The sequence below is a fragment of the Hypanus sabinus genome, chromosome 4 (genome assembly GCF_030144855.1).
Source record: "Hypanus sabinus isolate sHypSab1 chromosome 4, sHypSab1.hap1, whole genome shotgun sequence".
Lineage (NCBI taxonomy): Eukaryota > Metazoa > Chordata > Chondrichthyes > Myliobatiformes > Dasyatidae > Hypanus > Hypanus sabinus.
Genome location: NC_082709.1, coordinates 161,876,715 through 161,948,803, shown reverse-complemented (window position 1 = coordinate 161,948,803; position 72,089 = coordinate 161,876,715). Strand labels below are relative to the sequence as shown.

At 39.8% G+C, this 72,089-nt stretch overlaps 1 protein-coding gene across 2 annotated transcripts; it reads left to right on the top strand.

Annotated features, from left to right (window-relative positions):
- The first annotated feature begins 34,096 nt into the window (after positions 1-34,096).
- Positions 34,097-45,169, top strand: vgll3 (vestigial-like family member 3). Of its 2 annotated transcripts, none has more exons than XM_059966206.1 (4): positions 34,097-34,385; positions 35,949-36,186; positions 37,417-37,899; positions 43,924-45,169. In XM_059966206.1, the coding sequence occupies exons 1-4, from the start codon at positions 34,272-34,274 to the stop codon at positions 43,965-43,967; spliced, it is 879 nt and encodes a 292-aa protein (XP_059822189.1). In that variant the 5' UTR covers positions 34,097-34,271; the 3' UTR covers positions 43,968-45,169. The 2 variants fall into 2 exon arrangements, with proteins under 2 accessions (XP_059822189.1, XP_059822188.1); XM_059966205.1 differs by having other exon boundaries at positions 35,946-36,186.
- The last annotated feature ends 26,920 nt before the right edge of the window (positions 45,170-72,089 follow it).

Genomic DNA, 72,089 nt, shown 5'->3' with positions numbered 1-72,089 from the left:
ATTCAGCAGTATCAAGGTTCTGATCTCTATTTTACCACCTTCTGGTGCACCTGGCCATAATGCTAAATACTTTCATTATATTCCACTTCACCAGCTTACATGAACCTTATCCATAATGGGGAGTCTATGATACGAATGGATTGGGGAAAAATACGAAGTTGTTATTTATAATTCTTCTACATGGTAAACTTTATTATGTACTTGAGTTCTATGCATTCTCTAAATTAATGCTTTCTTATAAAACTCTCCCATAATTTGACTGATATCCAATAGTAAAGTACTTGAGAAGTGATCAAAATATTAATTATAAAATATAAAGTTACAAAATAAACTAATATTTGTTAGAGAACATGTTTTGTTATTAAATTGATTCTCAGAAAAAAATCTCAAGAGATTTGTCCTTCATCTATTAAGAGTTCATATGCAAACTAAGCACTACATTTTTTCCATTCATTGCCTTGGAATTGGAAACTTTGAAGGAATCGCTTGACAAACTTATTATTTGAACTGGTTGAGTCCCTGGAGGATTGTGTGAGACCTGGAATGTTGCCTAAATAAAGCCCAGACTATAACAGAAAACCTCAAACACTTCTTTTAAACTTTGGCCCCATCCATTAGATCAATTATAATGCTTGCATGATGTATCTAAATTCAACAGTTCTTGAAGATCATTTGTTTCCAAATTATGTTAAAAACAGAAGCTTCACATAGCTGTACACAGCAGCAGGGTTGAAGTTTTAAAGCAAATATTCAAGAAATGCATTTTTCAACAAGATCTTAGAATGATCCATCTCAAAAGATTAGATTAGCTTGTAGATTTGCTTCTTGATCATATATATGTATCAAAACATTGAATCATACAATGAAATGTGTCATTAGAATTAATGACCAACACAGGCCAAGGATATGGTGTGCAGCCCCTCAAATGTCTCCATGCTTCCGTCTCCAACATACTGCATCCTCAATTTACCAACCCCAACCCATACACCTTTGAAGTGTAGCTGGAAACAGGATTAGTCAGAGGAGACACATGCAGTCACAGACAGATTATACTAACTCCTTACAGACATTGGTGATATTTGAACCCAAATCACTAATGCTGTAAAGTATTATGCTAACTCTTCAAAATAGATACTTGTCTTTCTGGTCTTTACTGAACTGTGTCCTTTCAGGTATGTATCAAACTCCCTCAATATAAACATTAAACAATATTATCCATTCCTCAAGCAGGCCAAGCTCCAGAATGCACCATTTTAAAATAGGAGGCAGCAACTCAGGCTAACTGTCTGGCAAATGGTACTAATGATACTGAGAACAACAAGGATAGGGGGATACACCTCATTGCTACTGTTCTAAAGTGGTGCTTTAGCAGGTGGGGAACATTTTGCTCAGCTGGTGTGAGCAATCCTGCATGCCCTTTTCCTAACAACAACCTGTTAGTAGCAGTTTGAGCTTCCAGTTCTGCAGCCAGGCTTGGGGCGGCAGAAATGGGCCACTGGCTCTTACATTAGTACCAGTTGGACTGGGGGATGTTGTAGAATGTAATACTGTGCTGTACAAAGTTCAGGAATAGATTTACTCTCATCGTCATTCGTTGCGCTTGCTGTTGGCTAAATTCTATCCGATTTTTGTTACATTCATGACAGGTACCGTATCCTCCAAGGAAGTTATGATGCATGATCTCCTTACAATTTGCTCCTATTTACTCCAAGTCTGCTACAGGATATCTTCAAGGAATGGTGTCTCAGAAAGGCAGCCTTTATTAAGGACCCCCAGCACCCAGGGGCATGCCCTTTTGTCACTGTTACTGTCAGGTAAAAGGTACAGAAACCTGAAGGCACACACTCAGCGATTCAGGAATGGCTTCTTCCCCTCTGCCATCCGATTTCTAAATGGACATTGAACCCGTGAACACTACCTCACTTTTTAAATATATATTATTTCTGCCGTTGCACAATTTTTAATCTATTCAATATACTTGTACTGTAATTGATTTACTTATTTATTTAGCTTCTATATTATGTATTGCATTGAACTGCTGCTGCAAAGTTAACAAATTTCATGATGCATGCCAGTGATAATAAACCTGATTTTGATTGTGATTCAGTTGACTACCAGAGAATATGCCTTGAAATATGTTTAGATGATATAACTGTCATATAACTGGCTGTTCATTCACTGCCAGATTTCCATCTGAATTAGAATATCAGTGGAACTGAATTTGCTGAGAATTAAGGCAAATTAAAGAAGGAACTGTAGAAAAGGTTGGTTTGCATGCCAGGACTCCTGCAAAGGATGTGATGCTGGCCATGATGGGACAGGCTTTGCATGAATTTAACAAGCAGTTTATGTGGCACAGTGCACAGTGCACAGTTAGTAGAGCTAGTGCCTCACTGTTCCAGTGACCCAAGTTCAATTCTGACCTCTGATACTGCCTGTATGTAGTTTGCACGTTCTTCCCGTGACCATATTGGTTTCCTTTGGATAGTCCAGTTTCCTACCTCATCCCATGGACGGGAGGGCAATTAGGCACTCCTTCAGGGGATCAGTTTATAAAGAAAATTAGTTGGGGAATAGGACCATTCCGTGAGTTGATTCAGTGTGTTGAATAGCCTTCTATGTTGTAAGAAAATGCAGAAATATGATGGAACCACATTTTCTGCAATGTGATGACCAAATCTATAGACCCTTCTCAAACAGCACCTCCCTTTCCCCCATGGTCCACAACTACTCATATATTTCTGGTATAATTTCCCTGCTCTTATACTCTATTCTTTTTCAAATAATGGGATGCATGTCTTCCAGACCACCTTTCTGAATTGTCCTACTACACATGGCTCTTGAACGTATACTGCAAGCCCCCCCCCCGTGCCTTCGAACTACCCAGTATCCTTGCCTTTGTTGTATGTCCCCATCCAGTGCTGCTCCTCCCCATATCTATTACCTCATACTTCTCTGAATTAAATTTTATTTGCTATTTTTCTGACCAATTGCATCTTCTTTTTTGTATACCACCTGTCAGTTTCTTTGTCCACCCTCCCCCCCTACAATTAGGTCCACGTCATTAATGCATGTTAAAAGGACGTTAAGGGACTAAGAACATTCTGGAATCACTCAGAAGATCAGACAGCATCTGCAGAAAAAACACTGTTTCAAGTTGAAGAACCTGAATTAGAACAGTAAAAGGTAAAAGTTACTTTTAATTGGTAAAGAAGATCTACACAAGGGGCTGATTAGACAAAGGGAATATAGTACTGTGCAAAAGGCTTGGGCACCTGCATACAGCTAGGTTGCCTAAGACTTTGGCAATGTACTGCATTTGTCAATGTGGAGGGGAGAGCAAGTTTGTAAACCTGGTAGGAGCAAAGGATGTAGGGAAAGGCGGGAGGCAGGTGGGACTGGTGGCAGAGAAGGAAAGCCAAGAGTGGCATAGGTTCAAGCCCTGAGACACCAGGCAAAGTTGTTTGTTTCCAAACAATTGGTTTATTGATCATTACTGAATGTCTCTCTGATGCTTCCTGCTCCCTCTCTTCTCCTTTTCCCAACCATGATTCCCCTCTCCCTGCTCTCTTCTATTCAACAGAGACCCATATCAGAATCAGGTTTATCATCACTCACATGTCATGATTTTTTTTGTGTGTGTGGCAGCAGTAAAATGCAATTTCTAAAATTACTGCAGTATTATGCAAACGTCTCTAAAGCATCCTAGCTATACATATCTACCCAAGACTTTTGCAGAGTACTCTATGTGAGATAGCTTAAGATCAGATTTGTGGCAGGGATGAGTTGTTAATGGGGTAGCTAAAGGGTGACAAGTGTGACATGTTGCAAATAGCAGTTCTAAATGTGCAGGCGGGAGGGAAAGAAAGCAAAAATGGAGCCAGTATCAAAAGCAAGTGATTTACAACCAAGATGGCCCGTTCTAATATAGACAGGGAATGAAAGTCATCAGAAGTTAGAGAATTCTCTATTGAATCCAGATGTGCCCAGACAGAAAATGAGGTGTTGCTTCTTGAGCCTGCATTGGGCCTCACTGTAGCAATGCAGGGGGCATTGGATTGGCGAGAGTGGGAGTAGAATGGTGAATTAGAGTATCAGCTGTTACTAGCTCCCATCACTAGAGTAAAAAGATGCAGATGATGAAAAGTCAAACCAAAAGCAGAAAATACTTGGACTACTCAACAAGTTAGTCAGCATCCATAGAGAGAAACAGATTCAAGTATTTCAGAATTTCCATGACTTTTTGCACCTACTGATTTCCATCTGCAGATATAGGAAATCTCTCCTGACTTTCATTTCCTCTGAAAAGCTCTCCGGTACAGTTCCCGAAAACCGTGGACCCATTCACTCCATGTTGCTCCATTCTTCACAACTTCTTGTCAAGCTAGAGTCATAGAGCACTACAGCACAGAAACAGGCCATTTGGCCCATCTGGACCATGCTGAACAGTTATTCTGCCTAGTCCTATTGACCTGCATGCAGACCATTGCCCCCATACCCCCCATCTATTCACCTATTCAAATTTCTGTTAAATATTACAAGCAAATCCACATCCATCACTTCTGCTGGCTGCTCATTCCACACTCACACCTCACTGAGTGAAGTTCTCCCTCAAGTTCCAATTAAATATTTCACCTGTCACCCTTAAGCTATGACCTCTAGTTCTAGCTTCATCAGAGCCCAGTGGAAAAGCCTGCTTGCATTTACCCTACCTATATTCTTCATAATTTTATATACCTGTGTCAAATTCTCCTCATTTCTCCTATGTTCCAGGGAATAAAATCATAATCTATTCAATCTTTCTCTATAACTCAACTCTTCAAATCCCAGAAAAATCCTTCTCCACTTACTCTGCCCTCTTACAATCTTACTGAAATCTTTCCTGTAGCTGAGTGATCAGAACTGCCCACAGTACTCAGAATTTGGCCTCATCAACATCTTCTCCAATTTCAAGATAACATTCCAACTACATAGTCTGTACTTTGATGTATGAAAGCCAATGCTCCAAAAAATCTCTTTATGACCTTATCTACCTGTGACACCACTTTCAAGGGCACTACAGTTCACTGTGCAAGTCCTACCCTGGTTTTAGATAAACCTAGAAACAGAAAACCTACAGCACAATACAGGCCCTTCAGCCCACAAAGTTTGCTTTCAGCTTTGAGCAGTGCAGGCTAACTTAAACTAAAGATAGATACTAACTTTATAGTGTCCCTTTGTGTTGGTCCTGCCTAATGAGCAGTTTGGTAATTGTAGAATGAACACAGAAAACTGATTCCTAAATCATTGGACTATCTACACTGCAATCAATGTAGGTTTGTGGGTCTGACAAGAGATACAAAAAGTACTCTTTGCAAATAGGTATATTAATCATTTATTTTCAAGCAGTAAAATTCAACCAAACATTCATGCTCCCCAAGTTACAAACACCACAAGGCTGAATATTCAACAAACATATGCACATTCAAGAAAACATACCTAGTTAAGACAGCCACAGAGCATACCACCCCAGTTGTCATGTGCATCCTTGCCTTAAACAAAGGGAGAAGAGAGCTATTTTATATACCTAAGATATTCAAAACTGGACACCAGGCAGCTATCCAATGGGAAAAGCAGCTGCATTTTCTAAACTACCAATCAGAACAGAAGCACCTTTCAACAATCAGTATAAGGCACACCCCACAGGACGTCAATATGTTTGAGGTTAATTTTTGACAGCTATAATGTATAGTGCCCTTACCTGAGTAAGGATTCTTTCAGTTAGCTGGTTAACAAAATCTATCCTTTCTTTTCTGGATCCCCTGTAGAGGATGCTACAATTGCATCCAGGAACCACATTCCTTTGAAAAGACACGTAGGAAGTCTGTGGCCAAGTGTATTGTGGAATTAACAGCTGCTGCCATTTGTTCACCGCTGACTGCAAAATCCATGCCAATATTGAAATTCTTCCACCATCTTCTCAGAGGGTGATTTCCACCCTCTTGCTATAACCACAATGAGCCTTTTCTATAAGTAGATTCAGCTGGGCTTTATAGCTGGGTGTAAAAAACACTCATGAAATTGGACAATGGCAATGCACTGAGGCAATTGATGCTTTAATTAACATAATTAACATTATGATAAGCAACTGGCTGCTCTAAGATTGTGCCTCCCTAGTACCGAGGGTAATGAATTCATTGCATGCAGATCTGTGGATGATTTGTTTCAAAATCCAATTTAGTTCCTGCATCTTTTCCTGAAGTTTGTTACATCCTCTCATTATTAATTGCATTTCTAAATTGTACATTCCACAAGCTTTGTAATTATTCCCTACATAAGTAATTAAAGTGTATGCTAATCAGAATGATCCCAATACCAAATTTGGGAACTGCCACTGTGTTTGTGTGCGTAAACCATTATAAGAAACAACTGTTCACCACTATGTACTTTCGATTCGGTATCCTTTAATGAACATGTTTAAAAGCAGCCACTCTCTCTATAACCACACAGGCATCCATTTTGTGGTACATTCTGAAAAGCTTTCACTCAGTGTTTTGATTTGAGGCATGGATGGGTATAAAATCTTACCTTTACAGCTGATGCTAAGCTTAAAGTAAAGTAGGTCAGAGTTCTACAAAGCAGTCACAACAAATCCTTTACCTTAGAGACTGCTTCCTTGCCTTTAATAAGGGATAACTTTATTCTTTGAAATTATCCTAAATTTCTCTGCCTTGACACTAACTCAATGTAATTGCAGTCACCCCTCATAGTACTCCCTCCTTTCATTCACCCCCATTCCTCAATCACCATTGCTTTACCATTATCATTATGTACCGTGTCGTATGACATGGGCAATCATGGTCTCATGTTTTTGGCAAGTTTTTCTACAGAAGTGGTTTGCCATTGCCTTCTTCTGGGCAGTGTCTTTACAAGACAGGTGACCCCAGCCATTATCAATACTCTTCACAAACTGTCTGCCTTGCGGCAGTGGTTATATAATCAAGATGTGATATGCACTAACTGCTCATACAACCATCCACCACCAGCTCCCATGCCTCTATGTGACCCTGATCAAGGGGCGAAGGAGATGCTACACCTTGCTCAAGGGTGACCTGCAGACTAGCAGAGGTAAGGAGCTCCTTACACCTCCTTTGGTAGACACATATCTCTACTCCACTGCCTATTTAAACATCACCTGCATTTCCTTAACATATCCACTCATCCTCTATCAACCTCAAACCTTTTCCTGTATGACCCTCACCAAAAGTCCCCGCACGGCATTGATTTCCTCCGCATCACAAGCAGCTACATTCCTCTTACATCACTGTCCTCCCCCTTACCACATCACCAATGATTCCAGCATCTCTTAATTTCCAATCCCAAATGATGACTCCCCATCACTCGGCGTGGGTATAAATAACCCTACACTTAGCACTGATCTAACCCTAAACTTAGAACAAACTTTATTGTCTGAGATATGCAGCTAGCTTCATTCTGATTGGTCAGTTCTCACCACGGGGTTCTCATCCCAGTCTCCGCCCCACTGAATTGAGCAGAAGCCACAGGCCTCACCTTTCCAGAACATGACATGAACCTTAAATGTCCCAGTTTTACAACACTTGAGATTCTGAGCTGCTGTCATGTGGAAATTTCCTTTCATCCAACCTGTAAGTCTGCCATTGCAGTTTTATTCTCAGTTCAAAAAATACAAACTCAAATTTGTGGCACTGGTATAAGCAAGGACATAGTCCTCATTAATTATAGTAGTGTTAAGTTGATGTGCTAACTGCTGCAATAAGGTGTTGTAAGGCATTACCTGTTACACCTGAGGAAGTATATTCCCTGAATAATGAAGTAGAACAGAATGTATGATTACTTCGATAGAGAAGAATGCTGTGTGAGACCAGGTTTATCTCCAACAAGCTAACCTTATTGACTGATATTCAATGCCACTCTCCAACCATCCTTTTTCCCTGAACCCTACATAACCAATATTTTAAAAAGTGCTGAATGCAAATACAACAAGTGTATGACAGATATTTAAAAAGCATGCCATTGGTGAGCTGAGACATTAATGTCAATGTTAGGATGGGTCCAAAAGGTGCTGCACCTCACAAACTGCCTGTCCCATTAAGGAAATTCTGACACACCAGTTTAAGTGTTTGCAGATCCCCTATTGGCCTTATTCATTCTGTATGTTCTGAGCCGACCGAAGTGGAGGCAAGTCATCCTTGATCCTGAAGAATAAAAGATTCAAAGTTCAAAGTAAATGTATCTAAGTACATATATGTCACCATATACAAACCTGAGATTCAATTTCTTGGAGGCATTCACAGTACGTACTAGAAACACAATAGAATCAATGAAAGACTGACACCAACAGGATGGGCAAACAATCAATTTGCAAAGGACAACAAACTGTGTAAATACAAAAAGAAAATAATAATAATAATTAATGAATAAGCAATAAGTATTGAGAACATGTGATGAAGAGTAATTAAAAGTGAGTGCACGGGTTGCAGGAACAATTCAGTGATAGGAGCAAGTGAAGTTATCCCCTACAGTTGAAAAGCCTGATGGTTGAGGAGTAATAACTTCTACTCAACCTGATGGTGCAGGTCTTGAGCCTCCTGTACCTTCTTTCTGATGGCAGCAGTAGTGACTGAACATGGCTGGCTTGGATGGCGGGGAACCTTGATGATGGACACTGCTTTCCTGCGACAGTGCCATGTAGATATGCTCAACTGTAGGGATGGCTATACGTGCGATGGACTGGGCTGTATCCATTACTTTTCATAGGCTTCTCCATTCAAAGGCATTGGTGTTTCCATACCAGGCTGTGATGCAACCAGTCTATGTACTGTCCACCATACATCTATAAAAGTTTATCAAACTTTCAGATGTCATGCCAAATATTCACAAACCTCTAAGAAAGCAGAAGTGCTGCTCTGCTTTCTTCATAATGGCACTTACATGATGGGCCCAAGACGTGTCCTGAGATGATAACATGGAGGAATTTAAAGTTTCTGACCCTCTCCACCTCTGAACCCTAGTGAGAACTGGCTCATGCACCTCTAGTTTCCTGCTCATGTCATCAATGATTACTTCCTTGCTAACCTTGAGTGAAAGATTGGTGTTGTGGCACCATTCAGCCGAATTTTCCATCTCCCTCCTATATTGATATCTTTGATTCGGCCAATGGCAATGGTGTTATCAACAAATTTAAATATGGCACTGGGACTGTGCGTCACAGTCATAAGGATAAAATGAGTAGAGCAGGGGACTAAGCACACAGCCTTGTAGTGCACCCTGTGCTGATGGAGATTACAGAGAAGATCCTGTTGCCAATCCAAACTGACTGCTGGCTGCAAGTGAGGAAATCGAGGATCCAGTTGCACAAGGACGTATTGAAGCTTATTGATTAGCTTTGAGGGGATGATAATATAGAATGCTGAGCTGTAGTTAATGAAGAACATCCTGATGTATGCATCTTCGCTGTCAAGATGTTCCAGGGTTACGTGAAGAGCCAACTGCTATTTACCTGTTGAGATGGCAGGCAAATTAGAGTGGATCCAATCTGTTTCTCAGGCAGGAGTTGATATGTTTCATCACCAACCACTTAAAGCACTTCATCACAAAGTGTGTAAGTATAACTAGACAACAGTCATTGAGGCAGTTTACCACATTCTTCCTAGGCAATGGTATAATTCAAGCCTGCTTGAATCACATGGGTACCTCAGACTGCTAATGTGAGAGGTTGTAGATATCGGTGAATGCTCCAGCCAGTTGATCAGCATAGGTCTTTAGTATTCGGCCGGGTACAATGTATGGGCCTGATGCTTTCCATGGTTCATCCTCATGAAGAATGCTCTGATGTCAAAGACGGCAATCACAGGGTCATCAGGGACTGTGGAGGTCCTTGAAGGTGCCTCCATGTTTAGACAAAGTGAGCATAAAAGGCATTGAGCTCATCTGGGAGCGAAGCCTTGCTTGGTTTCACTTTGTGGGAGTTATTTGCATTTAAGCCATGGCACAGCTGTCGAGCCTCCTTCAGTGGTTAAAGTTTGACCCAAAACTGCCACATTGCCTACGAGGTGGCTTTCCGGAGATCGTCCCTGGACCTTTTGCATTTTACTTGGTTGCCAGGCCTGAATGTCACTAATATGGCTCTCAGCAGATTGCAGATCCATGGCTCATCCAATGCTTCTAGCTGGGGAAGGCTCTGAATTATATTGTGAGGACACTCTCGTCTATTACAGTTTTTATAAAGACTGTGACAAACGTAGTGTATTAGTTCAGACCCTCTGATGGGTCCTTGAACACGGCCCAATCCACCGACTAGACACAGTCCCATAGCCACTCCTCTGCCTCTTGTGAACACCTCTTTGTTGACCTTATCTGAGGAGCCTTCCCTTTTACCCCCTACCTGTAGGCAGGTAGGAGGAGGGAGGAGGGCAGCCAACTGATCAAATTTCCCAAATACGATCTACGCATGGAACAGTAGGCACACCATAGTATAGCAGTGGTCAAGTGTACTGGGACCCTGGTGCTGTAGGTGGCATGCTGATGATAACTGGGCAGAGATTTCTTCAAATAAGCTTGCTTAAAGTCCCCAACAATGATATGAAAGGTGGCAGGTTAGGTGGATTCTTGTTTGCTGATGACAGCATTCCACAGATCAAGAAACTGCTTAACATTAGTATGTAAACTGCAGTCAGGATCACAAAGGAGAACTCTCTTGGTGAGTAGAATAGTCGACACTTGATGATTAGATGTTCCAGGTCAGCAGAATAGAGTGTGACAAAACCACTGCATCCGAGCACGACAAAGAGAAGATCAGAGGTTTCAAACGTTCCTACTGTAATTGGCAAAGCTTCATCGTATCAAAGGAACAGAGTGAAAGCTAATTGTCCAATATTAATAGAAGAGGTTTAAGAGGAAATGGTCTACGCAGAGGTGCAAGCAGGAAGTTCAATGCAGAATACATTAAAACATACCTACTTTCAGTAATCCCTAGATCCGGCCATGCACAACTACCGAGAAATTATCACTTTGGAGTTCCTGATGGCTGCTGTGCTCTACGTAGCCAATTACTTCATCCTAACACACATGTAATTTCACTCTAGCATCTGTTGTTATCATAATGTGGCTCACTCAACAAATGCTAGATGCACACACTAAGGCAGGGCAAGTTGTAGATGCTCTGTTTTTACTCCTACGTACTAACTTCTTGTTACATCAATATGCTCAAATGCAGATCCTGATCCAACATCTGTCTTGTGACTATATGTTCAAGGACTTGATGTTTCATCAGCTCACATCTGCCATGAAACCTGCTCCATGGAGGAAAAGGAAGAGGATGAGTAGGAGTTGTTCAAGGGATGTAAACTCATCAGGTTGCACAGGAGGGGTATGGTCACACCTCCTGTTTTATTCACATCTCCATGTCCCAGCAAGGAGTCATAACTCTGCCTGAGATATAGATAGAGCTTACAGACACTGTTTCACTTGGAACGTTTTCAACAAACTTCTTTTTATGACCAGAATTAACAGAAAAATTTAATCAGTACAGGCAGTATAATAATTGTAAAGATCATCAGCACAATAGTTTTCAGGAGTTTAGTTGATGTTGTCCTTTAGACCATGCCATGGAAGGCTGGAACTGATCTGGATAATGAAAGGAGTGTGTTTGTAATTATTTAAAATGGGCACATATTTAATTAATTTTATCTTTCAGATCTTTCAATGATGTGTCAATTTTAACAACTCTTATTATAGAAGTTTATGTTTTGCTTTCCCTTTCAGTTTGTCTTTGTCTATTCATCAAATCTTTGAGTCTCTGGTCTCTTTTTAAAATTGAATTGACAAAAGGTACCCCTTTGAAGTTACACCTACTTTTAATCCTTGCATCTTCCACCATTCCTCGACTTGTTTGGATTGATAGATGTACATTTGCTTTAACTACTTTTTCAGCCCCCAAATATTTCATTTACATTGCTGTGAGTTATTCAGCTTAGCATTGCTGCACAAAATATAAACAATAAACCTAAATACTGATAGGTTGCAGTAGCAAATCATGGCCAGAGTACTTGAATACAGTCTACAGATCATCATTCAGTACACAGGATAATTTAGCCAAGTCCAATGCTTTGAGTCATCCCTGCCCCATCCCCAAACACAATCATATACAGCACCTGTACGTTGATCAAGAGGGGAACTTGTAGGCCATTTGGACGAAGGACATGTACATAGATTGCCAACACTGACAACAAACCCTTAGGTGATCCATTTTGTGTTCTCTTTAGGTGTGCGCAAACATCTGGCTGAGGACAGATAAGTTAATGTGACAGATCAGAAAATAAACATATTAGTATATTATTTTGTTATACAGGTCCACTTTGCTCCTTCAAGCTACTCTAAGTGGTATCTTAGTGACCTCATTGAGTGACTGCACTCTACCCAAAGCAAAACTAAAATTCATAGTTTATATTGCAATTTAATTGAAAAAAATGAAGTAATTTGCAAACCTAAACTGCATTAGAGATTAATGGCCTAGATGACATAACACGTCTGCCCATTTTAACATCCAGCATAATCTTTGTAATAGCTTAATACTGAGAACTTTTCCAAGATACTATGGGATGTATAAAATATAATATAATAAAATCATATAATTATAAATTCATATAAATTATATAATATAACATATAATCATTTATTATATATTCATCATTCTTAGTTACCAACGATTATCCATCTTTTGTCTAAGTCTCCTATCCTTCCATTTGTTTACTTGTGCACTTATTGGAATTCATGTAGATCAGGGGATCTCAATCTAGGATCCATGGACCCCTTACTTGATGGTATTGATCCTTGGCATAAAAAAGGCTGTAGCTAGACTGCTGTTTATACGTTCTTTTTGTGTATGATTATTTATTTCAAAAGGCAGCTCTGACTCTTAATTATGTGACTGAATTAAAAATAATTGCCTACTTAATTTGTGCTTTCACATTCAGTGTTTTTCAAAGTTCAAAAGATAAACCAGTGATCTTTTTTCCAGTTCATATTCTTCATGATTTATTATTTGATTCCTGGCTTTATTAACTGTTATTGTTATCAGATACTAGATATCTCAAACATAGAAGGCAATACAAAAACACCACAGATGCCCCAGCTTTGAGCATTTTTTCCCATCCTTTCACTTGTTCCAATTTATACATTGCAAATATTGGGTTATACATGAATTCAATTCTAATAAAAATTCAGCTTAACTCAAGGTAGAATACTTTCATGTCCATTTCTTGGTGTCGGTCTGACTGGAAATTTGACTCCACATTTTTCATTCTTAAACTTACCCAAATAATGTTGGCTGTTGTGCAGCACGCAGAATTGGTTTGTAATGAGATTTACAATTTACTAGTCTGAATAAGACCAGTTCTTACTCAACCAGATTTTAATTGTTTTCTCTAATGCCATGCTAATTAATAGGCTAACACTCCAACTGCAATCTTATAACCTGAAATACAGCTTTATATGTATGCCCCGCCTGGTTTTCCAATGATGGATCCTCTCATTTTTATAGTATCATTCCAGCAAGTTACAGCAAATCCCACCATGTCTCACATTTGGGTGTTCACAGCTGCTTTAAGGAGATCAAGCAAACTCTGTATTTAACAAGAGGAGGATGCTAGTTTGTAAATAAAGCAGGGTAAGTAGAGCAGGGAGGGGCATTGGCTTGATGTGCAGGCACATGTAGACCTTTTTTTATGTCTTCTACTGTACTGCTGCCACAAACAACAAATTTCACGATGTGTGTCAGTGATAATCAGCTTGATTCTGATTCTGACCACGTAGATTCTTTGCAGAGATCTCCCTGGAAGACTCCTTCCAAGTATCCTGGGAGGTCTCCATATTGCAGCCTTGGACAGTGCCTCCTTCTGGTTATCTACAATGTCAAATTCCTTCAAACCAGAAGCAATTTCCCACTTCCCTTCTCATCATTGCAGCAACTACTCATTCAGTACCTGCTCTCCCCTGTAGCTTCAAGAATGCCATTTGACCTGTGTCATGTCCCTTGAAAGACCACACCTACTGAGCTACGTCTTAGCAACTGCAGCTCATCAGTAAGCAATATTGCATCAAACCCAACAGCATGAAACTGTGCTCCTTACTGCTGAGGTTCTTGTATTTTATATAAACAGCATTGGTATAACTCTGCTTGGTGATGTTGTAGCTTGGCTTCCTCAAGGTGTGGCCAATTCACTTCGATTTCCGTTTGTGTATGTGTGTCTCTGTGGATTTCTGGTTGGTATTTTCCCACAGTGTCCGGTTGCTTACTTTGTCAATCCATCTTGTGTTTAGGATCCCCGTAAGGCAGTGGTTGATGAAAGCCTATAGTTTCCGTAGTGTCTTCTTTCTTGATCTCCATGTTTCAGAGCTATATAGGAATTGACAGATTGTATCTTTTCTTTCGTTGATTCCATCCTTCTGTTCGCAATCCCAGCATCTCACCTCATCTTCCCTCTTCACCTTCAAAACTCTCTCTAAAGTATTACAACTTTTGATTAGTCTTTTACTTGTTCCTCCCAAAGTCATCTGACAAATTGATTTTCTGAATGTCTATTTGTGCAACAATTCTTTGTGAGTTAAAAATACTGACTTCATTTAAAACTCCAAAAATGAATGTAGAAATCCAATCATAAATCAAGAGCCACAAATTTTATCAGTTAATTTCATGCTTAATCAGACTTTAGACATACGGTTCTATTCCATATCATCATAATAAAAGGTGGAACTGTGTCTTGCCATTCTTATGTGCATTCTTTCAATGACACATCAACAGTGACACACTTTGTAGCACTCTTACCTCAAAAAATCTGAGTCAGAAAATTAACCATGTAAATCCAGGTTGATGTTCTGCTCCTCAGGGAGAGCAGCACTGAAGCAAGCAACATTCATGTATTTCAAATGAAAACCAAGGCCCTTTCTGGTAGATATAAAAGGCCCTGTGCTGACATTTTGAAGAAAAGCAGAAAAAATATTAAAATTACGCTTTATATGATCTTGCATTTTATGGTTACCTGTGCTGTTCTTTTTTGGTAGCTTTTGCACTTTATCCTGTTTTGTTGTTGTCTGACCTTGTTCTCACTCAGTCCACCATGATCTATACAACAGTATGCAAGACAAGCTTCTCATTGTATCTTGCTACATGTGACAATAATAAACAAAACCGGACTTAAGTCTAGTTTCCTGGCCAATATTTATTCCCCTTCAATTTCTAGTCACAAAACAAGAGATTCTTCAGATTATATACACAAAGGCATCTGCAGATGCTGGAAATCCAGAGTAACACCTATAAAATGCTGGAGGAACTTATACCTTTCATACCTAATTTGAATGCCATGTGAAAGGAACAATATTAGTTTTTTTTTGTTTTGTTGTAATCACATTGAACATTGCAAATGAAGCCTGATCGTTGTGGCATAACACTTCAGAGACTTCATTTTGTGTCTTGATGATTTATCAAGAAGTTCTCACCCCGAAACGTCGACTGTTTATTCCTTTCCATAGATGCTGCCTGACCGGCTGAGTTCCTCCAGCATTTTGTGTATGTGTGTTACAACTTCTTGTCACAATGTTGTCTATTGAAGCTCACCGTGTACTGTTTTCACTGTATAGTGACTACACTTCATAAAGGACTTCATTTCATTCTGAAAGGCTTGTGAAAGGAAGTGTACAAGTTTTTCTTTGTTTTGTTGTAACCAGATTGAACATTCCAAATGAAGCCTGCTCATTGTATCATAACATTTCAGAGACATTATTTTATGTGTACATGTCCTAGCATTTCAACCACTATATAAATTATTTCAACACGTTGTCTAGAGTTTGTCTAGACATAGTAACTAATGAGTCTAACTTCACCACAGATTCTTTTCTATGCATGTTTCTACTAAGTCATTTCCATTCATTGTGTCGTTATGATGCAAACCATTGCAACAGAGTGTAACAGTTTACATTCATCAATGTTGCTGCCTGTCTGCTTGATATATAGTTGATCTGAACTGCTCTGGAAAGCTTTTATACATTCTCCGGCTTTATAACTTGTTCTGCGTTTTCCCCTTCAGCAATGTGGACAGGTTTACAGATTAGCAACAATGAGAGTCGTCTGCACTAAACCTTAGGAGACTTGATTGAAGATTCACTCCCCAAGCTGATATTAGTATAAAGTTTTAAAAAAACACATCCAAAAGAATGGATTTATGATCTCGTTGGAAACTTAACCAATGGAAATCATTCTCTTATTCTGTTTCCTTTATTCAAATATTTTCTGCAAAGCCAGTGGCTTCCATTACATTAAATATATTCCACATGAAATTTTAATAACCTTTTTGGAAGTCCAAATATCGGAATTATAATTACTTAATCCCTTTGTACTATTCTCAAAAAGGCTAACAAAAGTTTGTCAGGCAGATTCACAAACCTACCAAATCCATATTAGCTGTTTCATATTAAGTGGTCATGGCTGCTGCAAATTACAAGTGGACCACCCTTTGATCTTGAATACTTTTCATCATTTTAAATGTGAGTTATGGTAAGCTATTGAGGCAGTAGCTTCTTATACCCATACTGCGATCTCCCCAGAGGTAGGAACGAATTAGCTGTTTGATACCAATGACATAGAGCCTTATCAATTCCCCAGCCGCCAGGAGTTTAGGATTGCATCATATAGCTCAGGGACACTGTGAATCTTACATGGTTATCAAAAATCATAGGTTTAAATAGACAATAGGTGCAGAAGTAGACCATTCGGCTCTTCAAGCCTGCACCGCCATTCTGAGATCATGGCTGATCATCTACTATCAATACCCGGTTCCTGCCTTGTCCCCACATCCCTTGATTCCCCTATCCATAAGATTCCTATCTAGCTCCTTCTTGAAAGCATCCAGAGAATTGGCCTCCACTGCCTTCTGAGGCAGTGCATTCCAGACCACCACAACTCTCTGGGAGAAGAAGTTTTTCCTTAACTCTGTCCTAAATGACCTACCCCTTATCCTTAAACCATGCCCTCTGGTACTGGACTCTCCCAGCATCTGGAACATATTCCCTGCCACTATCTTGTCCAATCCCTTAATAATATGTTGCAATCAATCCCCTCTCAATCTCCTTAATTCCAGCGTGTACAAGTCCAGTCTCTCTAACCTCTCTGCGTAAGACAGTCCGGACATCCCAGGAATTAACCTTGTGAATCTACGCTGCACTTCCTCTACAGCCAGGATGTCCTTCCTTAACCCTGGAAACCAAAACTGTACACAATATTCCAGGTGTGATCTCACCAGGGCCCTGTACAAATGCAAGAGGACTTCCTTGCTCTTGTACTCAATTCCCTTTGTAATAAAGGCCAACATTCCATTAGCCTTCTTCACTGCCTGCTGCACTTGCTCCTTCACCCTCAGTGATGGATGAACAAGGACTCCTAGATCTCTTTGTATTTCTCCCTTACCTAACTCTACACCATTCAGATAATAATCTGCCTTCCTGTTCTTACTCCCAAAGTGGATAACCTCACACTTATTCACATTAAATGTCATCTGCCAAGTATCTGCTCACTCACCCAGCCTATCCAAGTCACCCTGAATTCTCCTAACATCCTCATCACATGTCACACTGCCACCCAGTTTAGTATCATCAGCAAACTTGCTGATGTTATTCTCAATGCCTTCATCTAAATCATTGATGTAAATCGTAAACAGCTGTGGTCCCAATACCGAGCCCAGTGGCACCCCACTAGTCACCACCTGCCATTCCAAGAAACACCCATTCACCGTTACCCTTTGCTTTCTATCTGCCAACTAGTTTTCTATCCATGTCAATATCTTCTCCCCAATGCCATGAGCTCTGATTTTACCCACCAATCTCCTATGTGGGACCTTATCAAATGCCTTCTGAAAATCGAGGTACACTACATCCACTGGATCTCCCTTGTCTAACTTCCTGGTTACAACCTCAAAAAACTCCAATGGATTAGTCAAGCATGATTTGTCCTTGGTAAATCCATGCTGGCTCGGCCAATCCTGTCACTGCTATCTAGATATGCCATTATTTCATCTTTAATAATGGACTCTAGCATCTTCCCCACTACTGATGTTAGGCTGACAGGACAATAGTTCTCTGTTTTCTCCCTCCCTCCTTTCTTAAAATGTGGGATAACATTAGCCATTCTCCAATCCTCAGGAACTGATCCTGAAACTAAGGAACATTGGAAAATGATTACCAATGCATCCGGAATTTCCAGAGCCACCTCCTTTAGTACCCTAGGATGCAGACCATCTGGACCTGGGGATTTGTCAACCTTCAGTCCCATCAGTCTACTCATCACCGTTTCCTTCCTAATGTCAATCTGTTTCATTTCCTCTGTTACCCTATGTCCTTGACCCATCCATACATCTGGGAGATTGCTCGTGTCTTCCCTAGTGAAGACAGATCTAAAGTACTTATTAAATTCTTCTGCCATTTCTCTGTTTCCCATAACAATTTCACCCAATTCATTCTTCAAGGGCCCAACATTGTTCTTAACTATCTTCTTTCTCTTCACATACCTAAAAAAGCTTTTGCTATCCTCCTTTATATTCCTGGCTAGCTTGCGTTCGTACCTCATTTTTTATCCCTGCATTGCCTTTTTAGTTAAGTTCTGTTGTTCCTTAAAAATTTCCCAATCATCTGTCTTCCCACTCACCTTAGCTCTGTCATACTTCCTTTTTTTTTAATGCTATGCAATCTCTACTTTCGTCAACCACTGTGGCCCCTTTCCCCCCTTTGAATCCTTCCTTCTCTGGGGGATGAACTGATTTTGCACCTTGTGCATTATTCCCAAGAATACCTGCCATTGCTGTTCCACTGTCTTTTCTGCTAGGATATCTGTCCAGTTAACTTTGGCCAGCTCCTCCCTCTTGGCTCCATAGTCTCCTTTGTTCAACTGCAACACTGACACCTCCGATCTGCCCTTATCCTTCTCAAATTGCAGATAAAAACTTATCATATTATGGTCACTACCTCCTAATGGCTCCTTTACTGCAAGATCGCTTATCAAATCCTGTTCATTAAGTATGAAGATTTGTAAAAGAAACATCAAGGAACTTCTTTAGCCAGAGGGTGGTGAATCTGTATCATTCATTGCCACAGATAGCTGTGGAGTTCAAATCGCTGGGTATATTTAAAACAGAGTTGATAGGTTCTTGATTAGTGAGAGCATCGAAGGCTATAGGGGGAAGATGGGAGAATGGGGTTGAGAGGAATAATAAATCAGCCGTGATAGAATGGCAGAACAGGCTCAATGGGACAAATAGTCTAATTCAGCTCTTATGTCTTATGGAAAGTAGGCAAATAAAAATGTAAATGACTGCCAAGGTATCCAAAATTTGGTCTATATGCCACCTGTATCTACCCTGGTTCAAAATATATGACTAGTGGTGGTGGGGTGGGGGAAGATGGCATAGCTCATACGTGCAAGTACATACAGTATAGGCATGTCTTTTAAACTCAGTGGAAGGTGAAGCCAGCTTGGTTTGCAGTCCCTCCATTGATCAGGGTTGACCACGAGTGTTGCATCATAGTTGGCTATGCAAGCCAGCATGCAGGCCAGTGCAGTGCAATAGGAAGAGCAAGCTGTTGTCCATGCAGTAGGCACCCCTTCTCCACAAAGCTGATGAATCCAAAGGAACGGCAGAGACCAGTACAGTTTGGCACCCGCAATGTCACAGGAGTTGCCAGTCAGCATTGAACTCAACATAGGGCTGCCGTAAGGACTCCAGCTCCGGACTCTTCCTTGAGCTTTCCTCCAGAAGCCGTCTCCACTCATTGCCCCACAGCTGCAAGGAGTGAAGCTTTGAGATGAGAACTTTCCTTCTCCTAGATGAGCTGCTGATGAGCCCTATTTGCCCCAAGTGATGAGTTTTAAGGTGCCAGTAACCCAGCTTTGGCTTTTCTCCTGTCACTGCAAATGGTCTCTCCAGGCTTAAAAGCTGAGCCACATGTGAAGGCTGGGAGCTAGACTTGGCTGTCAGAGACTATTTGAGATGCACGCCATTGGGAATACTTAATCGGTAGTGGGAGCTTATCCCCTGGCTATGACAACCTTATGGAACCAACTTGGGTTACAGATCATATATCAATTTCTACAAATACTGGTCAGACTGCTGGCTTATAGTAAAGCTGAATTAACGTGGTGTCTGAGAATACTTACATTATCACTGCATCAAAAGATGTGCAAACTCGCATTGGGCTATCTGTGGACACACACTAACTGCTTTTATTCAGAAAATTGGAGTAACACTTTGTAGTTATACTGTTAACTGAATTGAATCATAAATGCAGCTTCTCATCACAGAGCAGATTTCAAGGTGCAAGTTGCAATGTAATATTCTTGATTCAAATACTCCTTAGTGCATTTTGTTTTTCTTGATCAGATTTTTTTTACACATGTTAGCTATGAGCAGAAAGCCACAAGAGCTCCTTGTGTTGAGAATGTAAATGAAGTGCTGGTTACTGGGATTTCTGGAGGGTTCTGACAAAGGAGGAACAGAGCCCCTTTCAGGTAGCTGAGAAATATACTCCCTTGGAGCCCAGTGGTTTTTCTAATAGCAACAACTGGAAAGAGGTGTGTTAGTATAAATAACTATGATTCCCTACCTGGATATCTTGCTGCACAAACTCACTTAGAGCAGACATTCCTTTCCTTGCCTTTCTCACATGGTGTAACAGAACGAGTCTATGGCTTGCAGACATACAGATCTAGAAGACTTGAAAATCTGACCAATGGTTTCAAAAGCCCAAACAGCTGACACTCTAAAACAACATCTACAGCTAACACAAGTGATTCTGCAGATGCTGCAAATCTTGAGCAGCACGATGGAGGAACTCAGCAAGGCAAGAGGCATCTGTGACCAATCGATGTTTCAGGCCGAGACCCTTCATCAGGACTGATGGTTGAGACGTTTTAGCTGTGGGTCTAATGTGATAAATGGGGAAGCTATTCTCACTGGCTCCGCAATGTAACTATAAATTATTACTTTAACATCATAGCCAAAGATACTTTGGTACACGGAGTTTTCTTACCAAATGACACGCTTTTCTCAGAAGAAAATTAAAACAAAATTGATCACAGCTTTTAGAAGAGAAGTGGAAAATACCTTTCAAATATTAAAATTGGAATGAAATGAAATAAATAACTCTTTTAAAACTCTTGCATTGAATCACACACACAGCACACAGGCCAGTCAGCCCAACATATGTGAATAACAGTTTCGAAGATGTCATTTTACCACAGAGAAAGGCATCACAGGAATAGTCCCTTGGCTTATCAAGTCTGCTCAAACCATGAAGCCGCAATTTGCACTAATTCAACAAAAATCCAACTTTATGATTCTTGCCATATTTTCATCAACTCTCTCTCCCCTGACACTCAACTATGTAGTAGGGAGAATTTATGATGGCCAATTAACCTACAAAACCACTCATCCTTGGGATGTGGAAGGAAACAGAGATATGGACACAGGGAAAATGCACAAACGCCACACACTCAGGATTGAACCTGTGTCTCTAACACTGTCAGGCAGTGGTTCTACCATCTGTAACACTTGCCACCCACAGAACTATTCAGAAGAGGTCAGTTTTTCATTCACCATAGCCCTGAAAACTTTTCTTCAAGTATTTAAGCGTAGGAAAAGAAGGCTGAATGATCCATTGTATAAAATTCTGAATGCATCTGCAAAGGGATAGAGATTTGTCATACTTAAACTTTAGATTAATACTTAAGTATTTAATCACTTTTACTGCAGAAGCATAAGTATAATTACTGGCAGTTTTTGAATTAGAAATTACTGAAAGAGATGTGATTGTAAAATATGAGATGTACTGGCTAGGCAGTTGAAGGAAATTCCAAAGAATTTTGACTTTAGCATGATGCATTTTCTGGCATTTCTATCCCAATAAAATTCTGAATGTACATAAGTGTATTTTTAAAATTAAATCAGTACCATTCCAAGCCAATTTCCTATTTCATTTCCAAATCTCAGGAATTCTATGAATACAATGATGGAAAGTTCAAAATTCAAAGTAAATTTATTATCAAAGAACATATATGTCACTATATACTACCCTGGGATTCATTTTCTTAAGGACATTTATTGTAAGTACAAAGACACACCGTAGTATCAATGAAAAACCTCACCAATAAAGATGGGCAAACAACCAAAAAGACACCAAAACTGTGCAAATACAAAATAAATAAATAAATAAATAAATGTATAATAAATATTGAAAACATTGAGAGTCCTTAAGAGTGAGCCCATAGATTGTGGAAACAGTTCAGTGTTGGGGTGTGTAAAGTTATCCCCTCTGGTTCAAGAGCCTTATGACTGAGGGGTAATAACTACTCCTGAACCTCATGGTGTGGGACTTGAGGCTGCTGTTCTGATGGCAGCAGCAAGAAGGGAGCCTGGCTTTGGGGGTTCTTGCTGATCGATGCTGCTTTCCTGTGACTACAAATAAAACTAGTCAAAGCATTTATATAGTTTTATCCTTAACGCTAAGAAATGGTGTAACTAATTTTGAAGCAACTAATATTTAGACAGTAGCCAGTAGTCAGATGTGCCCCAGGAAGATTATTTCAGAGAAAAAAAAGTTCCATTTAAAAAAGTAGATTTGTTTCTTCTGTGTTTCATTCTTTGGGGGGGGGGGGAATGAACACTCAACAAACAAACTTATAATTGCATTTTTTAAATATTTTACACATGTTTATGCGCATTTGGCTAAAGTCCAAGTTTAAAGAGAAATTTTAAGTAAGGATGGATATTGCTAAATAATAAAAATTACCTGAAGAAAAAGATTTGTATGTTATATACTAAATGGACGCAATATCAGTTGAACTAGGGTCTGATTTATCCAAACAATGCCAAAGATTCTAAAACCCTTACGTCCCTTTTTTATCACTTAACTTTAAATTTTGATATAAAAATTGTTTCCTAATGAAGTCATGTCAAAGTGTATTATAGTAATGTGTTTAATTGAAGAAATGCTAATTTTAATTCCTTCTCATTGTTCTAGAAAATTCAATTTAAAAGAGCCATATTTCATAATATCTAAGAAAATTCTTTAATCTGATCTTTGCTTATCACATAGTGTATGGCCAGTTGTTACATTAAACTAGCAATCCTAGTCTGTGCAACCTAAGAGTTAGAGACTTAAGTCAAACCTTAAGTGGCAAGTTAGTCAAGAAGAATTGCGGGAAATAATCAACAGATCAGGCCACATTTGTGGAAAGGAAAACAGAGTTAATGTTTCAGACTAATGTCCTTCATCAGAACTGAAAATATCTAGTTTAGTTAAAAAATTTGAACAGAAATATATTACTAATAATGTTCACTGTGAAAATATTAAATTGATAATAAAATCCAATTGGGGTAGAAAATCTGCATACCTTGCTTGAGTAATATATTCATACCTTCAATAAGTGGTTGAGTCTTAAATTCCTCATTGAAACTGGTCTGACAAAACTATCAGTTCAAGGCCAATCAGGGATTAGCAATAAATGACTTAAAACTGGCACATACATCCCAAAAATGAATAAAACGAATGAAAAATCATGGTCTATCAAGAACTATCCAAACTAAGAAGGTCCTTAAAGTAATCCAACCTTTAAACTTCAGTATTTAATTAAAATATATCAATTAGAAATAATAATTGTATGATACTTCATAAACAAATGTAACTTCAAAAGCAGCTTCAAAACTAAACACATGATACTTCAAAATATTTCTCTGATGAGGTTTCAATTAATATGAATTGTGTTACATCATCTTCCAGTTGTTTTCAGTAATTCCCTTTGACACTGATAGGTGGTCATTCTTTAGTGACTAGCACTGCTGAAATATAAGATTTACAAGCAAGAATGGTATTTTGGTATATTTCAATGATGTATGTAAATATTTTTACAAACTTTTTTTGTCTTTCATATTTTTTAATAGGCAAGTTTTCTATTTTAAGGAAGTTTTCAATGATCTGGGAACAAAGACAAAAATTAATTACCTAAATCAGTTTTTCTTTTCTCATTGCATTATGATTTTAAGAGAAACCAAACAGCCAAATTTGCATACAAAGTCCTAAAGAGGAAATGTGATAAATGTCTAATGACTGTTCATGGTACAGCTTGTTGAAGGATAATTGTTGGCCAAGCCAACTAGTCAGTCTTGCTATCTTGTTTCAGCACTGTGGAATCTTTTGTGATCCCATGAACAAGTAGGTGGGGCCTCAGTTTAAGATCTCAAAGTAAATCCTTCAATTATAAATTCCATCATGGACTGGTTTTAAGCTTACAATTGTTTCAACATTTCATTCCTAACAGAGAGATATGAAACCCTGTTAAGCGGAATTTGATTTCCAAACCTTTGTTGTGGCTGATTTAATTATTGTTTTTTTCTCCTTTGAATATATTGACATATATTCCACTGGCATTTCTCCAATATTCCCTTTTTCAAAATCAGTCTGTCACATTGAAAGTGCTGCTATTAGTTTCTCTTGCATATTTGCAAGGAAATATTGAAAAGTATCTAAAGAGAAAGTACAAAAAAAAGCAAGCAAGGGATGAACTGGTGGGATGGACAGGCCAGAGAAATCTCTGAGTACAAGGTCGAGGAGTATATAACGTATCTCAGTAGAAAATATTGTTGTATCCCGTACAGTGATACTTTTCTTATCCTTTACTCTCCAGCCATTTCCCGTATTCTCCTTTTTTTCAACCTCCCCTGACACCCATCCCACTTTTATCCCTCTTTCTCATCCAGGTCTGACTTGCCCTCCTTCCCACCATCTTTCTACAGTGACCTCCGCCCTTGCTCCTTCTTTTGACAGCATTTGAGCTTGACTTACCACAGGTAACTCTAGCCTTTACTTGTGAATAGTAAAATAGCCATTTGTGATGTGCCCATTGATGCACCATCAATAACTCACTCTGAGACGTAAAGGCGAGATATCGGCTTTTATTGACTGGAAGAAGGAACAAGCAGTGAGTGACCACCATACTACATCCTGGAGACTGAGAGGCCGGGCTCAGGCCTCAATCACCTTTATTCAGGGGTCTGTGGGAGGAGCCACAGGAGCAGTCAGCAGGGGACGTGTCCAGACGGGTATATGCAGTTCATCACACCCATCTGTGTAACAACCCACCTATCTTCCTTTCCAAAACTGAAATAAACTTTGGATGGGTCAGGTGGTTAAGTTGCCAATGCCAGATTAAAAGACATAAATTTAGTTGCCTCCTGCATCCTATAGCAGCCTGCAAAACCCTGATATCACCTACAAAATAAGTAATTATTTCAAAGGGTAAGTAGAGAGATGAAGAAATAAACTGATGTAATTCAATATTGATAAATGCAAGATGAGGATAATTAAAATATTAAAATATCTTGAGCCAACGACATGTCACGCAAAACATGAGTTTGTTAATGTGACAGGCTGTGTTCTGCCAGCACTTTGTGTGCATTGATCAAGATTTCCAGCATCTGCAGAATCTCTTATGTTTTAAAGTTTATTAAATATCCTATATTTTAAAGCTTAACATTTCCAGCACCAGTTGAAAAACAAAATAATGTAATTATTTATCCACCTGTTTCAGTCTGTCCTGCTTGGGGCTTTAAACAAATAAAATCTTTAATACTTTAATAATTGATATATTAAATTTATCATATTTCTGCTTAGATTTCCATTTTCATTTCTTTAATTATATGAAATCTGTCACAAGTACCTAGAAAAGAGATTAAGCTGAGCATAATAATATATAAAATGTCAAATTCAGAATGAATTTGCCTTCAGAAAGCTGAATTATTTTTGAGAAGGAAAGCTATTAAAAAACTATTAAAGAACCATCACTTTAATTTAAAACAAAAACATTTGTCTCTAATTATATAACCATATAACAATTACAGCACAGAAACAGGCCATCTTGGCCCTTCTAGTCCATGCCAAATGCTTACTCTCACCTAGTCCCACCGACCTGCGTTCAGCTCATAAACCTTCATTCCTTTCCTGTTCATATACCTATCCAATTTTACTTTAATTGACAATACCGAACCTGCCTCTACCACTTCTATTGGAAGCTCGTTCCACACAGCTACCACTCACTGAGTAAAGAAATTCCCCTTCGTGTTACCCTTAAACTTTTGCCCCTAACTCTCAACTCATATCTTCTTGTTTGAATCTCCCCTACTCTCAATGGAAAAAGCCTATCCACGTCAACCCTATCTATCTATCTCCCTCATTATTCTAAATACCTCTATCAAGTCCCCCCTCAACTTTCTATGCTCCAAAGAATAAAGACCTAACTTGTTCAATCTTTCTATGTAACTTAGGTGCTGAAATCCAGGTAACACTCTCGTAAATCTCCTCTGTACTCTCTCCAACCTCCAACCTTACAAACAGTTATCCACCACTACTCGCTGGCATCTCCCATCCAGCCACTGTTGAATCTATTTTACTACTTCAATATTAATACTTAATTAGCATTAATTAATTCCCCAATTATTTGCTGTTTTAATTTCCCTTTTAGTATTAATCATATGCAACATTATTAATCACACAGAATATAATAATAGATATTGTTAAATAGAAATTATTAAATCTACCAACAATAGATTTTAATTAGGAGCAGAGCTATAATCATGTTTTTTGTTTGTTGTTGGTACTGGGGCATTTTCATTTACAACAATGCCCTATAAACCTGATTATACTGGCTTCTCTAATGGATCCCTTCATGAAACTTCATCAAGTATTGGACCATGTGATAAAGTGCCATGTCACAGACTAAACAGCAAAGTAGAGAGGTGTAGCACAAAAGAAGTAATATAATCTGGATACAAAGTTGGCTAATTAACAGACAACAGGGGGCCCTGCGGAGGAGAAAACAGGTAAATCTACAGATTCATCAAGGACTCCTACAATCCAGGCCATGCCTTCTTCTCGCTGCTGCATCGGGAAGGATGTACTGGAACCTTAAGTCCCACACCATCAGGTTGTGCAGTTCACCAATCATTAGGCTCCTGAACCAGCGTGAGTAACTTCACTCACCACAACTCTGAACTGGTCCACAAGTTACGGACGCGATTCTAAGGGACTCTACAACTCATGTTCTCAGTATTATTTATTTGTCTGATTGTCTGTTATTGATTACTTTTGTACTTGCCTAGCTTGTACATTGGTTGCTTTTGTCGTTTTTGTCTTTGCAAGTAGTTTTCCATTGATTCTATTATATTTCTTGTTCTACTGCAAATGCCTGCAAGAAAACGAATCACAAGGTAATATGTGGAGACATATCTAGGCTTCGATAATAAGTTTACTTTGAACTTTGAAGTTCTGAAATCTGCAACATAAGCTGAAATACTGGAAGAACTCGGCTAAACAAGCAACATCGGTGGAAAGACAATCCAATTAAAGGGTCGGTTCAGGGAACCTTTCTCTGAAATGGGTATGTGGAACTGAGCAACTGTGAGAACGTGTCCTCGAACTGAAATGCTTACTGCATTCTATTTCCTCTGAGCTCGCTTGACTGACTGAGATACTTAAGCATTTTTGTCTTTCTGATGGCAAAAAGTGAATAATAACGTTCTCCAGTGATCATTGCTTTTTCTGATTTATTTAAAACCCCACACCTAGGGCAGGGGTAATCCACAATTTCTATATTTGACAATGACACAATACTTAGCAGCAAAGTGCAAAGAGGATAATGATAAATCGCAGCGGGATATAAATACATGATTGCTAAGGAAGCCAAATGCAATGTTAGCAATCAGTTAAAGAGGACTAGAATATATAAGCAAAGATGTAATACTGAAGCTTTACAAGGCATTGGTCAGACCACACTTCAAATATTGTGAGAGGGTTTGGGCACCTTATCTAAGAAACTCTGGGCTCACATTGGAGAGGGTCCAGGGGAGGCTCACAAGAATGATCCCAGAAATTAAAGATTTAATGTATGATAACTCAAGACCAACAGACACTGAAGTTTTGAAATCCAGTCTTCTTTCAAAGCTGCGCAGGTGCATGGCTGCACAGTAACTGAAATGCTCCTGCACACATAGCCTTTCCTGCTGCACAGCTGGAATTCTCTTTTAGATGATGTTTAATTAAAGTGGTGCACAGTCTTCAGTATGTATAAAAATCTGCTGTGCGGAGCAATGTGAAAAAAAAATTAGAGGGACCATTGCTGAAATCTATTGAATATTTAAGGCCACAGATAGAGTGGAGATAAATGGGATGTTTCATACAGTAATGGAATCTAGAACCAGAGGTCACATCCCTTTAGAACAGAGGTGAGGAGGAATTTCTTTAGACAGAGGATAGTGAATCTATGGAATTCATTGCCACGGATAGCTGTGGCAATGACACATGTAACAGTTTCTTCCCCCAAGCTATCAGAATACCCAGAGCCTGGGCTGACACCTTACTGCCCTATTGTCCTGTTTATTACTTATTGTAATGCCTGCACTGTTCTGTGCACTTTATGCAGTCCTGGGTAGGTCGGTAGCCCAGTGTAGTTTTTTTCTGTGTTGTTTTTTTTTAACGTAGTTCAGTCTAGTTTTTGTACTGTGTCATGTAATACCATGGTCCTGAAAAAACATTGTCTCATTTTTACTATGTACTGTACCAGCAGTTATGGTTGAAATGACAATAAAAGTGATTTGACTTGACTTGACTGTGGAGGCCAAGTCATTGGGTATATTTAAAGCAGAGGTTGATAGGTTCTTGATTAGTAAAGATACGAAAGGTTACAGGAGAAAACAGAAGAATGAGGTTGAAAGGGATAATAAATCAGCAATGATGGAATGTGAAGCAGACTGGATTGGCCAAATTCTTTCAAAAATCAGTGGACTCTGGCGTGGTACCAGAGGACTGGAAAAATGCAAGTGTCACTCCACTCTTTAAAAAAAGGAGAAAGGCAGCAGAAAGGAAACTATAGACCAGTTAGCCTGACCTCAGTGGTTGGGAAGATGTTGGAGTCAATTGTTAAGGATGAAGTGATGTAGTACTTGGTGACACAGGACAAGATAGGACAAAGTCAGCATGATTTCCTTCAGGAAAAATCCTGCCTGATGAACCTGTTGGAATTCTTTGAGGAGATTACAAGTAGGATAGATAAAGGGGATACAGTGGATGTTGCATATTTGAATTTTCAGAAGGCCTTTGACAAGGTGCCACACATGAGGCTGCTTACCAAGTTAAGAGCCCATGGTATTACAGCAAAGTTACTAACATGGTTAGAGCATTGACTGATTGGTAGGAGGCAGCAAGTGGGAATAAATGATCCTTTTCTTGGTGCTGCCAGTGACTAGTGGTGTTCCGTAAAGGTTGGTGTTGGGACCACTTCTTTTTAGACGGACAGACAGACAGACATACTTTATTGATCCTGAGGGAATTTGGGTTTTGTTACAGTCACACCAACCAAGAATAGTGTAGAAATATAGCAATATAAAACCATAAATAATTAAATAATAATAAGTAAATTATGTCAAGTGGAAATAAGTCCAGGACCAGCCTATTGGCTCAGGGTGTCTGACACTCTGAGAGATGAGTTGTAAAGTTTGATGGCCACAGGCAGGAATGACTTCCTATGACGCTCAGTGTTACATCTCGGTGAAATGAGTCTCTGGCTGAATGAACTCCTGTGCCTAACCAGTACATTATGGAGTGGATGGGAGAAATTATCCAAGATGGTATGCAACTTGGACAGCATCCTCTTTTCAGACACCACCATCAGAGAGTTCTGTTCCACCCGCGCAACATCACTGGCCTTACAAATGAGTTTGTTGATTCTGTTGGTGTCTGCTACCCTCAGCCTGCTGCCCCAGCACACAACAGCAAACATGATAGCACTGGCCACCACAGACTCGTAGAACATCCTCAGCATCGTCTGGCAATGTTAAAGGACCTCAGTCTCCTCAGGAAGTAGAGATGGCTCTGACCCTTCTTGTGGACAGCCTTATGCTGTATGTCAATAATTTAGATGATGGAATAGATAGCTTTGTTGCCAAATTTGTAGCTGATCCGAAACAGGTGAAGGAAATAGGTGGGATGCAGAAGAACTTAGAAAGATTAGGAGAATGGGCAAGAAAGTGGCAAATGAAATATAATGTTGGAAAATGCATGGTCATGCACTTTGGTAATGGAAATAAATGTGCAGACTATTTTCTAAACAGGGAGGAAATCCAAAAATCTGAGATGCAAAGGGACTTGGGAGTCCTTGTGCAGAGCACCCTAAAGGTTTTCTTGCCAGTCAAGTCGGTGGTGAGGAAGGCAAATGCCATTTAGCATTGATTTCAAGAGGTCTAGAATACAAGAACAGGGATGTAATGCTGAGGCTTTAAAAGGCACTGGTGAGGCCTGACCTTGAGTATTGTGAACAGTTTTGGTCCCCTCATTTTAGAAAAGATGTGCTGGCATTGGAGCGGGTCCAGAGGAGGTTCACAAGGATGATTCCAGGAATGGAAGAGTTATCATATGAGGAATGTTTGATGGCTCTGAATTTGTACTCACTGGAATTCAGAAGGATGGGGGGGGGGGGATCTCAATGAAACCTTTCAAAATTGGAAGGCCTTGACAGAGTAGATGTGGAAAGAATGTTTCCCATAGTGGGAGAGTCTAGGACAAGAGGGCGCAGCCTCAGGTGTCCTTTCAAAACAGAGATGTAGAGAAATTTCTTTAGCCAAAGGGTAGTGAATTTGTGGAATTTGTTGCCACATGCAGCTGTGGAGGCCAGGTCATTGGGTGTATGTAAGGCAGAGACAGAGTGGTGATAGATGGGATAGATAGATAGATTGATTGGACATGGTATCAAAGTTTACGGGGAGAAGGTGGGAAACTGGGGTTGAGGATGCAAAAAAAAAAGAATCAGCCATGGTTGAATGGCAGAGCAGACTTGATTGGCCAGATGGCCTAATTCTGCTCCTATGTCTTATGGAATGCGGAGGCACATACCAAATAGTTTAACGTAGAGATATTTGAAGTGATGCTCTGTTGGGAAGAATGAGATGAAGCAATACAGAGTAAAGGGTGCTGTTTTAAAAGGGATGCAGAGCAGAAGGAATTGGGGTACGGGAGCAGAAATCATTGGGAGAGGTAGGGCAAGTTGAGGAGTCAGTGAATTAAACACATTCCGTACTTTATAAGTTGAAGTAACAGTATACAAGCAGGGAAGTTGTGCAGAATATTCATAAAACTGCCTCAAACAATGGACTGTGTTCAGTTCTGGTGACGGCATTATATAAAAGATGTGAAGGCATAAGAAAGGGTATAGAGATGATTGTAGAAAATGAGATGAGGTACTGCAGTTAAAAGGGTTAATAAGAGAAGCCGGTTCTGTTTCCTTTGGAGAAGAGATTAGAGAATATGTCTTAAGAGGAAAGGTTGAGCGAGCTAGGGCTTTTCTCCCTGGAGCAAAGGAGGATGAGAAGTAGACAAGATAATAAAGTTCGAAGTTCAAACTAAAATTCATTATCAGGGTGCATACATGTCACCACATACAACCCTGAGATTCTTTTTCCTAACGGCATACTCAGCTAATCTATAGAACAATAACTCTAAACAGGATCAATAAACAGTGCAAATGCAAATAAATGGCAATAACCACAGCATGAAATAAAAAGATAAAGAGTCCTTAAGGTGAGACCATCTATTGTGGGAACACCAGGAATAGAATGAGTGCAGTTATCCTCTTTCAGAGGCACACACAGAGTGGACAGCCAGAGACGTCCCCAACCCTAAAACCACCACCCAAAGATGATCATGGCTAATAGAATAGAACTTATTTTAAGATGATTAGGAGAAAGTATAGGGCAGATGTCAGAGGTATTTTTTTTGCACAGGAAGTGATAAGTTCATCGAACACAATGTCAGAAGTGGTGGTAAAGGCAGATACATTGGGGACATTTACAATACACTTGGGCAAATGGATGAAAGAAAACTGGAGGCGTATTTGGGGGGGAAGAGGCGGATTGATTTTGTAGTCGTTTAAAAGTCTGACACAACATCGCGGGCTGAAGGGCCTGTACTGTACTGTATGTTCTGTCTTCTGAGAGACTGGGCGCCACGGTGGCGTAGTGGTTCGTGCGAGCGTATTACAGTTCGGTGCATTTCAGTTCAAACCCGGCTTCCTCTGTAAAGTGTCTGTACGTCCTCCCGGCAGAATGCGTGCATTTCCCCCGAGTACTCCGGTTTCCTTCCACAGTTGTCCCGTGAATAGTATATTGTCCTATGATTAGGTTAGCGTTAAATCGGGATTGTCGGGGGCTGCTGGGGTTGAAGGACCTACTCGTGCTGCATTGCTGAAGAAAGAAAGAAACACTTTAAAAAAGTATCGGGGGAATTTGATAGCATATAGGGGCTTTGGTGGAGGGAGCTTAGGCATTAGGAACCACTGGTGTATAATAGCGGGTGGGAACTAATGATACAAGGAGAAACACTTCTGTGCAGTGTATAATTGTACCTGGAAGATACGACCTGCTAACGTGATAGTGGTGGGTTCCATTTTGGCCTTTGCCGTGGAGTTGGAGGGTACTAGGTGTGAAATAAATCACAAAGGTACAGGTAAAAGGCTAGTGGATAGAACTTGAGCGTTTCTGCAGCAGAGAACAGATGTAGATAAGATGGACTTCCTCCTGTACTGAAACCATTCTATGCGAAGGGTTTCGGCCCGAGACGTGGACAATACTCTTCTCCGTCGAAGCTGCCTGCCCTGTTGAGGTGTGTGTGTGTGTGTGTGTGTGTGTGTGTGTGTGTGTGTGTGTGTGTGTGTGTGTGTGTGTGTGTGTGTGTGTGTGTGTGTGTGTGTGTGTGTGTGTGTGTGTGTGTGTGTGTGTGTGTGTGTGTGTGTGTGTGTGTGTTGGATTCCCAGCTTCTGCAATACCAGCGAAGAACGGGGAGGTCCAGGAAGAGAATTTATTTAGAGTCGAAGGAATCAATCGGGGGGGGGGGGGGGGGGGGGGGAGGGCAGACCTCAGAAAAGAGACTCTCTAGTGTGAGGGGAGGGTTGGCATGGCTACTGACTTGGAAAGGAAGAGTTTAAGCTTTCGGTAGAGGAAGAAAACGAGGAGAGATGATCAGGAGAGTACCAAACAGGAGTCCTGCTTTCATTGAACGTTTCATTGAAGCTTTGAGTTCCCAATTTGGTGCAATCTACAAGATTCAACTGCAATGAAACTAAGTCCTGAAATTCAATGTTCGAGCAAAAATAAAGCAACAAATGCGATGAGTTGGGTGCGTGTTTCGTTTTAGGCATTTCAAATGGAAATCTTACAATGTTATAATGGAAAAGAAGATCTTTAGGCCCTTTACCTGAATCGGGCACAATGTCCTTCGTGTAAGAAGTGAAGCTACTTAAATGTGCCGATACGTAAAATTAAGACAGCGGACGCTCTGCCTGATTCAGGGAAGGGTCCTGAGCAACGCACACAAAATGCTGGAAGAACTCAGCAAGTCGGGCAGCATCTGTGGAGGGGAATAAGAAGTTGCTGTTTCGAGTCGAAACCCTTCATCGGAATGGAGAAGTTGATCGGTCTGCAGAGTTCGATTGTCAATGTCTTCAACATGATACAAAGCAGCCAGGGAAACTCCTACCTACCACACGAACCATGTTCTTCGCGGGAACATTATAGTGCGACCCTTCGCATCATAACTGCCAATATTTGCCCTAATCTTGCCGACTCTTTCGAAACCATTCACCCTGCACCTTTTCAGAAACTTTGAAGGCAAACATAGTGCACTCTCTGATGATCCTTAATTAAACGTACAAGCACACATTTACTGTTTAGTACTGAATTGTAACTGCATCAGCAACGGAACCGGGCTTGTTTGTGGTCATAGTTTCGGTAAATGCTTAGAATAAAACCCCGAGTACCTAAAGATGAATTTGAAACTCTTTTGTATTGCAAATGGGAGGGGCCTGTCGATGTTTTGCCCAATGAAACTTACTATTAAGAATCATGTATTGGCCAATCAGAAGTGAGCCCAGATTCTGCAGGCGGGGTTGCGGATCCTTCGATCAATCAGCTCCAAACTTTTCGGAGTCCCAGCAGCCGGCAGGCGGGGAGGGTACTCGCATTGTCTTTATGTTAATACTTCGCACCCCTCTCTCAGTGTCTCTGTGCCACTTCTCGAGCGCACGACTTATAAGAGCGAGGATGTGTGTATCGAGACCCGTCTGAGATTTAAGCTGCGTTTGTTGCCACCGTTCAATTCGGGTGATCAGGCCGGTCATGAGTTGTCTGGATGTTATGTATCATCAGTCTTATGGAGCGCACCAGTACTTCCCAGCAGCAGCTGCAGCCGCCTACACCGCCGCTTATTACCGCCACCGCCACTCCCAGCAGGTAAGAAAACAGCTGAAATGCCTCCGACCGAGACCAACTGGCCGAAGGGAGGAAGACAGAGAAAAAGGAGAGGCGAGTTTGCAGCTGCCTTGTAAACTGGCTCCGAGTCAGCTGTCACATTCCGCTGTGGTTTCTTCATTCCGTTTGACAACACATTACGCGATCTCTTTGATATGTCTGACAAGCTTGCACTGAAATTCTCTGCATAGCAGCCCGTAGTCGGAGGGGTGTGTTCTCCGTAAAGTTTTAGCCGCGAGACCAAAAGTACTTTCAGAAATTAAATAAAACGGCAGTCAGAATTAGTGTATATAATATTCCCGACTGAAAGAAACTGATTTGTCTTCCTGTATGCAAATTTCAGGAAATAACAGCCAAAGGGTTTGATGTAATGCGCTCTCCATGATCAAAACGTCACACTAAAATCGATCATTTTTTGAACTATTTGGGGTGGGCCGACAGTTTTAAGATAGTGTTGCTCAGTGAAATGAAGTGAAATACAGGATAGATAAACTGACAATTTCAGTAATAGTGCGGCGTAAAGTCACAATTCAGATGGATTCGATATGAGCCCTTAAATTCTTTCCCTCCCACCACCCCCCCCCCCCACCCAATATTACAAATACTTTGCAGGGATATTCAAATCAGTCATTTTAAACGAATCCCCACAGGGAGCAAATATCAAATCGACCAACAAGTTTAGTTCAAATGGGCACAGTAACGCCCTATAAAACAAAATAGGCGATTAAGCAAATCTAAATAACTGAAATGGACAGTCCACATGTAAGCGAACGAAGATAACACGGTGGTCTTTAACAGCGGAGCGATGCGGATAATGCTACCGTTTCACTGGACATAATGCCACGTTAAACTTACTCAAGATGTGAATGGCTCTGGGAGCAGACTCGCTGGACCACAGTAATAAACCGTGGGAAAGCGACACATTTTAGACAGAATGAGATTGGGTATTCTGGGAAACGATATTCCAGATAACATAAAGCAGGCAAACTTTGCATTGAACGTGAAAGGAGGGGAATTTAAGGTCTTGAGTTCAGTGTTTATTTTAAAAATTATTCAACAAGTGTTTCTCATGAAACACAGTGCACAAGCAATGCCGAGGTAAAGACACACCCTGAACACTTGCATTATTGTAACTTATTTGGGGATATGGGATTCATGTATATTTCCAGTAATAACGATCCACCGGCTATATAAAAGTACTTTTATAATACTGCCCAGTGAGAATTACACTAAAGCAGATCACTGACATATTTGAACACCGATTGATTATGGACTTTCCTGCGTTCCATTTAACCTCAGAAATAGAGAAGGTTCGCGCTCTAATTTGATGCGTCCTGTTATCTGTAATGTTCTGCCGTGGATACCCAGGAATTAGTTGTCCATTTTTGCTGGTGGGTGGGGAGGGGGCGCAATAAGTTAAGGCCGTAACTTGCTCCCGCAGCAGGCCGGTGGAGCATTGGGAGGAAGTTTCGTGACGAGATATTGCTGGTGTGCCAGGGTGAGGCTGTGCCTGAACTGCCTTTGGCTCCTGTGTCCCCGCAGCAGAAGTTAGCCCTGTACGGCAAGATGCAGGAGTCGATGGAGAGCAACTCGCAGGGCAAAGAGAACGAGAAGGAGCAGCCTCCTGAGGCAGAATACATCAGTTCCAGATGTGTGCTGCTCACATATTTCCAGGGAGACATCGGCGCCGTGGTGGATGAGCATTTCAGCAGGGCTCTGAGCCACTTCAACGCGGAGAACCCGAGCTCGAAGGCCCGCGCTTCATCCAGCACCTTATGGAAAGGTAGGGTCAGCAACACGTGGAAAACAAAAAAAAACACCAACCTAATGACTGTCATTGACAAATATTTTATATGAACGTTTTAGTTAAAATAAAACATTGTCGACTCTAACTTACAGCGGTGGTAGGAGACAAAAACATCCTGGAATACTCAGCGCCAGAAGTCTGTTTAATAAAAAAAAATCGTTAGAATTATACTGAAGGTCCAACATTAGAACAGATCCCTATGATAGAGATTGTATTATGTGGTCTTACTTACCACCATTTGACAATATTACGCATCCAGCAAAAGGCGAGAAAGTGGACAAAACCTATTTTCACCAATTCCGTATAATATTTACAACGATTAGTTTACAAGTTCACAAAGTCGGTAGCCAGTAATTAATTACTTCTGGCAGTGTCTGGAAAGAACATGTACTTTAAGTATAGCACTGATATGTTCAGGAGTTTTTACTTCCCTGACTGTTACTAATTTAGAAATCCGACAAAGATCAATTTATGCTGACGATTTTTAACCAGAAAGTATCCTATCTTTCTGCTAACTTATTTTAGCAACTGGACCATTGATAATATGTACTCAAGAGATTACACAATTAATTGAAACAACCATGACAACCGATTCTGTGTGTAGCAACCGGAAATACTTAATTCCCGGAGCCAACTCGCAATCATTATATTGGACTGATCTAGTTTTAGCAAGCAATATTTCCGTATAGGTTCATATATCTAAAATTTTACGGGTTCATTTTAGGGCAATGAAAGCAATGAGCAGTTAAGTAAATTATGATGTTGATTAGACCACTAAACACTATAGTTACTATAGATACGAAAGATGAAGTGTTTTATTCCCAGGACCATAGTTGCACGTTAACTTTCATTTGAATTCAGTTCCCAGCAGCAGCGTCAACCACTCACAGAGATGGGAGGGAGATTTAGAGAGTTTGAGTCAGCGTTTCTCTTGATTACAATATAACTTCCAAAATATTATAAGATTATACGTGACTGCGAGGATTTGTGTGTGTGTGTGTGTGTGTGTGTGTGTGTGTGTGTGTGTGTGTGTGTGTGTGTGCGTGCGTGCGTTTGTAAAGACAGATATAAGCATTCGCCCCTTTGTTCAACAGAATAATACATCTCCATCATGCATTCTCATTCTCCTGCTCAAGATTCTGTAGTCACATTGTAGCACTTTAAAAGAAAATACAAAACATATAAATGTCGTGTTTCCCCCTCCAGAAGGATTACCGGTTTCTGCAAATCAGAAGAACAGCTTCCCTGCTTCTTTTTGGAGTAGCACCTACCAGGCCCCGGCACCACCGTGTCTGAGTGGGAGTCATCCCGATTTCTCTGCTGCGACTGGCGGTGTGTTTCATTCCCACGACTCCATGGCTTGGCCTGGACATGGACTACACCAGCCCAGCGCTCCCGCACCAAACGCTGAGGCGTGGCCCTACACGTTGGCATCACAAGGGAGTTCCAGCTACCAACTTGTGCACGACGTTTACCCACACGTGCACCACCCACATGCCCACGCCCACCATCATAATCCGCACCTAGACCCTCGTTACGGGTCTTTGTTGGTGCCGTCGGTGAGGGCAGCCAGGATTGCTGCAGGGCCGGGCGAGATCACAAAGACAGACCCTACTGCCGCAGCGGCTTCTTCCCCATGGACTGGAGCCTTTCATGGAACCCTAGACGTGACGCAGGGAGTTGACGCAGGTGAGAAGTTTATAATAATTAGTAGCATGAAATATTAACGGTACCTTTTCAGTTGTTATTTCATATAGTACTTCACATAAGATTACGTTTCATTAAAGCTGTCACGCAAGAAATGCTTACATTTCTGAACTCTCTCCACCGCACAACGGCATGCCACCCTGCCCAAACCGCTCCGCTCCTCCTCTGGACAGTGTAATGCACTTTAGAGCCAATCAATTTACACATTCTGTCACTGTTATAATGTAAAGGGTTAAAGCAGCAGATTTACGGGAGCTCCACTCATCCGAATGACAAGATAATGTTTAAGTGCGGGAGAGAGATCGTCCGCCATAAGATACTACTTTTCTTTGGAATATTACTTCAGATCTACCCAGGAGAGCAAGAGCTGGTGGGATTTAATATCTGAAAGATACGACTTTCAGAAGCATTTCTTCAATATTTTATTGGAGTGTTAATCTCGATTTGTGCTCCTGTTCATAGTTGCAGTTGAAAGATGGAAGCTGAATTTATTTATCAAAAAGACATATTTTCACAGAATAGCAAAAATGAGATAGTACCAGCTGCACTCAATGTTATAAAATGAATGGAAGTTTACAGTACTTCAAAATCCATTCAGCGTAACATATCTGGATGTGTTCTTTCATAATCATGTTTGCTACTTTCCTGCTTCATGTCCTTTTTTATCCAGATTTACCACAAACCATCCTGGAGCCAGAGACTATAGCACAGAAGTAAGCCTTTTGGCCCATCTAGTCCATGCCAGTCTGTTATTCTCCCTAATCCCATTGACCTGCATCTTGACTATATCCCTCCATTCAATTACTTCTCTTAAATGTTCAAATCAAACCCATATTCACCACTTCTTCTGGCAGCTCATTCCACACTTTCACAAACCTCAGAGTAAAGTTGTCCCCCACCCATGTTCCCCTTAAACATCTCACCCGATCTCAGTAAAAAAAAACCCTGCTTGCATTTATCCCATCTATACCCCTCATAATGTTGGTGTACTCTGTCAAATCTCCCCTCATTCTCATATGCTCCAGGGAATAAAGTCCTAACCTATTCAACCTTTCCCTATAACTCTGGTTCTCAACACCCGGCAACATCCTACAGTCTTTTTCAAACAATCCTGTCTGCCTTTCGTTACAACCTTGTTAATCATTCTGTCTTTATTTTAAACTAACGCCCTTGTTTCTTCTGTCCAGTGAGAATGCTTTTGGATTCATACCACTTCTGTTGACTGTTCTATTTATTATAAATTACTATGATTGCACATTTATACAGAGACATATCGTAAAGATTTTTACTCTTCATGTATGTGACGGATATAAGAAATAAAGTCAATTCAATTCATGTAAAACATTTAAGAATTTTATAAAACTCTCAGATAACCAGTTGAATAGAAATGTCCCTAATAGTTCATAATTTTGGCCTCTCAAGATTTACATAGTTATGCTGTAACATGTTAATATCCTTCCAAAACAAATTTTATTCATCTTCTTTTAGGATGTGCACTTTCCAAGTAAAGTCAGTGTTGACTACCCTTCTTAAGAACAATTAGGGAGGGGTAGTTCTTCTGGTGAAGGTACTCCCACAATAGAATTGGCTGGGAAGTTCCATGATTTTGATCCAGAGAATGATAAAGGTACAATGAAATGCGCCCGAGAATGGTGTATGAGTTGGAACAAATTCTGCAGTGTTGATTTTTCCATGCACCCATGGACCTTCTTGATAGTAAATGCCATAGTTACCTTCTCAGAGATGCCTACACAGATAATTTCAGTGCACTTTGTAGATGGTATACACTATAGCCACAGTGCACTGCTGGTAGAGGGAATGGATATTTGGTATGTGGAGATGAGTGTAAATTAAGCAGGTTGCTTTCTCTTAGATAGTGCTAAGCTTCTTGTGGTTATATATGATTATATATTGTGTACTGTTGGAGCAGCATACATACATCCCTGACTTGTATCCTATTGATGCTGGATAAGTGCTGGGGAATGAGAAGAGCAGGCACTCAACACAGGCTACCCAGACCCTGACCTGCTCTTGCAATCACAATATTTATGTGGTAGCCCAAATGAGTTTCAGTTCATTGATGACCGAGGGTGGTGAAAGACTCAGTAAAAGTAAAAGTAGGTTTTCAAAGCTTGCAGACAGATTTAGGCCAGTTAGAAGAGTGGGCTGAAAGATGGCAGATGGAGTTTAATGCTGATAAGTGTGTGGTGCTGCATTTTGGTAGGACTAATCAAAATAGGACATACATGGTAAATGGTAGGGCATTGAGGAATGCAGTAGAACAGAGTGATCTAGGAATAATGTGCATAGTTCCCTGAAGGTGGAATCTCATGTGGGTAGGGTGGTGAAGAAAGCTTTTGGTATGCTGGCCTTTATAAATCAAAGCATTGAGTATAAGAGTTGGGATGTAATGTTAAAATTGTACAAGGCATTGGTGAGGCCAAATTTGGAGTACTGTGTACAGTGCTGGTCACTGAATTATAGGAAAGATGTCAACAAAATAGAGAGAGTACAAAGGAGAGTTACTAGCGTGTTATCTGGGTTTCAGCACCTAAATTACAGAGAAAGGTTGAACAAACTAGGTCTTTATTCTTTGGAGCATAGAAGTTTGAGGGGGGACTTGATAGGGGTATTTAAAATTAAGAGGGGGTTAGATAGAGTTGACATGGATAGGCTTTTTTCATTGAGAGTAGGGGAGATTCAACCAAGTGGGCACAAGTTGAGAGTTAGGGGCAAAAGTTTAGGGGTAACACGAGGGGGAGCTTCTTTACTCAGAGAGTGGTAGCTGTGTGGAACGAGCTTCCAGTAGAAGTGGTAAAGGCAGGTTCGATACTGTTATTTTTTAAAAATTGGATTGGTATATGGACAGGAAAGGAATGGAGGGTTACAGGCTGAGTGCAGGTCGGTGGGACTAGGTGAGAGTAAGCGTTCGGCACGGACTAGAAGGGCCGAGATGGCCTGTTTCCATGCTGTAATTGTTATATGGTTATAAAAGCCATTGAATATCATGGATCATGTTCCTAATAGTAATTTGTTTGCCATTTGCATGGTATAGATGTTATTTGTCACTTATCAGCCTAAGACTGAGTGTAGCTTGGATCTTACGGTACATAAGCCTGGACTGTTTCCTTTTTGAGCTCTCCTAAATGAATCTGAATAATATGTTATCCTCAATGAATACCTCTCTGAAAACTATATTATAGCTATAGCCAATTATGCTCTACAAACTTTATATTAATCAGTTTTTTACTTTATTCATCTTAAGAAAACAAAATGTTCAATGCATTTTGATAATTAAATTCTCACTTTCAAATATCAACAGTGCATATTTGAACATGTTTCATTTTGTTCCTCTGCACATATTACATTTTTTTTTAAACCAAACTTTCAGATTAGTTCTCTACAGTCACACCCTTCCATTTTGCACTTACCAGCAGTCTGTCCATCTGCTGGCTGTCCTAACTGTTCATCAACCACTTTGAATTGGCTCATTGTTAGATGTTAATATTAAACTCAAAGTCCAAGCCCAAATTAAGAAACAGAAATACTGTAACAAAACAATTACTCTGGACTATAACTTGCAATTGTTCTTCATTTTAGATACTTTGCATTTATACTGGCATCATGCACACACGCAAAGTAACACGGATATACTCAGCAGATCAGGCAGTGCCTGTGGAGAGAGAAACAAAGTTCACATTTCAGGTTAAAAATTAAATTGTATCCCATCTCTATTTTCTGCTTAACAACTGATTTTTGCATCCATAATAATATCATGCACCCTTCTAATGAGCTTCCCATGATAATCTATTTACACTCACCTCTTATTTTCCCTTTATCAGTCTATATCATTTAGTATATAATTTTAGAGAATTAAGATTAGCAGGTGTTAAAAATCTATGATGAATTTCAACATCACTTTATATTTCTAAATCTCAAAGTTCCACAAATTATTTTAAATTATGGTTTATAGGTTTTCTCAAATTAAATGTTACTATCAATGCCATAATAAGCTAAATTACATTTCTGTTCTATTTTCAACAGAAAGATGAAAAATTGCCCTCCAACCATTACAGCACACTTTAGATTCCAAGAATGTTAGGAAAAAAAACTTCAAATGCTTTAGTCTATTCTTTCCAATTTCCTTCAGTTGCCTAGGGATAGACTATGAGGATTTGCAGAATTATCCACGTGAGTTTTGCCAATATTTCCTTTTACCTGGAATGACTATCCAAAGTCTTCTCATATCCATTCCTATCTGATCTAGGAGCCCAGAATTCCAGTGGTTTGACCTCTGCAGCTGCAGAGCAGTTGCGATCTATGCTAGAATTATTTTGAAAGTTCTGAATGCTGGCAAAGTCTTGGCTTCATAGTAAATCCGCGAGAAATTTCTAACTGTCTTTATATGTTCCACATATTCCAAGACTTTTGAAAAATTAAAGTGAATAAATTTTTTAAAGGTTAACGGAAACATTTAATTCAGAACATAAAACTAAAAGCATCTACAGTACTGTATATCATGACTTTCCAGTTACCAAATAACTCTTAATGCTGCTGAGCTAATACAAAGCTAAGTAATTTTATTTCTAAGACTTCTGCACAGTGCTGTGTTTTCCCATCGCTTTCTGACTCATAGATCCACAATCCCTATAAAAGTTATGAATATCAAATCCTGCACTGGTCTGACCAGGGCCAAGATTCCAGAGAGCATTTCTTCAGTGTAATGTTGTGAAAACCTCAGCTTTGGTCCTTTCAACTTGTTACGTCTGGATCTTGTACTTTATCAGATTGTGTGGAAAGTCTACATTTCCTGCTGTGATTCTCTGCAGATTTACTCCAATACCTTTTCTAATTATAAAATGATATTGGCTCAAATTTCCTTTTTTTCCTGTTAGCGTATACTAGTCTGCTGTGCATTTACCATAGCCTTCACAACATATTATACAGATAAAGAAGCATAATTCATTCTATTTGCTACTGTATCTGCTACATTCAATCTTTTGGTCTCACCCAGTCAGAGATATTCCCTTCATCCCTCCTCCACAGAACACTTTCCTTCAAAGTTCCTGCTTGAAATTTTAAGTGTTTCTCTTGCATAGTTGCTCTGCCACTGGTGTTTTTCATTTTTAGCTGTCCTAACTGGTCTTTAGTTATTTTTTTAAATGTCATCTTCTTTTCATGAATTCAAGATCCCATTTAGAACTGAGTAACTCGTAAGGAATATTTACTTACTGCCCATTACACCACCAGCGTTTAGGGCAGCAATGATGCTCCTTCATCTCTGGTGGTGCTCAGGGCTTCCTTCATTATGTCAGTAGCTTTCTCTCAGTTTTCACGACTGTCAGTCACACAAGTCCCAAATGGAGGCCATCACACTCAGATGTAGAATGATTTTTCACTGCTGTTTCTGTAACCGTTTTGTTTTACCAGTCACGGTTGCTAGCCCTGAGCTGAGCCCCCAAAACTGGAGGACCGGTGGGCCTTTAGTCTGGCCTCTACCGTTTGACCTGTTTGGCATGGGTGACTCTACCAAGAGCCAAAGCATAAAGCCCTGACTCCAGCAAACATAGCTCTCCAGGTTGTTAAAGTTGTGGTCCTCTTGGAGGTCATAAGGAATAAATAAGGTCAATTTACATGACTGTAAATTTGCAGTTTGTTTGCTGTTTAAAGTAAGGTTCACACAATGACAACAGTGAAGTCATCAATCACTTTGATACTCAGACTCATGGATGGTACAATCTGAGATTTTCTCTATATTCTGAACCACTTAAGGAGTTCACTAATGTTGAACTGTGTGAATGATCTTATGAGAGGATGAAAAGTGATGATTAACCCTTTCTTATCCCATGAATGCTTAAAGCTTTTCATTTTTGAAATCAGTTTGAGGGCCAATTATTATAAAAATATTTTGTTCAAATAGAGTGTAGATAATTTTACTTTTATTGCTGATAAATTAGAAAATTATATTTTAAAGCAATTGCTAAAATACTTCCAATTCTTTTTTAGGACTCCTACATCAAGAGAAAAACAAGGAGCACACTTGGTTTTAGCCCATAGTTCCCTTACTTTGTTTTGCAGCCCTCTTAAATTAAACGTCTCTACTTCATCTGGGTATGAACCCCTTCTATGGTGGATCTTTCCCTCGCTAAAGAAATTAATATAACCATGGTATCTGATGGAATAGAATTGGTCTGGAACAATTATCTTCAGAAGGATTGTTTTTGATGGAAAAAACAATGGGATTCTATTCTGAACAAGCTGCCAGCTTTTTTATTTAGAGTAAATGGAAAAGCAGACTGTTGGCATGTGTGGTGTTTGAAGAACGATAAAGTGCATCAATAACTATTATTGCAGCTAGAAAAAGAAACACACATGTTCAGTGTCCAACAATGTGTTTCATAATGGAGTTATGTAATATTTGATGGCCTTAGAGGATCATAAATACAAGAAGAGTGAACATTTGCATTTTCTGAAGGTGAAGCACTGGCTGGTATATTGTACGCGGCACAACAGAAAATGTTTTTATTTTTATGTTTTAAGAATTATGTGAAGTGTTGGATTTTTAAAATAAATTTCAAATACTGTGATTGTTTAAAAAATGTAATATGACACTACCAGGGATTTCTGCATTTCTTCTTACTTATTTAAATATAGTTTAACCATTTGTGGACTGCAATAGCACTTTTACCATGTCCTTAAAAAAGCAGGTTTAAACTCTTTTCATTTTCTTTACCTACCATAGGAGATGCACAATGGCCCTGATTTCTGAGATTCAGCATATCATACATTGTTAGGATGGAAAAGACTTTCTGATATATTTCCAACATTTTATAGCATCCTCAAAAGAGGAAAACTTATAGATTCATCTTTTAGAAGGCTATGGAACCTTCCATTCCAGTAACGTGATCATAAATGTTTTTACTTTGATCTGTTTGTACAAGTGAATCATTTTGTCTTATAAGCTTTTAAAATCAATCTATAATTTGGGGATTATAACCATTCTCCGTTAATGGAGATAACAACGCGATACTTTTAACTATAAGGAAAAGCACAGTATTATTTTTTTTTACACGGACTGCATTCTGTCGGTGGCCCAAATAGTTGAACCAAAAGCAAAAGAAAAAGTAACAGTGACGCACCGATAAATCACCTGCCAATGAGTTCAAAGGTAAAATACTTCCGGGAAGGAATGATGTTTCAGAGTTCCTTCGCTCCTTCCCTCTCCCCCACCCACCCCAACCACACCCTGTAACCTATGACATGGTAACATTATCATCAGTTTTGGAAATGTTATAAAAGAAGGAAAGTAGACACTTTTTTAATGAATGGAGCCAGGATTCTGTGTTATACATATTCTTTCCGAGATGTTACATATATTGTTCTTTGTTTATAATGAAAAATGCGTATTAAAAGTCAAAAAGGAACATTTTGTAGCAAAATTCTTTCTGCGAATTTCAGTATTTGTATAATAAAATACAAAACTCGTTAATAAAAATGATGAAAACTTTGTTTACAACTCCATGTATGATCTTTCAATTTCTGATCAACGGACAATGTTGTTATAACCGGCAGCCTGATCAGGAAAACAAATTCTCAGCAGCTTCGCGCCTTGGTTCAATTTTTGCTAAACGTGGTCTTTCCAAAACCAATCAAAATGATTCTAGAGAGGGGAAAAAACTATCTAGTCATTTTTCTTTATACAGAAACAATAAGCAGTGTGGTTCCCTCGGCGAAGCGATTGTTGACGGAGCAGATTCAAACCATCTGCCGGGACGTACAAAAGCTTGTTATGAATTTGTTCTCCGTTGAAATTTCTGCAGCTGTCCATGGTTTGTGTGTCAATGAGAGGTATTTTGTTACATTAAAACAGTGCAGCCAGAGAAGATCAAACTATTAAACGCCATAGGAGGAATTAACCTCAAAAACGTCGTATATTTTTGTGAAAAATGGCATAGTAACGTGGCTTCAACCGTTTTAAAAGAAACACACTGTCGGATTTATAACCTTTAGTTTAGCAACTCCCAACAGTGAACATACTGAGGTTATAGAAGACATATAAATGTCGGAGATTTTAGCAACGCGTAAGTGCAAAGTCCCTGTAATCAGAGCAACGCGATCTGAGATCTGGTCATAGTTTGGCCAAATCTGAATACACCACCGGGAACGAAAACGCCAGTTGATCCTGTTTAATATTGTCCGATGTATTAACTGCTCCGTATGTAATGGCATGCGTTTACCAACAATACTCGTGGAAGCCTTGCCGCGGTTTGCTGCGTGGGAAAACCTGTATTGTATACCAGAGAGATCAAATACTTCGTGACGAAGTTGCTGAATAATCCCAATGCTCCGTGCAGCTGCGATATTAATTTAACTGAAATATTTGTCCTTCTACCTTACTGGTACCGCATCTCCTCGGTAGCTATTAGATAAAAAAACTTTCAATTTTATTGTCAATATGTATCCGTGTTTGTCCGTATTATTTACAATACATTATCCTTATTATACACTGCCCATTTTATTACCTCAGCCTGCCGCACCATACTTATTCCTTTATTCCCTATCACTTCGAACTATTTGCTCTGAAATAAATCATTACTCGGTTCTACCCGTACTTCCTCGTTTTTCAATGTATTATTTCTCGAATTTTCTCACGAAGCCACATACCCCTCCTGTCATCTACTTTAAGCGTATTATCTCGCCCAACAACACTCTGGTTAACTGGAGCCTCTTTATAAACGCGACCAGACTCAGTGTTGGAGAACAGAAATCTTTGTTTCTCAATGCAACCGTTCAAATATGTGAACGTTTTCATCATCGCAATCAGTCTGTTAAACAGAAAAATCAACTCAGTCACAATTAGAATTCCACGACCTGGGGGGAAAATATATGAATGACTTGCAGAAAAACAATGATAATCATATAAACTTCCATAACAAATTTGTATTGTGAAAGATAAAAGTGAAGAGAATAAAATATAAGCAATAAAAAAAACTGCTAGATAGGTAGAGCAGCGTCTGTGGGGGATAAGTGTCGACGTTTTGGATTAAAACATTGAAAGATTGGAGCGACTGGGCTTGTATACACTGGAATTTAGAAGGATGAGAGGGGATCTGATTGAAACATACAAGATTATTAAGGGATTGGACACACTGGAGGCAGGAAGCATGTTCCCGCTGATGGGTGAGTCCAGAACTAGAGGCCACAGTTTGAGAATAAGGGGTAGGCCATTTAGAACTGAGATGCGGAAAAACTTTTTCACCCAGAGAATGGTGGATATGTGGAATGCTCTGCCCCAGAAGGCAGTAGAGGCCAAGTCTCTGGATGCATTCAAGAGAGAGTTAGATAGAGCTCTTATAGATAGCGGGGTCAAGGGATATGGGGAGAGGGCAGGAACGGGGTACTGATTGTGTATGATCAGCCATAATCACAGTGAAAGGCTGTGCTGCTAGAAGGGCCGAATGGCCTACTCCTGCACCTATTGTCTATATAAAACTCTGCAGTTTCTCGTGCAAGTGGGTACTTGATGGTCGGCGCCGGCTCGGTGAGCTGTAGGACTGTTTCCGTGTCCTACGAACCTACTCGGAAGAGTGAAAGTGCCTTGGTGTACTCTATGGGAGACGATTTGTGGATGGGGATTCAGACCATGTTTAAATTGGAACCGTTGACGCTGACGTGAGCCGACAGGTTGTTTCCCAGCGTGATCTTCCGCGAGCCACTTTCAGAAGTACTGGGTAAGTAGGAACTGCATTAGAAATTGGGCTGTAGTAGAAGTTTCAGAGAAAATTAAACATTTTTAAATAAGCAGCGCTTGCTCCCCTTCTGGCTTGCTTTATCAGATATCCCTACTTCCAGCTGTGCATATGTCTCTAAGCATTGTGGTGCCTTTCACATACGCCTCATGATTAAACGTCCATCCAGTGAATGAAATTGCCTCCAGGGAGATTTGTTCTGGGTCAGTTCTCTAAAACCAAAGTGATCTGCGGACAATTCGCTTGGTAACAGTATAAATACATTCTCATTCATAAATGTTCTAGTATCTTGAACGCGGTGTACTATTAACAGTTTCCTATGGGGACTCGCACACAACCTTCCAATCAGTGAGTTCCCTATCTTACAATAGCATTTGGGCGACTAAACGCTACAGATTCAAAGCTTCTGCACTGAAAAGGGCGTTTCATTATTTTCTGATTTAGATTTCGCAGCATTCCGCAAGAATGTCTTTCTTGGAGGCATTTCAAATTCCCCAAACTGCTCAAAAACAAATTATTTTCAACTGTGCCCAGAGAAGGTGTCTTACCTTCAAAGGGAGATGAGGTGCACCGTGTCACGTGAGAAAAGAGTATCTTCAAACACACCTAACTTCTGAGGGGAAAATCTCAGGGTGCACGTGCTTTCACCCGAGAACTGAAGACCGACAGACATCATACCGGCTTTTAAGATGTTTGAGAACAGTCCTGAAAATTTGCTCAAATCGTCTTTGGCATCCTGAAACAGCAGAAAATCAGCTGAAGGAGTAAATAAATTGGACGAACCACAGGGCAAACCCTTAAGTGGTGAGCAGAATGAATAGCATATTCCCATTCTTAATTCAAAGCAAAGAACAATATTCCCTTCCGACAATTTCTGTGGAAGCCACGGATACAGATACGTGTAAAAGGTGCAGCTGTGTGTTTCAACCTCGCACGGGCTGCACTTAAAACAGAGCCCCAGCAGTTACCTTGTATTGACATAGCATTTTCACTGAAGTGTACATCTGATATTAGTTCCCACTTCTGTCAAATTTATTGCGAAGTCTATGAATTAATACGTGTCTGTGGAATGTCTAACTAAATTGCATTCAGACAGAATGGGCGCGAGCACGGTAATAAATTATGATCTCAGGTGCCGTTGCTGGATTAACCAGTTCTGATCCACGGTGGAAGGGTGCATCTGCGCAGATTCATTTGTGCGTAGTTGTAAGTAACTAGCGTACACAATGGAACATAGTCACAAGGTGTAAAATGCTGCCATCAAACATTATGTCCAACTTGCCTGTCAACTATCGCCCGACTGGACAAAAATAAAATGCAAACAGTCCGTGTGCAGCTGTTTACCCAGACTATTCAAATGATCGGCAAAGCCAGAGCTTTGCGCGTGGAATGGGTTCAAAATATATGGCCATTGTGCCTCTCACTGTGTTTGTCCCTTGTAACAAACAATGGCAGAAAATGGTGAGCCGAAATGCGCTGGTCCATGATGAGCGAAGGGGTCGAGGTCCGATATCTCTAAATAATCAGTTAAATGTTCCTTTATGCTCTGAAGGCTCTATTAGTGGTGAAATTTGTGTCAGTGTACACCATTCCTTATTTCATACCGATGGTATTACATAGTATCAGAAACTAAAGAGGCCCGATTAAAAAAAGTTGGTATTACAAACATGATATAAACAATCCATACGTATAATATCCAAGTAGCATTTTAGTATGCAGCTGGTGGTATGAAGGTGAGCCTGGAAAAAAAGATTATTTTTAGTAGCAGTCTGTTGTTTCCCGATACAATATGACAGCTGTTTGCATCAATTATGTTTATTATGTATTTTATTTATACAATTACGTTTGCATCAACATGTTTAACTCGAGTAAGATACCGTATTGAAGTCAAGTAATCCTTTACCTCTATCGACTATCTATTAAAATAAAATGGCAGAGTTTATCTTTCCAGTTTTACTGATTCTGTAACGGCTTTTAAATGGGGAAGAAGTCGATTCCTTTATTTTATTGTCAGGAATGTCTAAGTACCTCTCGCTGCTTTAATTCACATTGCCAAGACAGTCCGTAACTGACTGCAACTTGTACTTTGTAAATGCCTCGTTACCACTCCGCGCTGGATCTCATTAAATAATCCTTTTGAGAAGCTGCAGTAACTTTAGTATTCTTGAGCTCTTTTCTTCTTGGTTTGAGGCTCAATCTACGAAGTGCACTTTTAAAAAAAACTTAATTTACTTTCAGCAGAGAAATGAAAGACAGGTATGTATATGGACGGAATGCACAAAGCCAGCCAAGGTACATCAGAATATTGGGGGCAAGGCCCGCACTCTTAACATTATTGGTAACTACTCTAATCAATTGAGCTAATAAGCTGACAATAATTAGCTTCTAATTGCGAATCAAAGTTGAATTTAGAGTATTTAGTGCCAGCACTTCTCATTGGTTTATTTACCGCGCCAATAACTTCATTCCAATCCGCAGGCCAAAAACAGCAAAAGGAAAGACTGCAGGACCCCTCCCCAAATTAATTAGTGCGTACAGCCAGCAGTTTCTTCACAGAGCTTCAACTGTTGTTTCTACGGCTATATATATCAAAGACCCTGCACTAATATGGACAGTAAACCAAGTTAAAAGAAATAGACAGATACATTCCCTAATAAAAAAACAATTTTGTGTCAATTCTTAGACAACGGTGGAAATTTTTACTTTGTGTCTAGGGTAGGAGACAATATACTTTGACGTCGTTACAATGTAACTGTAGAACAATTTATGAATGACTTGGTGAGATTATTTTTGCATTATAGTCATTACTCCCTTTATGGCAAGATTCCAAATACAAGTTGGAAAAAAAAACGTCTTTAGTAACTTTGCCCGTATGGCACGGCATCACGGGATTGAGATAATCTAGAATATAAATTTAGTTAATTGTTTTATAAAAGAACAAACAATAGTTAATAATATTAGTTAAAATTAATAATAATATAATAATAAATAATATTTAATAATAGACCAAAGGGTCTCGGCCCGAAACGTCGACAGTGCTTCTCCCTATAGATGCTGCCTGGCCTGCTGTGTTCCACCAGCATTTTGTGTGTGTTGTTTGAATTTCCAGCATCTACAGATTTCCTCATGTTTGAATAGTTAATTGTACTATTACATAATAGAACAGTTATATATTCACTTCTGTTTATCTATTTCCAATATACTGTGATGCATGCAAACATACACAATAATGTGCAAAACTGATTAATAAAAACAGTAATAGTATAACAATAATATGTCACTAGACTATGAGGAACAATTCATTAGGTACTGGAGTGGAACTTGGTGTGGTCTTTTGCTGCTGTAGCCCATCCATTTCAAGCTTCAACATGTGTGTTCAAACATGCTCTGCATGTAATGTGTGATCATGTGAGTTAGTTACCTTTCTGTCAGCTTGAACCAGTCTGGCCATTCTCCACTGCTCTCATTAACAGGGTGTTTTCATCCATAGAACTGCTGCTCACTGGATGTTTTATTTGGGGGGGGGGGTTGCACCATTCTCCGTAAACTCTGGAAAACGTTGGTGAAAATGCCATGAGATAAGCAGTTTCTGAGCTACTCAAATCTCCCCATCTAGCACCAACTATCTTTCCACAGTCAAAGTCACTTAGGTGATATTTTATCTCCATTCTGAAGTTTAGTCTGAACAGCAACTGAACCTCTTGACCATGTCTGCATGCTCTTATATATTGAGTTGCTGCCACATGATTGGCTGATTAGATATCTGCATTAATAAACAGGTGTGTAGGCGTAACTAAAAATGTGTCCATATAGTGTATATTTTCACTATGTGCAAGGCTCTACAGATCATTTGTGCATAAATTTTATGTATGTTATCTCACCAATTATTTAGTATGTATTCGATTTCTGTTTGTACATAAAAGTCATAAATAATTGTTAATTAACATGCTCAAGGTTTACTCAATGTTTAATTTCAAGCTCAAAATTATTGTCTTATTGTTCACTTTAGACTGATCTGCTGTGTGGAAATATTTATCTCATGAAATTAAATATCAAATGTAAATAATGACAGCTATACCAAAGATAATGTGAAATAAATTGAAATGAAATCAAGCCTTTTATTTTGCTGTGTTTAAGTCTTATTATTTTGTTATATTATATTTTTTCAGATTTACACTGGAACAAAAGCAACTTATGTTTACTTAGTACCTTTAAAAAGACAAGTATTCTTCACAGGGAAAATTTCACAGTGTCCTAAATATGGGGATATTAGATGTTACAATCAAATATGTACTTGTTCAGAATAGTAAGTTTTAAGGGGCACTTTAAAGATGAAAGAGAGGTAGAGAGGCAGATGCATTGAAGGGGAGGACCCAAGAACTTAGGTTCCTGGCAACGGAATTCATTGCTATCAGTGGTGGAACAAGTAAAATCTTTTTCTTCTTTTATGCTAATAGAGTTTGCACCTGTCAGGAAGGTGCATTACCGCCACCTACTGTAATGGATTATAAAGGGAGAAATGACGAGGATCAAATCCTAACTGTCCCCACCCCTAAACCTATTTGAATTAAAAAGTTCACCAGGGCCCTACACAACTTAATCATCCCTACCTTAGGTGCCAGAGTATCCTGCAAACTAGACAGCTCAGATCTACCCAACAATTGCCTAAACAGCTCCTATGTTCCAACAAATACCTGTGGCACCATCTCTGGGACCTTACAGAAATTACACATTTCATTCTCCTGCTTATGAACAAGTGCCAAAGTAGAGTGCGAACTGGTACATCCAAACCTCAATCTTGCCAACGCACACCTTCCCTCCTAACCCTTCCCAAAGGGCACCTCCCCTTGTCTGATAGAAACAAGTTGTAATACCACATCCCTATCCCACAATTTCTGCCATTTCCCAAATCCTAACCAACCTAATAAAAGATTTGACTTTGTCTTTTCCCACATTAATTATAATATCTACTTCAGGGTTCCTAAGGTTGTCATAGCCAGGGTGGGAATGGGGATAAGCTCCTACTACCTATAAAGAGCTCCAAATGGCATGTTTATTCAGACGCCTCTGAAAACCAAGTCCAACTCTTGGCTTTTACAGGCTACTAGGCCTGGCGGAACAGTTTCTACTGATAAGAGAAAGGGCAAAGATGGACCACTGGCACTCAAAAACAATTGCTTCGGGCAGGTGGGGCTCATCAGCCTAGGACGGCAGCCCACCCAGGAGAGGGAAAACTCTGATTTTAAACATCCGCTGCCTTGCGGTCATACCTGCCCATGGGAAAGGCTTCAGGAATAAACCCCAATGAAGAATTCTGGAGCCAGGGTCCCTAAGGGAGTTTGATGTTGTTTACAGCTTCACTCTGGCAACCTCAGCAACAACACTGGTGCCAAGCTGTGTGTTATTGTTTGCCCTTCCCTTGGACTACCTCAGTGATGTTGAGAGGGGAACCCACTGCACGAGCAGCAGCCGGTTCTTCAAATCTTCTGGCCCAGGCTTGCACCCCGGAACGGACACAGTCCACCAGAGGCACAAACCCATGATCCCCCGGTATCGATAGCTGCCTACTATCTATTTCAGACCAGTACTGTAAGTGCCTGTTTTGCTGCCCTTTCATTACCCGATATAACCACCTGTGCAGGTACTCAACAAAACTAAATCACTATTCTTGCACTCTCCAGAACATAGACATTATAATACACAAGTGAATCTGCAGATGCTGGAAATAAATAAAAACACAAAATGCTGGCAGAACTCAGCAGGCCAGACAGCATCCTGATGAAGGGTTTCAGCCCGAAACGTCGTCACTACCTCCTCCCATAGATGCTGTCTGGCCTACTGAGTTCTGCCAGCATTTTGTGTTTTTATATTACAATACACTTCCATCAGCAGATCAGGTCGATTCCAAACTCTGCAGCACAAAGGCAGAGTCTGAGCAGATCACGACTTTGTTTGGCTTAACTTGCTCAACCCACTGTAAACTAATGATAATGGCCATAAATTCTGCTGAATAGACGGACAATCCATTTTTCAGCCTTTCCCTACCTCAATATTAAACTAGGGCATAAATATCCCTGAGCCCACCCAATTACTTACTGGGTCTTTAGAACTGTCTGTAAAGATAGACAAAGAGGAAATCTATTGATGCCATCAATGAGCAGACACCCTGTCTATCCTCCACTAACATCAAAATCTATTGCCACGTCTGGAATTTCCACAGTGGAATTCCCAGCCAGGCCACAGTTGAGCTAATCTGCAAATCCCTAAGATCATACTCCTGCACATATTTTCTAATTATCTACCCAAAACACTTACCATCTCTGCTAGTATATTCCCACCAATCTATTAAAACAGAATACATCAAATGGGACGTCCCCACTCTACGAAGGAAGTCCAGAATGCAAGGCTCGATTTTTCTCTGCACATCTCAAGAGGCATCCCAGCTAGTTCAACCCCCAATGCATTTCTAGGTGTGGTCCAGAAAGCAACACTACAGATTTTAAGTGTATTGGCCTGTAGAACATCCAACCTATATAAAACTCAGCAAGCTGCCTCCCTATAAATCATACAACCATAATCCAGACAAGGGCATATTAAAGCATGTAACTAGGACACTGTTAGAAGCATACCAGTCATACCCATCCACAGAGCGCGTAAATTCAATGATCTGCTTACGTTGTTGCTCCTCCAACCTGAGAATGGCTTCATCATGGCAGTAGAGGCAGCCATGGACTGGCATGTTGGAAGGCGAATGGGGATGAGAATTAAAATAGTTGGCCCCAGGGATATCCTGCATTTTGCGGGTGGAGTGAGGGTGCTAAACAAAGCAGACCCACTATGTATATTGGCTCTCACCAATACAGAGGAGGCTACATTGGGAGTACCTGCCCACTCACCTCCTCCTTCACGTCTATTCAAGGCAACACTTCATCTGCAAATCTGTTTGGGTCGACTAAAATACCCAATGCCCTCAAAGTGGCCTCTACTGCCACGATGTGGCCACTCTCAAGCTGGAGGAGAAACATCTCATATTCTGTCTGGGTAATCTCTAACATGATAGTATGAACATTGGTTTCTCTAACTTTTGGCAATTTGCCCCTCCCATTCCCTCTTCATCTATTCCCCACGCCCCTCTTAACATCTCCTCCTCTCCTCACTTGGTTACTATCTCCCCCTGTGCCCCCCCCTTCCTTTTCTCCCATAAACCACTCTCCTCTCCTTCTCTTGCCCTTTACCTTTTCTACCTATCACCTCCCTACTTCTTACCTCCTCCCCCACCCACCTGGCTTCATGTATCACTTTCTAGCTAGTGCTCCTTCCCTTCCATGCACTCTCTTATTCTGGCTTCTTCCCCCGTCCTTTTCAGGTATGTGACCAGTAGTGTTCCGCAGGGAACTGGACTGGGACCACTGCTTTGGAAACCAGTGGGTTAGTAAATCTTTAGATGATATGAAGTTTGTTGGTGTGGTAGATGCTGTAAAAGACCGGCAAAGGATTCATTGGGATATAGATCAGTTACAGATACGGACAGTGAAATGGCAGATGGAACTTAACCTGGGAGATCAAATACAATAGACAGTACATTGATAAGGCAAGATCCTTAACAGTGCTGATGAATACAAAGATCTTGGGGAGCAAGTTCATAGCTTCCTGAAAGTGGAAGCACAATTTGATAGACACATGGCATGCTTGCCTTTATTAGTGGAAGAGTTCAGTTCGTGAGTTGAGAAGTTATGTTGCAGCTATCGAAAACTCTAATTAGGTCGCATTTGGAGTATTGGATTCAGTTCTGGTTCTCCATCATAGGATGGCATGAACATCAATTTCTTGAACTTCAGGTAATGCCCCACCCTTCACCATTCCCCATCTCCTTTTCCCTCTCTCACTTTATCTCCTTGCCCACACATTGCCTCCCTCTGGTGCTCCTCCCCCTTTTCTTTCCTTCATGGCCTTCTGTCCCCTTCTGTCAGACTTCCCCTTTCTCCTGCCCTGTACCTCTTCCACCAATCAACTTCCCAGCTCTTTATTTCATCCCTCTCCTTCCATTTTCCTCTGTCACCTTGTGTTTCTCTCCCCCTCCCGCCTGCCCCCGCCTCACATTTTAACTCTACTCCTCAGCTTTTTTTCTCCAGTCTTGCCGAAAGGTCTTTGCCAAAAACATCGAGTGTACTCTTTTCCGTAGACGCTGCCTGGCCTGCTGAGTTCCTCCAGCATTTTGTGTGTGTTGCTTGGATTTCCAGTGTCTGCAGGTTTTCTCTTGTTTGTGGTGGGAGATGTGGAGGCTTTGTAGAGGTGCAGAAGAAGTTTACCAGGATTGTACCTGGATTATAGGGCACGTGCTGTAAGGACAGCTTGGACAAGCTTTGTTTGTTTCCTCTGTTACATCGAAGTCTGAGGGGAGATCTTACATGAGGCTTACAATAGCTTTTTCCCAGGTTTGATGTGTCTATTAGTAGAAGGCTTACAATTAAGGTGAGAGGAATTTGTTCAAAGGAAATATGTGACACAAGTCTTTTTTACACAGAGAATGCTGGAGTGCTTAGAATGCACAGCCAGTGCTGATGGGGAAGGCAAATATGACAGGGGCTTTCACAGGATTATTAGATATGCACATGAATTCTGTTGTTGATGTTGCTTGTGTGTTTTATGAAAATGGTGGGCAAGTTATACTGGCACTGGAACGTGTGGCCTCACTTGCAGGCTACCCCCATCACATTCTTAGGCTGCGTTGTTCATTAACACAAATGTTTGCCCGTATGCTTAGAGGTACATGTGATAAATAAATGAATCTGAATCTGTATGTCAGCAAGCTGAGGGATGAGGACAGTGTGGATGGAATGAATTAGTTTAGCTGGGCATTTTATTACTAAGTTAATTAGTTTGGCAATAACATTGTGGGCTAAAGGCCTTGTTCCTGGGTTGTTCAGTTCAATGTTCTATGTTTGAAAGACAAAAAGAATGTTCAGTTATCAGTCCTGGAAGAGTGGAAATGGAAATGTATTTTATCAAGTCTACAATAGATTGTTGTACTTACTGCCATTTATGCTACTGATGCTCAGGGCAGTAATGATGTCCTCTATCTCTATCTGTTATAACCATATAACCATTTAACAATCACAGCATGGAAACAGGCCATCTCGGCCCTTCTAGTCCTTCTTTACTCTCTGAGTAAAGAAGTTCCCCCTTGTGTTACCCTTAAACTTTTGCCCCCTAACTCTCAACTCATGTCCTCTTGTTTGAATCTTCCCTACTCTCAATGGAAAAAGCCTATCCACATCAACTCTATTTATCCCCCTCTTAATTTTAAATACCTCTATCAAGTCCCCCCTCAACCTTCTATGCTCCAAAGAATAAAGAACTAACTTGTTCAACCTTTCCCTGTAACTTAGGTGCTGAAACCCAGGTAACATTCTAGTAAATCTCCTCTGTACTCTTTCTATTTTGTCAACATCTTTCCTTTAATTCGGTGACCAGAACTGTACACAATAAATGTTCTTTACCATTTTCTCCATTGTGCCCCAGGTTTGGTTCAGGATCCGCATCACTACCATTTACACACTGTGCCAAGTTTTCTTTAGTCCCCTGCATTTCCCCCTTCAGGGTCCAATGAGGTGCTGTTTGAATGATGAAATTAGCCTCTCTTCTCATTGTGTGCCCAATCCATCTCCAATGTTTATGATTCACCTCCAGTGGTCCATCTCCAATGGCCATGTCCTCTTGATGGCACTGATGGAGCAGGGCACGGTTGGAGAATTTTCTTGGCCAGAAGATCTTCCAAGGGCTCATGGTTTGGAATGAGGACAGCTTGGCAAGGTGGCTCTCTGTCATGCGACAGCATTCTGACCTGTACAAAATGTTGGACAGATCACAGCTCTGGTACAGTTTTACCTTGGTGTGGACATTGTACTAAGCTGATCACCACATGGTGCTCATCGATCCGAAGACATTTCTAGCTTTGGTGAGTCTGCACTGATTGTTATCCTTGGTCCCACCATCCTGCTGAATGATGACACCCGTTAGGTGAATCTGCCAGTGCTGGGTAAGATGATGCCATATACGGGAAGAGGAGACTCAACATTGAGGGTCATGGTCTCAGTCTTTCTCTGGTGACTCTGAGTCCAACCTGTCAAGCAAAGGTACACAGGTGACAAGTTCTCTTTTGCGTGTTCTGGTGTACGAGGTCATCTGCAAAGTCTGGGTCTTCTAAAGTAGAAAATAGAGTCAAAATAGACTCTCTGCTTATCTTTCATAACCCAGTCAATCACCGGGTTAAATAATATCACCAACATCACACAGTCTTGCCTGACTTCTTTCTTGACTTTGAAGTTCAAATTGCAGTCCCTGACCATGTAGGTTAGATTAACATAGAAACTCTGGATACACTAGACAATTTTGGAAGGAATCCCATTAGATCTGAGAATTCACCAGAGGCTCTCCCTCTGAAGGACTTTGGTGAATGAAGCGTCTGAAGGACCAAATAACCTTTCCTTGTGTTACTTTTTTGCTTAGTTCTCATATATTGAAGGGAAAAAAAAAACAAATTAAAGGCAAAACCATTCAATTGCAGATGCTGAAAATCTGAAAGTTAGTGTAATGGCTTCTCTGTAAAGTAGCTTCTTTGTAATGTTCACAGCTGAGGTAACGGTTTCTCTGTAGCAGCATTGTTTGGGTTATTGCTGGAGATAACAGGACTGTTAGTGCATGTTAGCTAATCGGGATTTTGTTGCCCTGTCTTGTCATTCTGGAAGCAGTTGTTTTTGTGGGCTTTTGCCAGAAGGAGATGGAAGAGATGAAGAGAGAAGATGCGAATGGAGAAATGTGATAGGTTGCTGGAGGGGGTGGACTCCGAGTGGGGGTCCAAAGGAGCAGATCAGTGGTGGAAGAAGGACTACTGAACAGTGTGAGCTCCAACTATTGTGCACGGACTGTTTAATAAGATAAGAGCCCTTTTTCTTTTATATTTTGTTCCTCGACTAAACATATATCAAAGTAGGAGTTATAAAGCTTAATCGTTTAATCACATATTGTGTACTGTTTGTTATTTCAGGGCACTGATTTGTAACAGGGGAACACATCACACAGCATCCACCCAAACGAGATTTCTTAAGTTTGGCTGGGCAGGGGGTTATCACCCTCTAGATTAAGCCACTAGGCGAAGTGAGTGTTACATTGGCAACAAAATCTAAAACTCACATAGTGTCTGTTGTTTTATGTGGACTGAAGAGAATCTGTTTTGGATGCATGCTCATCATCAGACTATTAAAGAAAGAAGTGCAAAGTTTAGTGTAAATTTATTATCGAAGTACAGTACATATAGATCACCATATACAAGCCTGAGATTCATTTCTTGTAAGCATTCCTAGTAAGTACAAAGAAACACTGAGAAATCAATGTAAGACTGCACCCAATAAGACAGCCAAACACCAATGTGCAAAAGACAACAAACTGTCTAAATGCAAAAAGAGAATAACAATGATACATGGGTGCCGTGAAATTATGCACCCCTTCATCAGTTAACCTAAAGCAATTAATTCAAATAGTAGACCTATTTGGACTGGATAAGTGCAGAACATTAAACATAAAGAAAGGTGCAATAGAACTAATAGAATACAGGATACAATACGACCGATGGATGAAAATGAAACATGGAAGTATCTGGGATATCAACAAGGAAAGAAAATAGATCATAGTGTGATAAAGGAAACACTTCTGACAGAATTTACTTCAAGGCTTAAGAAAATCTGCCAAACAGGGTTCAACAGTAAAAATATAATAAAGGCAATAAAAACTTTTGCTATAGCTATATTTATGTATTCCTTTGGCATAATATCTTGGCTCGAAACTGATCTGGAAAATTTACAAAGAAAATAAGAACTGAAGTGACAAGTTTCAGAAAACATTTGAATGTGCTTATGTTAACACTACCTAGGACAGAAGGGGGAAGAGGAATAACAGGCATTAAACATCTAGACAGCAGTCAGATAAAACTTCTAAGGATATACTTTCATCACCGAAAACAGGAATTAGCAGTCCATGTGAGCATATGCAATTCCAATAAGTATAAACCACTAAATTTAAATGGCAGCGCAACCCAGAAAAATGAAGAAATTATCACTTTTGAAAAAAAAGTTGCATGATCCTCCATGAAAGACAATCCCATGATCTGAGCAGACTAAATATTGACAACAATCCAACACATTCCAGGATCCTGTAGCAGTTTAACACATTCTGATTACTTACAAAGGTACAATCAAGTTGCAAGCATCATTCATCAAAATCTTGCTTCAAGATACAAACTCATCAATGAAATCAAACCTTACCATAAAACCATGCCTGATCCAGTTTTAGGGTCAGAAAACCACAAAATATATGATGATCGATCAGTTATTACAGATAGGACAATCCATAATAACCATCTGGATATAATAATATGGGATAAACAAGCAAAATCAACTTATTTAATAGATATTCCAAACACACATGACAGAAATCAATAAATGAAAAACACCAGAAGTATGCAAAATTAAAAGAGGAAATTGAAAGACTTTGGAATATGAACAAGGTATACATTGTCCCGATAGTAATATCTACATCTGGTGTCATCTCAAAGGCACAATAGGATTATACAATTATTGTTACACAGTAATATCTACAGTATGTAAATCTTCAGTAAGTCACAATACTAAACACCACTAAAATAGTCCAAAAGTTCCTATCAATTGACAAGTGAGTGTGCTTGACTATGCTCGAACCTTAGGTTTTACCAGCTTGAGTTGAGAAATTTTAAAGAATAATAATAATAAATGAGCAATAAATATTGAGAACATGAGATGAAGCATCCTTGAAAATGAGTCTGTAGATTCAGTGATAGGGTGAGTGAAGTCGAGTGATGTTATCCTCTCTGGCTCAAGACCCTGATGGTTGAGAATTAATAACTGTTCCTGAAACTGGTGGTGTCGTTATTGAGGCTTTTGTATCTCCTTCCTGATGGCAGCAGAGAGAAGAAAGCATGACCTGGGTAGTGAGGGTCCCTGGGTGCCACTTTCCTTTGATAATGCTCCATGTAGATGTGCTCAGTGGTGGGAGGGTTTTACCTGTGATGGACGGGGCCCCATCCAGTACTTTTTGTAGGATTTTCTGTTCAAGGGCATTGGTGACACTGAGAAACTCAGTTTCTGACTCTCACCACCTCTGAAACCCCAGTGAGGACTGGCTCATGGACCTTCAGTTTCCACCTCCTTGGTCTTGCTGATATTGAGTAAGAGGCTGTTGTTGTGACACCACTCAGCCAGATTTTCAGTCTCACTCCTATATGCTTATTCGTCACCATCTTTGATTCATCCAACGACAGTGGCATCATCAGCAGGCTTAAATATGGCATTGGAGCTGTGCTTAGCCTCACATATAAAGCAGCTAGAGCAGGGGGCTAACCACAAAGCCTCGTAGTTCACCTGTGATTGTGGACGAGATGTTGTTGCCAACCTGAACTAATTGGGTTTGCAAGTCAGGAGGGTGAGGATCCAGTTGCTCAAGGAGGTCCTGAGGTCTAAACAAGATTATCAGAGAGTGGAAAGGAATACAATTTTAAAAATTATCACAGTTTTTATTTCTGACTCTACTAGCATCCATCTCTTACGATTAAGATCTGATGAACATTGTGGTCCCCACAGGTGTCGATTGAAATATAAATTATCTCAAGATTTGTCTGAAGGCAAATATGAATTAACATTTCAATACTCTTCTAATGGGCACTGATTTGGTCAACAGAAATTCATTCCAATCTAATACTTATAATTTTAAGTACAGTAATTGAATCCATATTTTACAAAGTATTTTAGTTTTGCAAGTCAGAAATCCATATCACTGAGCAAGTAATGTTTTATACCTTGTATATAGATTAGAGCTACAAATACTGCAATCTTTCAGATTTTAATGCCAGTAAAGAATTTATAAAGGTCCAACTTCAAACAGTTTTTTTTTGTACTGTGATTACACTTTTGAAACTTTTCAGAACTCATGACATTTAGAAGATCACCCAAACCATTCAGCACTGCATGGATGGTGTTTAGTTGAGGCCATCCCTATGGTAACAATGTAGGTTTTTACCTCACCACAATCCTGTTGTCCTTTTGCCCTCCTGTACGGTGCAAAAGGCTTTCAAAACTTTTGTTTCTCTCCCAGCCAGACTCCTGATTTCAAAACAAGGACTGGTAGTTTATTAAAAAACAAAGCATGGTGGTCCTAACCTCATAACTCACTTCTGCTCACTGATTATTGTGCATTATTTTATCATGTATACACTTAAATAAAAGCAAATGTGCATTGAAAGCAATCACAGACCTGTGGCTACGGAAAATGTTAAAATCAATTATATTATTAAATGAACTTCCGGAAAAAAAACTCTCATAAAGATTCTGCTCTGCCTTGTTAACTAAATGCAGTGTTTGCACATCTACAACTAAACATGGGGAAAATATTTCCGGCTTCAACCCCTGTGGACGTTCCCTTTAAACAACTGGTATTCTTTTCATCATTTTCATTGGTATTAATCTAGTATCACATTGCAGATTTCAGGTAAAATAACATGTTCACACAATGTTCTGCATTTCAATAATTATCAAAGTTTCCTGAGTTAAATTCTAAAGACCCATAACAGCCCAATGTGTGAGAAAATAACGTTTAAAGATATTTATAGTATTTTAAATATGCCTGGAAATAAAAGCAATAATGACTCCAAAAATTTATTTGTTTGACTCAAAATTATTTCTACAAGTATTTCCTCTATCCAGAGTCTAATTGGAAGTCTTAAGGGAACACGGTGATCTGAGCTGTCAAAACATAACATGGACTTTACTGCATTCCTGTATAATTAGACAGATGACTATGCTAACAATCATATACACAATGCCAGCTGTTTGAAGCTTAATGCTTCATAAGCATTACCATCCTTTCAAGGTACCAAACCATATGGCAATCATAGGAAGTTTTCATTTTTTACTTAAGCTATACATTTTGTACAAGTCGCTGAAACCTTGTTAGCTCTGAGTGAACAATTTGAGCCAATTTGTTCTCTTTTAGAAACTTATACCAACAAATCCATCATGTGTCTGCCATAAAGCTTATTGTGCCAATGTTTGTGTAACTGCATACAGTAAAAACACAGCTTTTAATTTAAAGATGGGTGAAAGGTAAGTACCAGTCATATTCAGAGATAAGTAATTGCAGCTGCTGCATTAGACTAAAGATTTTGCCTTTGACCAAGTGATGTGTTTTGGCTTTAATTGGTGTCAAAAGCCACAATTATATAAAACACCAAGATTTCATTCCTTTCATTGGCCATCCATCTTAATATGCAATAAAGGTTTGCAAATTAATCTTTTTTACAGTAAATAAATTCCAATCTATTAGAAGAGTCAATGGCACTTTTAATAGAGCTGTAAAAACATCCGTAATTTATTACATTTCTCATAATTAAATTAATTTCATACACACATTAAACCAATGCTTTTGTGAATTTAACTTCTTTTGCAATGAAATTGAGAAATATACATATATTATAAATAAAGCAGCTACAACTGATGAATATTAAACCGACAAGCAGAACACAGTTCTAATTTGGTTATAGTACTGATCTCTACTGTTCTTTATCATTGTCAGAGATAAGTAAGCATGGTTTGTCAAAATTGTTTTTATATAAAGGAAGGTTAAGGGAAATATAATGAATATTTTTAAAAGTGTATTAAGTTGTATTCACTTTCATTAAATTATTACATGTAAAGAGAAAAAGGCAAATAGTGAATTTAGATAAGTAGTCTACTCATTTTCTTCCAGTTTATTCTTGCCTGGTTTAATGGATGATAAATGATATTTAGATTAGCCAATGATGGAATGGGTTTGAGTAAAGAGATACTACTAAATCTCAGTTTCACAATGTCCAAACATATGACATATCACAGCTAGCTTTAGATTATAAACAATGTGGAACATATAGTTCAGGTTCAAATACATGGTTCCAGATTGCATAGTTGATGCACTTACACACATTGAATGAAATGTTGTAAAACCTTCAGTTAAGTTTCCCCCCCCCCCCCCAGATATAAATCATGGAAGAGTGAAGCAAATGGTTCTTGCATTATATGGTGTTGCTTTTTAATGTGTCCTTAAGTGTGTGCAGCTTAAACGGTATATCATAAATGTTGTTGCTTGAACAAAGTCACCGGAGAAAAGTAGCAGGTAGATACGAAGTAGAAAGAAGAGGAAATCTGCAGATGCTGGAAATCCGAGCAACACACACAAAATGCTAGAGGAACTCAGCAGGCCAGGCAGCATCTATAAATGAAAGTACAGTTGCCGTTTCTAATACACTAAGATACTAAGTACTCTCTTTATTCGACAAAGTGAGACATAGCAGGGAACATATTGAGACCCTTTTGGAGGAAGAGGTTTCACCCAACACTACATGACATTTTATGTGCTAGAGATCAAAGGAGAATTCCATTTTACAAAGCATTCACAATACTTCCATTGAACTGAACACAACCTTCACACTTCCCTCTTTGCACCCACACTACAGATACCCAAATGAATTGAAATCAGCATTGTCTGCCCTTGCGTTTAACTGTGGTTCATGACTCATAGGAACCCATTGTTTAAAGCTGCATTTTAAATTTAATCTACAATCCATATTCAGACTTGAAGTTTGGTGCCTGAAGTTTGTTGTTGAAGTTAATTACTTTATGTACAACCACAAGAATGCCCTAATAATAAACACAGGTTCTACAGATGCTCGAAATGTTGAGTAACATGCACAAAATGCTGAACGAACTCAGCAAGTCAGGCAGCGTCTATGGAGGGGAATAAACAGTCACCATTTTGGGCCAAGGCCCTTCTTTAGGAAACAGTATGTGCTGGGCTGGACGTACAGCATGGAAACAAGGCTGTAGCACAACGTGTCTTTGCTGTCTGTCTTGCTCAGTGAGTTTGTCTCAACTGCCTGCATTTGTCCCTTAGCCCTCTAAACCTCTCTCATCCATGTATACATTTAGATGGCTTTTAAACGTTGCTAATGCACCTGCCTCAATCACTATTTCTGGCAGCTCATTTTAATCACACATCACCTTTCGCATGAAGAAGCTACCCCTGATGTCCCTCTTATCATAAACCTATGCCATCCTGTTTTTAGCTCCCCTCCCTGAGGAAAAAAAAACACTTTTACTCCGTCTCTGTCCATCACTATCTTATACCACTCTTAACGGTACAGAAGCCTATCTCTCCCATCTGTGTAAACTTAAATAAGAAAACAGAAATGATTTTAATCAAAGGAAATTAATTTAAATAAGTAATAAGATATGACAGAAATGCTAACTTAAAAGACAACATATTACACAAACTGAATTTACCTGCCGCTGAAATCTTGTGCACTGGTAAGCTTCTGACGTTCAAACCTTTTCAAGGCATTTCAAATTACAGTGTATCAAGTGTAGTTCCATGAAATGTCAGACAGTTACATATCAAAATAAGCTTATTCAATTAAAAAGAGTTGAATATATAAATTATTGTAGTCTGGTTTTATTTTAAGTTTCTCATATCTCAGCCATGTGAAGTGCCCAAGCATTCAAAGAATGTAGTTACACAGAAACTGCCAACACCTGTGTAATTCCTCTGCAATGAACCTTCTTGTACTACACTCAGTGACCATTGTATTAGTACCTCCTGTACTTCTTCTTCAGCTGTCTATCAGTTTTGATGTTGACTGTGCTAAGAGTTTAGTCTCTGCAGGCATGTTTCTGGGCTACAAGACCAGCATTAGATCGGCACTGTCTCTCAGGTCGGTTGCATTTGTGATTTGACTGGTCTAGTACCGAATGTTCATGACCTGTTTCATATTTCTTCTTCCTTTTCTCCTCGATAGCTGAGATAGACCTCTTGACAATGCATCGTCAACTTCTTCTGTCCAAAGCATCTTTCTCCCAGGTGTTGACCTTCATGTCAGTGTTCCTCATATGGCGCTTGAGCACATCTTTGTAGCGCAGCTTCTGACCACCATGCTTCCTCTTTCCTTCAGGTAGCTCACCATAGAAAGCAGCTTTGTTTCAAGAGAACATGTCTGGCAAAGTATCTATCGGAGGAGATGTCAGTGAAGCCTTCACCATCAACCACAGGGTAAAACAGGGATGTGTTCTTGTTCCAACTTTGTTCACACTGTATCTTGCTGAAGTTTTGGAAATAATGGACCATAATTTGGACAAAGGTGTATACATCAGGATTCACTCAGATGGAAAATTGTTCAACCTGTCAAGACTCAAAGCCTCAACCAAATCAAGAGAGATATGTGTCAGCGAGCTTCTGTATGCAGACGACTCAGCCCTGGTTGCTACTGATGTTAATGTGATTCAAGAAAAACCTCCTGTAATAGGTACTTAATAAAGTGGTCAATGTATTTATGTTCATGGTATTCTGTTACTGTAGCTCTGTGGTGAACTATGTGCCTGTCGGGACACGCCCCCTGCTGACTGCTCCTGTGGCTCCTCCCACAGGCCCCTGTATAAAGGAGATCTGAGGCCTGACGCTCGGCCTCAGTCTCCAGGACATTGTATGATAGACACTCACTCCTGGTTCCTTCTTCCAGTCAATAAAAGCCGATATCTCGCCTTACGTCTCAGTATGAGTTATTGATGGTACATCAAGCTCAACAAATTCAAGGTGCGATGTCTTTTGCATTCCTCTCAGTCTGGCCATCTTCCAGCCTCTCTCATTAACAAGGTGTTTTCACCCATAAAACTGCCACTCACTGGATTTTTTTTTGTTTTCATACCATTCTCCAGAGGCTGTTGTGTATGAAAATCCCAGGAGATCAGCAGTTTCTGAGATACGCAAACTACTCCATCTGGCACCAACAATCATTCCTGGTCAAAGTCTCCTTGATCACATTCCTTCCATGTTCTGTTGTTTGGTCTGAACAACAACTGAACCTTTTGACCAAGTCTGCATACTTTTATGCATTGAGTTGCTGCCACATGATAGGCTGATTATATATTTGGATTAATAAGCAAGTGTACAGGTATTCATGATAAAGTGTATATACACTGAATGTGTTTCAGTAAGTGCAGGTTGCACTGAAATCACCACCGGAATATTCTGTCAGAAAGCTTCATCCCATGAAATAGTTTTTTTTAATATGTTAAAGACATAAATGTCAAGGCAGTGACATTTTGTTTATTCTACAGTGTTCTGAGTCATTAGAATACTGTCTGTGTAGTAACAACACAGAACATTGGTAGTTCCTTTTAAATGTACCTTTCATTGTATTGGAGTTATACTCCAAATATATGTTTGGGCTGCATTAAGAGATAACACTTTCAAACCCCCCTGCCAAATGTTCACCTCACCTTCCTTAATTCCATCTTTTATTTCCATTTCTTTCACAAAATGATTTGTACGCTTGCACATGCACTCGTACACATTAATGTACCCACACAAAAAAAGGGCATTATTTTCAAAAACAACAAGGCAGCAGTGAGATCTCTCAACCAGAGTCAAGTTCATCCCAATATTCCAGGGGAACTGCCAGCACCTTGACATTGGAGCAAAAATATTTAGAACCTGGAGTTTAATGTCCGGGGTTAAGCCCATGAATGAAGAATCAAAGAAGTGAAGACAGATTAGGGGATGGGTCAGCTGGAACCAGTTGGTGCATTTATTCTGATTCCACAAAGATATCACAACTTATTAGAAAAAAAGTCATTGCTCATCAAATCTTGGCAGCAACAGATGGATGAGAATACATTGACTCATAAAAGTGACTGTCCCTCCCTTCACAAATGTTGCCAAATCTGCAGTGTATTTTCAGCTTTCTCTGCTTTATTTCAGATTTTCAATGTCTGCAGTACTGTCAGCCCTCCTTATCCGCGAGTTCCGCATGCGTGAATTCAACCAACTGCGAATCGAGAAAACCCAGAAGTGCTCTTCCAGCACTCGTTGTTTAAGCATTGTTTTCCTCGCATCTCATTCGTTCGCTACTTTGTTCCCGTGAAAAAATGGATCCTAAAAAACAATTATGCGGTCAAAGCAATTCCTCAAAGGCTAAGAGGGAGCGTAAAGTGCTATCTCTCAATGAGTGGGTGGCTAGAGGTCATGTCACAGAATCATATCCCTGTCGATGGCCAAATTATATGTGAAAAAGCTCAGTCTCTATGAGCACTACTGTGATGGGGTTGATGAGAGCGAGAGAAAAGAATTTAAGGCTAATAAGGGATGGCTGGCTATGTAAAGCACTACCGCCTCAAGAACATAAAGATCGCAGGAGAATTGGCATCGGTTAACCCCGAGGCCACAGCAGCGTTCCCAGAGGAGCTCAAGAATCTCACAGAAGAGAAAGGCTACCTTGCAAGATTTGTTTGGTGATGCAAAGAAAAAGAAGAAACAGCTTCCTATAACAATGTTTCTAACTAAAGCATCTGCAATTCTGAAGTCTCGACGTTCAACGCTTGGAGATTGTCAGCCCTCAACCTCCACAGTTCCTGACTTTCGTATTACTGAGCCTCCTCCAAGGCATCCTTATTCCCCAAACAAGACAGTGTAACAACTACTGTACAGGTATTACAAGTTTTACTCGTTGTTTGATCATTGTCCACCTCGCATCTCGTTTGTTTGCTGCTTACATTGTGAGCAAGAGGAATATGTACAGTTTTTTTCCTTGTCAATATTCCCTGAACAAGACAGTGTAACAACTACTTACATAGCCATTTTATATAAGGGACTTGACCATCTGTGTCTTCTTGTATCCCCGGGAGATCCCAGAATTAATCCCTTGTGGATAAGGAGGGCCAATTGTATTTTATTTCTGGCATATCCATGAGGACACTCATACCAACCTCTGAGATTAAGAAATTCCACTGGGTATAACAATATAGTTCAATTAATACAATATGCTTCCCACTGGTTCCATTACAGGATTTGTAGTTCAAGACCTGCTTGAAAATCTCTCTGCATGCGGTGATGGCTGTTTTCTATTGTGAAATGAAAATTGCCCTCATTTGCATTGTAGACAACATGAAAAATGGTGGTAGGTGAAGATCCCCAATTTTAACCTAAGCCTGCTAGGTAATTTACCTACACCACTGGAGGGCAAAGGAGTAGACTTCAAAAAATAACCTATTCATCAAACTGTATCTGAAATAAAAGATCTTTGTCAATCAATCTTCCAAAATAAAAATAATTAAAATTTTTTTTATTGGAAATGTATGAACGTTGACAAAGCAATCCATGATTATCAGCTTCTAACTAACATCCAAATAATTGTGGGAGAAGATGGATATGTCCTTTTCTCCTTTAACATGCTGGGTAAAAATGGGGTAGTGACATTAAGAATGATGTTACTTTCAAAGGTGCGCAATGAATGTGGGTCAAGGCATCACAGGTGTAAGATGTACTATTACAATGGCCTGCTATATTTGTGAATTGCAACCTCCTCAGTTCAGAATAATCCGTCAGCAGCAACCAGCATCATAACATAAGCCCTACAGTAGTATTTCGGCACTAAAATACTGATGCAGTTAATCCTCTCATACAGCTAGGAAACATTTTAAAACTTCTAGACTGTCAAATTTATTTATCAATCCAAAGCAGAAATTGCATGTGGAAAAATCAGAAGATCTATTAGTAGTCAAGAGTTGGACTTAAAAAATCAGATAAAACAGATTCCAACTTTATCAGATGGAGACTGGCTCCTCTAAGTTAGTAGCAGCTGTCAGGCCATTACTTCAAATCTTAACTCTGGCCCCAAAATGTGGCTCGTGTTTTTTGCTACATTGAGAAGTTTTCATGCATTTTTGTTGTTGCTGCTTCCGTACTTCTGCTTGTGACAGTACAATTTCTCACTTCACTGCAGTGCAGAAGTTACATCTTCCGCACTACCTACACCAGGTTGTTATCCGGTATATCGGAATTTTGTTGGTGAAGTGCAATAGAGATCGATTTCTTTTCTAATTGCTGCCATCTAGTTGATGTCATTTAGTTATGCATCAACTATGCAGCCTATTGTCTTTTCACTATGTGTGGTACAGCACACACAGAGGTAGATCTTTGTTTGAAAAGATGCTATCTTTTGTGATGCCCCAGATCATCTCAATGCTTATGTCAGATTATTCATCTTCTGCACTTGTAATGTAAGAATAATTGATAGTATCTTCTTGCACTGCATTTGTATCATTTCTCATTTGAAGTGAATTAATTTTAATGCAGCAATCAGAGGAATGGCAATACATGACAAAATGAAGTCCATTTCATTCTTTCAGCCATCAGACTTACACTGGTAGAAATGTCAATACCACATCACTACTTTTCATGCCCCTCGCCTCAGACAAAAACAGGAGTATATATGATATGAAAAAAGAATGTGCCAAAAACACATGGCAGGCTATAGAAGAAAAATCCAGGATACATATCCAATTAGAGCAGAAATGAAAAATACAGCAGAAGCTGGATATTTACAGTTCTTTTATTATACTATATACTAATAAGCTTTGGTGTGTAAATTTGGGCTCTGATTCTTGGTGCAACCATTTATTAAAACAGTTTGCATTTGTTATTGAGTAGTAAACATTATCTACATTAACCTAAAAGGCTACAACTCAAATTTATTTATTTTAAGACACATCTTTAATCAATACCTCCTCAGCATTACCAAATTAAGCAGAACATGCAAGACTGATTTATATAAGCAAAGAAATTAAACAAATCTTTAGTACTGTTCCTGTTTGCAGGGGTATCTCTCTAATTCTTAATACCCTAATATATCGTTTGAATGCATGTGGGCTTAATAAAAATAACTTACATTCAAAAGAAAAGTACTCAAGAAACAACATATACTTTAGCACATAATTATACAATATAGGCAAAATCATCCAATTTCTGTTAATAACAAAAATCTTTACAAGTCAAAATTGTCTGTAATGAATAAACACTTGTCAGATTAATTATGCCACATGAAAAAACAATGCCCTTTAGAATTATATAGAGTAGAACATCAGGATGTCAGTCAATGTCCAAAAGTCATTAGATAACTGGCCGTTCAAGTTCACAGACAGCTTTCTTCTTCAGCCTGCAGGGTAGAGGAACACATACTCAGTTGATGAACCCAATCAGTTTATTTGAAGTGATCATCAACTAGTTTCAGATTATTATTTGATTGAGGCTTTTTGATGTTGTTGTGATTCTATAGGAACTTTAGGAGTTACAGAGTTTTTGTGTGGCTGAAACCTACAGTGAAGAAAGGCGGCTGAAGAACATTTTACTGACTTAAGTTTTTTTTTCCCAAAAACTAGTTGATTCCAGACATGGGTGTATTGGCAGGCATTCACTTCAGTGTAACCAAGACTGGGAAAAAGTGAACAGAATAAGAACAGTTGCTGGTGGAGAAGGATAGGCAGGGGTTGTCTCACAGCTGCTAGGTTACCACCATTTGTTCAGATCCCAATTCTCTGAACTTAATCTCAGCAAAGTACAATCTGTGAGATGGCTTTGATTCTATAAGAATAGCCTGACTAAAGTCAGCCACCTCCTGTGTCCCAATCAAAACACTAGAACAGGGCAAGGATTGTTTCTATCAAAGTAACTGCGGTAATGAATGCTTATTTATCAAGCACACCGTAAAATGGACTCACAGAGATGTATGCGATAGAGAAGTCATCCCCTCCCCCACCCTTGAGTCTGTGCCAATTATCATCCATTTACAGCAGTCCTACGTACTCTGCATTTTACTAGATATCGGACAAGCTCAATTTGGAACATTGTGTTCACTTTTCATTCCCCGCAGTAAGAAAGTTGCCATTAAGCTAGAAAGAGTGCAGAAGAGATTTACAGGAATGTTACTGGGACTCAAGGGACTGAATTATGGAGGGAGGCTGATTTGTTTGAGAATTTTTTTCCATTGGAGTGTGGGAGAATGAAGAGTGATCTTATACAGATGTATAAAATTATGATGGGCATGGATAGGGTTAATGCATAGTCGTTTACCCAGAGATGAGGAATTCAGATCTAGAGGGCACCAATGTAAAGTGAGAGGAGAGAAATGTAATAGGAACCTGAGAGAAAACTTCTTCACCCAGTGTGGTGAACTACATATACCTGTCTGGACATGCCCTCTGCTGACTGCTCCTATGGCTCCTCCCACAGACCCCTGTATAAAGGCGATTGAGGCCTCTCTGTCTCCAGGATGTAGTATGGTGGTCACTCACTGCTTGTTCCTTCTTCCAGTCAATAAAAGCCGATATCTCGCCTTACGTCTCAGAGTGAGTTATTGATGGTGCATCACCCAGAGAACAGTCAGTATATGGAATGAGCTGCCAGAAGAAATGGCTGAGGCAGGTACATCAACAACTTTAAAGGTATTTAGATATGTACATTGACAGGAAGGTTCAGAGG

What these genes read in the sequence shown, in the direction of transcription:
- vgll3 (XM_059966205.1), top strand. Translation starts at nt 34,272, where the DNA reads ATGAGTTGTCTGGATGTTATGTATCATCAGTCTTATGGAGCGCACCAG. An exon ending in ATCCAGCACCTTATGGAAAG is followed by an intron (nt 36,187 to 37,416) that starts GTAGGGTCAGCA and finishes TTCCCCCTCCAG; the next exon opens with AAGGATTACCGGTTTCTGCA. An exon ending in GACGCAGGGAGTTGACGCAG is followed by an intron (nt 37,900 to 43,923) that starts GTGAGAAGTTTA and finishes ATTCTTTTTTAG; the next exon opens with GACTCCTACATCAAGAGAAA.